At 40.7% G+C, this 57,861-nt stretch overlaps 1 pseudogene; it reads left to right on the top strand.

The window, feature by feature from the left end:
- Positions 1-34,222: 34,222 nt before the first annotated feature.
- On the top strand, positions 34,223-55,233 carry LOC103070449 (39S ribosomal protein L22, mitochondrial pseudogene; annotated as a pseudogene).
- Positions 55,234-57,861: the final 2,628 nt, after the last annotated feature.

The following is a 57,861-nucleotide window of genomic DNA, read 5'->3' as shown; positions in this document are numbered from 1 at the left end:
CTTTCCCTATTACTTATTTGGAGCACAGTCCTAATCTCTTTTCATCTCAGAGAATAATTTTTTGCTTGTGCTTTACCCTTGTTATTCAGCTTCACCATAATGCTTTCATCTAGGTCTGCTTTGATCATTTTCATTTTTCTTTCTTTCTTTCCTTCCTCGTTTTTTTTTCCTTTTCTTTCTTTTTTATTTTTATTTTTTTGGTAAGTGGGTGTTCAGAATTTCTGGTTATCGTTAGTTTTCCCCTTTTTTGCTCCCACTTGTCTTTCCATTTCTATTCCTTTCCCCTTGCTCTCACTGCCTTAAGTGGTCTTTCTCAAGCCTCTACCCCTTATTTTCTTCTATTTACTCCTCTGTCCATATCAAGTGAGGCACAATTTTTTTCTTTTGCCTAAGCATCTGTATGTTCCTGGTTATGGCTGCTGCCATGCGCTTCTCTGCCTCACTGCTCTTTTCTGGCTCTGAGAAACTAGATTTCAGTTGCCATTTTTAAAAAGTTTTAAAATGCAAATTTTCAAAGACACATAAAAATAGGGAGAATAATAGAAAGAATCCCTATCACGGAGCTTCAACAATTATTAACATTTGCCAGTTTTGTTTCTAGATGTGACCTTCTAAGATTATATGTTACTGAACTTCTCTTTACCTCCAACCTGCAAATATGAAACGGATTGTATTCAAATGCTGTCTGGAGCCATAGAATGTCGAGGCAGAGTCGGCCGCTCACTGCTCTGTTCCCATCACATGCTCTGAACAAAACTCTACTTAGTTAGTTCTCATCCTGCTGTTCTGATACCGTTTATGTTTTTCTTTCTCTGTTTCTCCTAGATTGTGAGTTATTTGAGGCTGAGAGTTTTATCTTTTTCCTTCTATCCCTAGCACCTTGTATACAGTGCCTGGCACTTAATGGCTTTTAACAAAAAATTCTTGAATGAAAGAATGAAAAAATATACTGCAATGACATCTCTATTTCAAGTAAAATATTCAGGTATTCTGGTCTACTCTCATTTATGTCTCTTTCCAACTTTTTTCTCAGAGGCAATGCAGTTTTTCACTTAGTTGATTTAGATTTCATGTTTTGATATAATTCATACAATATCTACAAGGTAACTATCAACCATCTTGTTTCTAAATAATATGAACACCAGCCTTTATGTACTCTTATTATGTGCTGGGCACTGTATGAAGTCCTTTGCAAATGTTATCTCTATTAATCCTAAATCACAAAAGACCATGAATTAGAAACTATTATCATCCCCATTTTCCAGATGAGGAAGCCATGGTCCAGGGAGAACAAGTCACTTGTCAAGGTCACATCACGAATGAATGAAGTCAATATTTAAACCTATATCAATTTGATTCCAGAGCTTGAGCATCTAACCACCATGATACACTGCCACAGAAGTGGTCTTTATCTTTGGTTGGCTTAGTGCTATTTGTGTCTAGCCAACTGCTCTAACTCTTTAGAGTTAGACACTGTGTCCAAAATAAATATGAAATTGCTTTACTCCTAAGGCTCGTCTTGCTCTTTCTGCTCTTTCACCCTTGGCAACTGAATCCTTGCAAAAATTGTCTCTTGAAGTCTTCCCCAGTGAGTTTACAATCTGAATTCCCACACAAGATCCTCCTGCAGGCCCTTGTTGACTACTTTTCATCTTCTCCTGATGACAAATAGTTCATTGGATGACTTCACAATATATTTGCCTTTCCTCCAGAGACTGAAAGTCCTTTCCTTCTCCTTGAGGAAGCACAAGTCCACACTGCCAACAGGACACTTTTTCCATCTTTTTTCTTTACTTTTTGTTCATGAATTCTACTTCTGTCTTTTTCTTACATCATCACTTCAATTAACGTGGTCTTCAGATCTCCCTGTCCTGGGCTCATCGTGATCACGTCTCTGAGCAGTAGAGTGGACATGTGTTTTTATCACTTTGGGGCATCACCTTTCACACCTATCCTTCTCGATCCCTGTGTTCTGGTAGAACTGGCTTCCCCCCAGCTCTACGGGTGAGACCATGAACCAGGCCTGGCCAACCATTTTCTGAATTACTCCAACCATAGTAATTGGATCGGGATGAGCACATGACTGATGATGAGTCAATCAAATCTTTTAAGGGGACTTGTGCTACTAAGCAAGGGTCACGCTTTCCCAAGATTGTAGGGACTGAGGCTGATCTAAGCCCGAAATTGCTGAGGGCCATCTCTGCCACAAATAGAGAGAGCCTGTTTGAGAATGGAGTATTCACAGAGAATACAATGTAGAAAAATGGAGAGACAGATAGTCTTGACCCCATCGTTTAGAGCCTGAATCAAACCATGCATAAGGATGCCTCAACCTATGACTGTGTTAACCATCAACAGAGTAGGTATTTGTAGTGTTATTACGAGAAAGAGAACAGCCCCCTTTATTAAATATACATCCTGTGGTTGATTGGGTGTTGAGGGAAGAGGCAGATATAAGAGCAGAAAGTTTCAAACCATGCCCTGAGCCAGCCTGAGGGGTTCCATAAAAGTTTCTTAGGGGACACCATGGAAATCAGAAACCAGGGCTAAGAAGAGGTCTGTATTTCTTTTCTATACTGGGCTTTAAAATAAGGTTTCTGAAGAAAGGCTCTGTTGCTAACAAAAGCAAAAACAAAAATCCTTTGAAAATTGTTAACGTGCCGTTTATGTTAGTTCTCCTAGAAACTAACTATTTTCTGAATCCTGCTTTGCAGCCCACTTTGGCTGAGTTTATACCCTCAGCTACACAATCATTTAATTGCATTTCGTACTTCTTTCTCTTCTCCCTCTCAGGGATGATAAATCAGGGATTTACTCCACATATTTTTCTCTCCTTTCTCATGACTGTCAGCCAATTCAGATATTCAGCAAAATTCAAATTCAGCAAATATTTATTGAGGACAAGGTAGTGCTATGTGCTGTATTTTGTAACATTCATGAATTCTTTCAACTCCCTGACAGGTGGGTAGCTATTTATATTTGTGTTTAACGAATGAGGTAAAGTGAGCATCTCACAGGTCACAAGGCAAATGGTTGATGGAGCTAGAAAGACGTACTCTGCTATAGTCAGGTATAATATAAAAAGCCTGAAGTTTGGGAACAGACAGGCTTGGGTTTGAATCATGGTTTGTTACTAACTAATTTTTGGAACTTGAACACGTTATTCAAACTCCCCAAGTCTCAGTTTTCTACCGGTAAAATGTAATATTCTCTACCTTGTCATGACATATGTGGATTATATTAAATAATGTGTACAACACATTAGTGTAAAGTTGGCTCAGGAACTGTTAGTTTCTTTCCACTCATCAGGAAATACCTATATTCCTCTCTTCAGGATGATCTGCATGGAAAACAGGTCTCTGTTACATATTTAACTCTCTCTAAATACTGTTTTCCATTTAGATGCTGGGCATGTATAACCTATTGTGCTAGAAGTCATAATATTTAGTCATCTCATTATTGATAAGACTCTTGTTGGCCAGAAGAGAGCAAAGGCCTATTACTGTGGATTCTTAACACTAGGATTCATAGTAGAAAAGAATCAACACCAAATTATTTTTTAGTTTTGAACAAGAAGGATGAAGCGAGGAGGCTCTGAAGATTTTTCACAAATTGCAACTTCTCTTCAGCCATCTGAATCTAGCAATCATTTACTGAATCAACAATTATGGATTTAGGCCTAATGTGCACTAGGCATTGTTCTAGGGCCTGGAGATACAGTGTGAACAAGATGGACCAAATCTGTGCAGGGGATGGAGGTGGATACAGATGATCCATCCATTTTGCCCTCCTGCCCTTTACGGACCTTATGCTTGCTGCAGTAGTTTAGGGCAGGGGCAGCAAATTATGTTTTGTACAGCTGAGCTAAGAATAACGTTTACATTTTTAAAGGGATCCTCTGTAGCCTGCAAAGCCTAAAATATTTACCATCTGACCCTTTACAGAAAATATTTGCTGAGCCTGGCTTAGAGTAACTTATAGCTTCTATCAAGACCAGAGTAAACAGTTTCATGGTTAAATACTAGTCTTTAAAATTAATAATTTGTATTTCTATAAAGCATTATTAAATATTATTTACTATGATTGTTAAACAGTATTAAAGAATATAAAAAATAATGGGTAGTGGGAGGATAGGCCTTTTATAGCAATTTTGTAAGAAAATAATCTTATTTTGTAAGTCATTTCACTATAATGTTGTTTTCCTAGATTCTAACCTCCACATAAAATGTGGACCTTCTCGATCTAGCTTTTCCGGGATTTTTCTGTTTGTTTATTTGTTTTTTTTTTTCCCTCTACCAAAAACAGAGGATTACAAGATGACCTGGAGAAGGGCCATCATGCCCGATGACGATGGGGGGAAGACAGAAGTTACTCTGCTGTCACTCCTGCCCTTTGACAATTGCTACTTAAAAATCTCTTAGGCTTTCCATCTAAATATGTGCATTGCGAGACAGCAGAAGCAAGAAGAACTACAATCCTGCAGGCAGTGGAACAAAAACCAAATTCACAGAAAGATAGACAAGATGAAAAGGCAGAGGGCTATGTACCAGATGAAGGAATAAGATAAAACCCCAGAAAAACAACTAAATGAAGGGGAGATAGGCAACCTCCCAGAAAAAGAATTCAGAATAATGATAGTGAAGATGATCCAGGACCTCGGAAAAAGAATGGAGGCAAAGATCGAGAAGATGCAAGAAATGTTTAACAAAGACCTAGAAGAATTAAAGAACAAACAAACGGAAATACACTAGAAGGAATCAACAGCAGAATAACTGAGGCAGAAGAACAGGTAAGTGACCTGAAAGACAGAATGGTGAAATTCACTGCTGTGGAACAGAATAGAGAAAAAAAATGAAAAGAATTGAAGACAGCCTAAGAGACCTCTGGGACAACATTAAACTCAACAACATTTGCATTATAGGGGTCCCAGAAGGAAATGAAGACAGCCTAAGAGACCTCTGGGGCAACATTAAATGCAACAACATTCACATTATAGGGGACCCAGAAGGAGAAGAGAGAGAGAAAGGACCCAAGAAAATATTTGACGAGATTATAGTTGAAAACTTCCCTAACATGGGAAAGGAAATAAGCCACCCAAGTTCAGGAAGTGCAGAGAGTCCCATACAGGATAAACCCCAGGAGAAACATGCCGAGACACATGGTAATCAAATTGGCAAAAATTGAAGACAAAGAAAAATTATTGAAAGCAGCAAGGGAAAAATGACAAATAACATACAAGGGAACTCCCATAAGGTTAACAGCTGATTTCTCAGCAGAAACTCTACAAGCCAGAAGGGAGTGGCATAATATACTTGAAGTGATGAAAGGGAAGAACCTACAACCAAGATTACCCGGCAAGAATCTCATTCAGATTCGATGGAGAAGTCAAAAGCTTTACAGACAAGCAAAAGCTAAGAGAATTTAGCACCACCAAACCAGCTCTACAACAAATGTTAAAGGAACTTCTCTAAGTGGGAAACACAAGAGAAGAAAAGGACCTACAAAAACAAACCCAAAACAATTAAGAAAATGATCATAGGAACATACATGGCGATAATTACCTTAAACGTGAATAGATTAAATGCACCAGCCAAAAGACACAGGCTTGCTGAATGGATACAAAAACAAGAACCATATATATGCTGTCTACAAGAAACCCACTTCAGACCTAGGGACACATACAGACTGAAAGTGAGGGGATGGAAAAAGATATTCCATGCAAATGGAAATTAAGAAAAAGCTGGAGTAGCTATACTCATATCAGGTAAAATACACTTTAAAATAAAGAATGTTACAAGAGACAAGGAAGGACACTAAATAATGATCAAGGAATAAATCCAAGAAGAAGATATAACAATTATAAATATATATGCACCCACCATAGGAGCACCTCAATACATAAGGGAACTGCTAACAGCTATAAAAGAGGAAATTGACAGTAACACAATAATAGTGGGGGAGTTTAACACCTCACTTACACCAATGGACAGATCATCCAGACAGAAAGTAAATAAGGAAACAGAAGCTTTAAATGACACAATATGGGCTTCTCTTGTGGTGCAGTGGTTGAGAAGCTGCCTGCTGATGCAGGGGACACGGGTTCAAGCCCTGGTCTGGGAGGATCCCACATGCCACAGAGCGGCTGGGCCCATGAGCCACAACTACTGAGCCTGCACGTCTGGAGCCTGTGCTCCGCAACAAGAAAGGCTGCGATAGTGAGAGGCCCGTGCACTGTGATGAAGAGTGGACCCCGCTTGCCACAACTAGAGAAAGCCCTCACACAGAAATGAAGACCCAACACAGCAAGAACAAATAAATTAATTAATAAATGACACAATAGACCAGATAGATTTAATTGATATTTACAGGACATTCCATCTAAAAACAGCAGATTACACTTTCTTCTCAAGTGCGCACAGAACATTCTCCAGGATATATCACATCTTGGGTCACAAATCAAGCCTCAGTAAATTTTAAAAAATTGAAACGATATCAAACATCTTTTCTGACCACAACGGTATGAGATTAGAAATCAATTACAGGGAAAAAACCATAAAAAACACAAACACATAGAGGTTAAACAATACGTTACTAAATAACCAAGAGATCACTGAAGAAATCAAAGAGGAAATAAAAAAATACCTAGAGACAAATGACAATAAAAACATGACAATCCAAAACCTATGGGATGAGGCAAAAGCAGTTCTAAGAGGGAAGTTTATAGCTATACAAGCCTACCTCAAGAAACAAGAAAAATCTCAAATAAACAATCTAACCTTACACCTAAAGGAACTAGAGAAAGAAGAACAAACAAAACAAAAGTTAGCAGAAGGAAAGAAATCATAAAGATCAGAGCAGAAATAAATAAAATAGAAACAAAGAAAACAATAGCTAAGATCAATAAAACTAAAAGCTGGTTCTTTGAGAAGATAAGCAAAATTGATAAACCACTAGCCAGACTCATCAAGAAAAAGAGGGAGAGGACTCAAATCAATAAAATTAGAAATGAAAAAGGAGAAGTTACAATAGACACCACAGAAATACAAAGCATCCTAAGAGACTACTTCAAGCAACTCTATGTCAATAAAATGAACAACCTGGAAGAAATGGACAAATTCTTAGAAAGGTATAATCTTCCAAGACTGAACCAGGAAGAAATAGAAAATATGAACAGACCAATCACAAGTAATGAAGTTGAAACTGTAATTAAAAATCTTCCAACAGGGCTTCCCTGGTGGCACAGTGGTTGAGAGTCTGCCTGCCAATGCAGGGGACACGGGTTCGTGCCCCAGTCTGGGAGGATCCCACATGCCGCGGAGCAGCTGGGCCCGTGAGCCATGGCCGCTGAGCCTGCACGTCCGGAGCCTGTGCTGCACAATGGGAGAGGCCACAACAGTGAGATGCCCGTGTACTGAAAAGAAAAAAAAAATCTTCCAACAAACAAAAAGTCCAGGACCAGATGGCTTCACAGGTGAATTCTATCAAACATTTAGAGAAGCGCTAATACACAACCTCAAACTCTTCCAACAAATTGCAGAGGAAGAAACACTCCCAAACTCATTCTATGAGGCCACCATCACCCTGATACCAAAACCAGACAAAGATAATACAAAACAAGAAAATGACAGACCAATATCAGTGATGAATATAGATACAATAATCCTCAAAAAATACTAGCAAACAGAATCCAGCAACACATTAAAAAGATCATATATCATGATCAAGTGGGATTTATCCCAGGGATGCAAGGATTCTTCAATATACGCAAATCTATCAATGTGATACACCATATTACCAAATTGAAGAAGAAAAACCATATGATCATCTCAATAGATACAGAGAAAGCTTTCTGATAAAATTCAACATCCATTTATGATAAAAACTCTCCAGAAAGTGGGCATAGAGGGAATCTACCTCAACATAATAAAGGCCATATATGACAAACCCACAGCAAACATCATTCTCAATGGCGAAAAACTGAAAGCATTTCCACTAAGATCAGGAACAAGACAAGGATGTCTACTCTCACCACTCTTATTCAACATAGTATTGGAAGTTCTATCCACAGCAATCAGAGAAGAAAAAGAAATAAAAGGAATACAGATTGGAAAAGAAGAAGTAAAACTGTCACTGTTTGCAGATGACATGATACTATACATAGAGAATCCTAACGATGCCACCAGAAAACTACTAGCACTAATTAATGAATTTGGTAGTTGCAGGATACAAAATTAATGCACAGAAATCTCTTGCATTCCTATATATGAATGATAAAAAATTTGAAAGAGAAATTAAGGAAACACTCTCATTTACCACTGCAACATAAAGAATAAAATACCTAGGAATAAACCTACTGAGGGAGACAAAAGACCTGTATGCAGAAAACTATAAGACACTGTTGAAAGAAATGAAAGATGATACCAACAGATGGAGAGGTATACCATGTTCTTGGATTGGAAGAATCAATATTGTGAAAATGACTATACTACCCAAAGCAATCTACAGATTCAATGCAATCCCTGTCAAATTACCAATGGCATTTTTTACGGAACTAGAACAAAAACTCTTAAAATTTGTATGGAGACACAAAAGACCCCGAATAGCCAAAGCAGTCTTGAAGGAAAAAAATGGAGCTGGAGGAGTCAGACTTCCTGACTTTAGACTATACTACAAAGCTACAGTAATCAAGACAATATGGTAGTGGCACAAAAACAGAAATATAGATCAATGGAACAAGATAGAAAGCCCAGAGATAAACCCACGCACATATGGTCAACTAATCTATGACAAAGGAGGCAAGGATATACAGTGGAGAAAAGACAGCCTCTTCAATAAGTGGTGCTGGGAAAACTGGACAGCTACATGTAAAAGAATGAAATTAGAACACTCCTAACACCATACACAAAAATAAATTCAAAATGGATTAGAGACCTAAATGTAAGACCAGACACTATAAAACTCTTAGAGGAAAACTCAGGAAGAGCCCTCTTTGACATAAATCACAGCAAGATCGTTTTTTGATCCACCTCCTAGAGTAATGGAAATAAAAACAAAAATAAACAAATGGGACCTAATGAAACTTAAAAGCTTTTGCGCAGTAAAGGAAACCATAAACAAGATGAGAAGACAACCCTCAAAATGGGAGAAAATATTTGCAAACGAATCAACGGACAAAGGATTAATCTCCAAAATATATAAACAGCTCATGCAGCTCAATATTAAAAAAACAAACAACCCAATGCAAAAGTGGGCAGAAGATCTAAATAGACATTTCTCCAAAGAAGACATACAGATGGCCAAGAGGCACATGAAAAGCTGCTTAACATCACTAATTATTAGAGAAATGCAAATCAAAATTACAATGAGGTATCACCTCACACCAGTTAGAATGAGCATCATCAGAAAATCTACAAACAATAAATGCTGGAGAGGGTGTGGAGAAAAGGGAACCCACTTGCACTGTTGGTGGGGATGTAAATTGATACAGCCACTATGGAGAACAGTATGGGGGTTCCTTAAAAAACTAAAAATAGAATGACCATATGACCCTTCAATCCCACTACAGGGCATATACCCTGAGAAAACCATAATTCAAAGAGACACATGCACCCCAATGTTCATTGTAGCACTATTTACAATAGCCAGATCATGGAAGCAACCTAAATGTCCATCAACAGATGAATGGATAAAGAAGATGTGGTACATATATACAATGGAATATTACTCAGCCATAAAAAGGAATGAAATTGGGTCATTTGTAGAGACGTGGATGGATCTAGAGACTGTCATACAGAGTGAAGTAAGTCAGAAAGAGGAAAACAAATATCGTATATTAACACATATAGGTGGAACCTAGAAAGTGGTACAGATGAACCAGTTTGCAGGGCAGAAATTGAGACACAGATGTAGAGAACAAACATATGACACCAAGGGGGGAAAGCCGCGGCAGGGTGGGGGTGGGGGTGTGATGAATTGGGAGATTGGGATTGACATGTATACACTGATGTGCATAAAATGGATGACTAATAAGAACCTGCTGTATAAAAAAATAAATAAAATTAAATTAAAAACAAAAACAAAACAAAACTCTGCATTTCTTCCCTGTGCCACATTTATTTAAAATGAAAACAGCCTTACTTTTACTTGTCTGTTTCTCAGCGCTTTTTCTTTCATGCATGCATACATTTCCTTCCCTTCCTGCTTTCTGTGGCTTCTCCTCCTTGGGCAAAGCAAGGGTCACTGGCTGGTGAGTACTTTCTCAGTGCCTTGGTTTGCTAGCTTCACCCTTAATGGTAATGCACAGCCTTGGAATCCCACTCTCTTCCTCCTCTTGTAAACTGCTTCTAGGTAACAAGACTATCAGCACCCACCCTGAGCTTGTGATAGGCTGTCCTGGTATCAACCTAGTATTGAAGAGTCTGTACCAAACCGAGCTCGCAGACCATGCACACCCTTTGAGGAGGCTCCCAGTTCTAGCACAAGTGTTGTATTGTATACACTGATGTGCATAAAATGGATGACTAATAAGAACCTGCTGTATAAAAAAATAAATAAAATTAAATTAAAAACAAAAACAAAACAAAACTCTGCATTTCTTCCCTGTGCCACATTTATTTAAAATGAAAACAGCCTTACTTTTACTTGTCTGTTTCTCAGCGCTTTTTCTTTCATGCATGCATACATTTCCTTCCCTTCCTGCTTTCTGTGGCTTCTCCTCCTTGGGCAAAGCAAGGGTCACTGGCTGGTGAGTACTTTCTCAGTGCCTTGGTTTGCTAGCTTCACCCTTAATGGTAATGCACAGCCTTGGAATCCCACTCTCTTCCTCCTCTTGTAAACTGCTTCTAGGTAACAAGACTATCAGCACCCACCCTGAGCTTGTGATAGGCTGTCCTGGTATCAACCTAGTATTGAAGAGTCTGTACCAAACCGAGCTCGCAGACCATGCACACCCTTTGAGGAGGCTCCCAGTTCTAGCACAAGTGTCCCCACTTAAGTGTCAGCAGGGTAGTTTCAGCTCTTTCTCTGACTTGTTTCTGGATCTTAGCCAGCTACTTAGCTTTTGAATGCCTAAATCCTCACATTTGTAATGTTAAGATAATGCCGACTTTTATTTCAGCTTCCGGGAATAGAATTAAACTGTATATGGACACTGATGTTCCCATAGTAACAGTCAGTTAAGGTATTTAGCATGCCACTGGAGGCAATAAATTATTTATGATAAGTACTTGTAAAAACTCCTAACTATCACTGTAATGAAAGATTCTTACAGGAAATCCTGGGGATATACTTCATTAATTTGCACTCATTACTTCGGGGAGAGTTCATTATTCTGCTCCAAACCATCTAATTCTAAATTTGCAGAATAAAATCAATTAGCACATGCTGGAGCTGCTGAATTCAAAACCAGTGCAAAGTGCTCCTCGGCCCTTGTAAGTGGAAGACAGAGACTGACTTCCTGGGGCTATTTGTTAAAAGGAGGGGGGAGTCAATGGGTGTGGTTTATCTGGGTAGAGATAGCTCCATATTGGGGCTAAACAAGAATGTTAGGCAGCTGTACCAAAACAAAATTTTTGTACTATTATTATTGTTGTTATCATTGTTTTGGGAAATTTAAAATACACAAGAAAACACAGAAAATGTAATAATAATCACCCATAGTATCATCATTCAGAGACTGTATTAACATTTTTGGTTTACAGCCTTCCTATCTTTTTTCTATACTTACATTTTTCCAAATATTGTTTTGTAACCTGCTTTTTGATTTGTGAATATTTTTCTAAGTCATTAAATATTTTTCCAGAACATAATTGGCTGAATATGCCATCGTAAGGATGTATTCATTTATTTAACCAATTTACAGTTGTTAAACATTTAAGTTGTATCCTGACTTGTCATTTAATTAAAATCAATTCATTTGTCAACTTGAGAGCTCATGTTAATTTAGCTAACAGATCTTAGACTTATAAATTTCTTGATCCATTCACAACGCTTCCATTACTAACAACACTCCCTTTCTTCCCGGTGATTTTGCTATCAGCCTGCTAGCGCAATACACCCAAATTCCCCTTCAAAAGCAAATTCCCACGAAAGTCTCAGAAGGAGAGGGTCATTGCTTGAATTTTGTTTTTCCATGTTCTTTGGTCCTTGCATATGGATCTTTTGCTTAAAACATTATCTTTTTCTTAATCTTACTGAAAATATCTTTTTTCTTTCAGAATTCTTTCTTCCTTTAACTACAACATTGATCTCTTCATTTAAATTTCAAATCCATCCTTCTAATTCTCTTTTGATAATGGGATTTGACTTTCTCTTTTAACGGGGTTTTATTCCCTCACCCAGCAGATCTTAAATGTTTTAGTATCAAGATTCCTTTAAAAATTTATTGAGGACCCCAAAGAGCTTTTGTTTATGTCAGCTATAGCTATTGTTATTTATCATATTAGAAATTAAAACTGAGCAATTAAAAAATATTTAGTGTTTCATTTTAAAGTAACAATAAGGAGCCTATTACATATTAACATAACATATTTGATGACATATAACTGTATTTTGCAGAGAAAAAAATTCGGTGAGAAGAATGGCATCGTTTTATATTTTGCTAATTTCTTTAATGTCTAGGCTAACAAAAGGCAACTGGATTCTCCAATCTGCTTCTACATTGACACCATTGACATATATAGTTTTGGCTGAAGTATGTGAAGAAAATCCCACCTCACACAGATATGTGATTGGAAAGGAAGCACTCGAAGACCCACGGAAGGGTCTCAGGGACTCGCGGGGATCCTCTGCCCACACTTTGACAACCACTGCTCTAAACTAACTCTAATTGCTGGACAGTCTTTTCAAGCTTCAGCTTCCTTTTTGTAAAAATATGGTGGTAATAACAGTATTTCCAAGTATTTTGAAATTATAAAATGAAAAATGCTACAGTGACAGGCAGAAATCTCCACCTGTACATAAAGCAGGAAACTACTTCTTATGGGGCACTTGGGAGACGTGATGCAATTAAAATCAAGCAGGACCCTATTGGCTCCTGAGCCTTCCCTGAGTTCCAAAGGGCAGATTCAAACCGTTGCTAATCAGGGAAGGGAGGGGCAGCCAAGAAACAATACTGCAGCCTTGGGGCAGGGTCCTGGTTCTGCTTCAAGGGATACACATAACAATATCTCTGAGCTCTTTACAGAACTAAAACCCCCAACAAATGGAGGATGTCAGCATTCTTCATTCCAGAGAAGACCACCTGAGGCCAGATTAAAGGAACCAGAGAAGTCTTCAAGAGATCATCTGAGACCAGATTAAAGGAGTGCAGGCCCTGCACACACCCTAATCTTATCAGCAACCCCACCTTTGAACCATTGCTATAAAACTCCTCACCACATCCTCCCGGATTGGGACACACAGTTTCAAGGGCAAGAGCCCACTGTGTTCCCCTTTGCCTGGCAAAGCAATAAAGCTATTCTTTCCTACTTTACCCAAAACTCGGTCTCTGAGACTTGATTCGGCACTGGTGCACAGAGGTTGAGTTTTTGGCATCACTATCCGAAGTAACATGGGTGCCAAAGCAAGGTGGTCTTTCCAATAGGTGTCACACTCTACCACTGCAACCAAAACCTAGGAATTTTTTGAAGAAAAAAAAAACCACCCTATTTTCAGGAGGGTAAGATGTGAATTTTGGTTCAACTTCAAAATGAAGGTATATCTCTCTGAGACCCACTGCCAGTAGTCATCTTGGTATTCTTTGATCTATAAAATGGATTCATGCTTTGTTTCTTGGAAAATGTTGAATGTGTTTTGTTTTAACTTAATTTAGGACAGGGGAGGAACTACTGTCTATGTACATTTGGAGTCAGAATGTACAGTTTTTCATGGTGGACCTCATGATGGGTTCTGTGTGCTGCCACCAATCCAGTCTGAGCTGCACTGATTGCTCTATACATACTCTGCAGTGGGCTTGTCTGCACACCCTCTGTGAAGCTGGAAGGCTGGGATACCTTACAGGGCCTATTTCACAACAGTACACATTCTGCTTAATCTGACACAGTGACTCAGCCTACAAAGGAGGGGTTTGGGGGCAGGAGGGCACAGAAGCCTCTGTCCTTAATGCCCTCCAGAAGTCCAGTAGATTGTCTGCCCCTGTAAGAATCTGACCTTGTGTCAGGCTGTAACTCTGCTCTCAGCCTTTGAGGGGCTGGGGCACAGATGTTTTCCTCCTATCTGCCCCCAACTCTGGGTTGTATCTCAACATGGTGCTGAAGAGGGGTTGCAGCCAGGATTTCAGAGAGACTGAATGTGTCTGCATTTGGTAAAAGGAAATAATGGGCTGGGTGAGGACAAAACAAGAAAGGATATGATAGTGTTTTGAAAACACTTTAAGTCCCATCTAAGTGTAAGAACTGCTATTGCTTTTAAATGCCTAAACCTTCCTTAGTGTGAGGAATGGTGGTGAATAGGGGCATACCAGGCCTGAGGAGAATCTTTCACTTGCTTCTATCAGGTCAGAGAAAAGAACATGCTGGATCCTTCTCAGTTCTTCTCATTATGCTAATCCTCTCCGTGGAGTTTCTGAAGTTAAGTTGATCTTGGCTAAAAAGCCTGTTGTTGATCCTCCACCCATCCCCTCTGTCACAAATGAAAGGTACAGTCTGGTAATGAACATTTTTATCTCCCTATCTAATCAGCTGACTAGTTCTGCCATGCAAAACTGATTGCAGCATTCGTTATCAATGACTTTATTCTTCAAGTCTTTTATTCTTCTTTGACACCTAAAAGTAGCTAATAAAACCCCTGCATATACTCTTTATGAGAATATATCAGATACTTCAGTGTGCACATCCAACATTTTTAAAACTCTCTATTAATTATTTTTCAGGTAAAAGTAGCAGAGCCTTGGCACTGAAATAATTTTTGGATTTATAAATTGATTCTTGAGTGAAATTGTAGCTTCTTTGTGTTTAATTAGACTTCAATTGCTCCACTTAGAAAAGGTCACCTAAATTTGGAAAAGATAACTGATTCTGATTGTAACGATCTCATGCTTGTTGAATTCTATCAGAAAGGAAGTTCTTTCCATTTATTAAGTAGCATTTATCCTCACTTTTGGTAAGCTCATTGTGATGAGCATTGCCTCATATACTTTTGCAGTGATGACACACCCCAAAAATCTTGGGTTCTAAAGAAATGAGGCAATCACGTTTTAGTGGGTTAGGCTTTGATTCCTGTCTCAGAAGCTTTATCAGCTTGCTATGTGCAAATATTTTAGACTATGTGCACCTAATTTTCATTGTTCCAATAATGGAACTGTGTTTCCTCTGGGTCTATTGCAGGTTGAATGAGAAAACGTCTCTAAAGCACTTCGAGTTTCTAGAGATAGCTGGGTCATAAATTAAAGTGACTTATTTTCTAGAGAGCCTAGGTAGAACAAACTGGGTGACCGAGGGAGAAGGCTCAGTAGGAGTCAAGGCAGAGGAATCTGAAAGAAGGAGCTCTGAGCAAACTGCACAGGAGTTGCATGGGTTTCTTCGGCTGGCTGCCATGTTTCCCATGGCAACGTGAAGCTCTTAAGCTACGTAGCATCCATATTGTTCTTCGGTTCCATGGAGAATGGAGGTCTAGGGCTGAGCCCTAAACAAAAGGCTCCAGTTATCCTGAGAACCAGGTCAACTAAGTTTATATCCAAATATTGGACAAAATGAGAAAAATATTTTAGCCAAAATAACGTATATCCCAGAACATCTCACATAGACTACTATTCAAGCATCAACTGAATTATTATTACTATTTTTTTTACTCCTGACAATAAATAAATAGGTATTTTTCCAGCTTTATTAAGATACAACTGACATACATTATATAAGTTTAAAGGTACAGCATGATGACTTGACATACATGCATTGTGAAGTGATTACCACAAGTTAATATCTATCTCCTCATATAGTTACCAAAAAAAAAAAAGTTTTTTCCTTGGGTTAAGAAGATTTAGGATCAGCTCTTTTAGCAACTTTCCTATATACCATACAGCAGTGTTAACTTTAGTCATCCTGCTGTATGTTACATCCCCAGGACCTATTTATCTTATACCCGGAAATTTGTACCTTATGACTACCTCCATCCAATTCCCCCTCCCCTTACTCCCCAACTTTTTTTTGTGTGTGTGAACATTTAATATCTACTCTTTAGCAACTTTCAAGTATACAATACAGTATTGTTAACTATAGACACCATCCAGGGATTTTTTTTGTTTAAAGCAGGTATCACTTTCATTTTGGGGACCTTTCTAACTTATCTATAACATGTGAGATATTATATGTGAGGTATAAATACGGTAATTTCAAATACTGTGGAATTACTGCAATGTTTAAAATGTAGTTTTGCATTACAGCAAAATAGCAGCCTAAGCTGTCATGTTCCTGTAGGTGTGTCTGAAAGGAAAAGGGTGACCACATCCAAACTGCAATTAGGAAAAGAGGGACAGAGATAGGGAGGGCTATCAAAGCTGCTGCCACTGTAGCTCCTGCTGCAGTTGCCCTGATAAAGACAGGAGGAAGTGAGCCAGCCTGAGTCCTGGGCCTTGAAGAACTTGATCTACCAGTAAGACAGGAAAATAGAAGCACTGAAGAATTTATCAGCAGTTTGTTCAGAACAGTTGAACAGTGTTATGGAAGATGAACTGGTTTCTGTTCTCCAGTGTTTCTAGCGAAAAGACTTGCACTCCTGTTTTACGTATAATGTCCACACAAAGAATGTAGACTATCTCATAGGGATATCTTTCCAAAGCCTCTAGGATGTGAGTCATTATATCAGAATCTTGAGTAGAAGACAACTTACTCAAGTTATGGAGGAATTGCAGAAAATGACATTTCATCTCCAAGTCTAGCTAACACAACAATTCCTTTAAAGCACTAGTTCTAGGATTCTTTACTAGTTAATGGTGAGAATGTTCCCAGGACAGAGGGAGCTAACTATTTCACATGACCCAAGAGAAGCTGACTAGTGATTTTTCCCTCCCCTGTTTTCTCCTTACCCAATGGCTCGTATTCTCTATAACATTGCTCTCAAGAAAGGATTTGGTCAAGTTATTTCTCCCAAGAGGCAGAAAAAGAAAATAACATAGAAAGGTCTGATATGTTTTCTTTCTCAGGGGTATTCTAATTAGGGAACTAAGGAATGAAACTCTACTTGTAGAATTTCAAGCACCAGCTAGCCCAGCGGTAGGAATTTGGGGCTGCAAGGAGAACGTTGTCTATTCTAACTAGTTTTCTCTCTGCCATTCGCAAGGCAAACCTCAATGGGTTCCCACCAGCATGGTGGACATACTCCTTACAGCCCCTTAGAAATCATACTTGTCTATGTTGTGTGTCAGGGAAAATGGCCACGTGGAGAAAGCATTTCCTCATGTCTTGTCTGGCACTGCCTCAAGGACTGGACCTAATGTGACTCTACAGCAGTTATACTTTTATATTTTTATATGTAAGACACACTAAAAATGTAATCACATTCACTCCTCTCCAAAAATCTATGAAATAATTATTATCCCTGTTTTACAGATGCAGAAACTGAGGCTTAGATAAATGACTTGTACAAGATGACACAGGTGGAAAAGGTAGAACAAAGATATTAACTTTGGGTCTAACATCAAAATCCATGTTCTTTCCACTCTGCCACCATACATCTCAGTAATAACACCATTCTAAACACATATTGTAGTATGTCCAACCAGTTTTGAGAGACAATTTCCCTGATACTAGCTATGACTCCGTGGTACCTCATGGCCACTCAAAGACCACTGAGATGGGAAGACAGGACCCCTGTGCACCAGCAGGATTGAGGTCCTGTGGAGAACTCCTCTCTAGACTGCTGGGGCTTGGATGGACCTGGTCATTTGTCCTACCAACAGCAGCCAGCAGAAATGTTTTTCTTCTCTTTTGAAAGGATGGGGGAATGGGGAATAACCCCATCCAGACATTTCCAAGGGCAAACCCGCTGACACTTATACATATACACAAATTGTTTGCATTTTATGCGTTCCTTACTGGAACCTTTTCCTCCTAATATCTCTTAGGAGACTCTTCCCAGAGAACAAAGTAGGCACATTGGAATCATTACTATATTTTAAATGACTATATTTTCCAAGACACATATTCAGAATAAAGGATTTTTTCCTGATTACTGAGTTTATTATAAGAAAATTCTTATAACTATATACAAATTACATAACCATTTAGCTATGGTTATAAATCAATTGCTATTATTGAATACAGCAAAAATTATATGACAGTGGAAGGGGTTTGGGACTATGCTATATTTATAGTAAGCAAAGTGAATTGAAAATCTGATGTGATAATCATCATCCTTAGGTAAAAAACCTTAAATAACAATATATTCTGATCACATTATTCTTCTTTTAGAATCTGAGAGCAAGAAAAACCTCTGATCAATGGAATAAAATTTTAGAAACTTTAGCACACGTAAACAAGAAGTTGTAATTAAGGTATGATTCTTCCGTAATCAGCACAACGCCTAAAGTCTGCGGTGTCTGTACAGTCCACTCTTGGTTTGTTAAAATCCCAAAATACAGAGAAACAAGCTTTGTTTTTTCCAGTGTGGTTAGTAGCCTGAATTCTCTGAAGTCATGGTCACCAGGGTAGTTCCAAGATGGCTGCCACAGCTACAAAGAATGATGATTCTACTGTTACCACTTTTTAAAGTTCTTCGTTAGCCTTTGTAATGGAATTTAAATTGTGCCAGCCATCTTTTATTAGTCAGTCCCATGGGATTTTTATTGTTATTTTGAACAAGATCTATTTTTGTTTAATTCTATGGGAACCACACATAGTTTGTACACTTGCCAGAAATTTATTTTCCAATGAGTATTACTCAATTCTAAATAAGTACATTCTGCGTCTTTATGCTGGGACGCAGTAGGATGAGTTCAATTAGGAACACCATTTAAAATTATACAAAGTAGCTTGGACTTCTTTGTAACTCTAATATTCTGGTAACTAAGAGTGAGCTTGAGTTTTGTTTATTGTCTTTCAAAGTGATCTGTTTTAAACAAAAATATCTTCTTTTATAAAGTCATTAAGAACTGATCTGTTACAACAGTGTGGCTTATTTGTTGATTTACAGGACAGCTTTGATTTGTATAGCTCTTCAATGTGTTTATTCATGCCCGGAGACAAACATTATGTTAACTATAATAACCACATAATTGATATCACATGTCCCGTTCACAACAGAAAAAAGGAAATATTTTCTTACATATGGAAATCCTGAGCTTCTTTCCAGAGGTAGGAAGACCTTTTGTTCTACTGCACTGAGTGTTAAGAGTATGGATATTAAGCCTATGTCTTTTTGCCCTGAGAAAAGCAGAATATTTTCACTTGCAACAAAGTTTTTTAACTCCCAGAGTAGAAGAAGAAAAAGGGGCAATCTTAATACAAGACAACGTTATTGCAAGGGCAATATTCAAGTGTCTCATACCCTGAGAGATCCATAGACGTTATATTCTATTCAATGGGACAACACAATCTTTGAGCAAAACTGTCTAAGCAAAATCTATAGAAAATGATGAATTCTGTACTAAAGCTTAAATAAATAATAAAATTACAAAGCTTCTACAAAGACATTTTGCAGAACATTAAGAAGGAAACTGAGGGGATTTTTAGTAAATGCCATTTATTCTCTTGTCAAAAAAGAAAATAAAACAGGGTTTGTTTGTTTGATTTAGTTTGATTTGGTTTTTTATTGTAGAGACATAAAACATGGAAGACTATATGACTTAAACTGGTCATGAAAGTAATTATCTGCCCAAATATCTAAGTTATGAAATAAAATTTCATGTTTTATTGTATTTTGATTTGCTTTTCAAGTGAACAGTTTTTTTAAAATGTACTTCTTGGGCTTCCCTGGTGGTGCAGTGGTTGAGAGTCCGCCTGCCGATGCAGGGGACACGGGTTCGTGCCTCGGTCCAGGAAGATCCCACATGCCACGGAGCGGCTGGGCCTGTGAGCCATGGCTGCTGAGCCTGCGCGTCCAGAGCCTGTGCTCCGCAACAGGAGAGACCACGACAGTGAGAGGCCCGTGTACAGAAAAAAAAAGAAAAAGAAAAAGAAAAAAAATTTAAAAAAAAAGAAAAAGAAAAAAAATGTACTTCTTTATATAGAGAAAATGATAAAGAGTAAAGTTTAAGTGTTCCATAATCTCACTGACTAGATAACTATGTTGACATTTAAAACCTTTTTAAAGTAATACAAGCCCATGTTTTAAAAAATTCAAACAGTGCTGAGAGGTGTAAATGAAAAATAGATGTGCTCCTTCCCACCGACACCCCTCCCACTCACCAGCCTCTTTTCCCAAAGGACCAATATTTTTTTTTTACAAATTTATTTATTTATTTATTTACTTGGTTATTTATTTTGGGCTGTATTGGGTCTTCATTGCTGCACGTGGGCTTTCTCTAGTTGCGGCGAGTGGGGGTTACTCTTCGTTGCGGTGAGCAGGATTCTCATTGCGGTGGCTTCTCTTGTGGAGCACGGGCTCTAGGTGCGTAGGCTCAGTGGTTGTGGCTCGCGGGCTCTAGAGCGCAGGCTCAGTAGTTGTGGCGCATGGGCTTAGTTGCTCCGTGGCATGTGGGATCTTCCCGGACCAGGGCTCGAACCGGTGTCCCCTGCGCTGGCAGGTGGATTCTTAACCACTGCGCCACCAGGGAAGTCCCCCAAAGGGCCAATTGTTAATAACTGCTTGTATATCCTTCAAGAAAAGGAAATGTATCCCCAGACACCTGTATGTGTGTGTGTGTGTGTGTGTGTGTGTGTGTATAATTAAAAATTTTCACACTCATTTCATTATATTTTTTAAAATATATATTTGCAGATCTTCCCATATTAGCACATACAGAGCTATCCCACTATTTTTAATAGTTGTATAATAGTTCATTATATTGTATACAGAAAGTATTTAACCAGTCTCCTATTGATTAACATTTAAGTTGTTTTTATTTTTTGTGAATATATCTGTAAAAACTTGGCAGTTGAACAGCTGGTGAAAAGATACGTACATCTGAAATTTTGACATAGATTGTCTAATCTGTTAATTAGTTTTCTCTCCCACCAATATTTGAGAGTTATTATTTCTCCAGCACAGGTATTATCAAAATTTTAGGTTTTCTCTCAAGAGAAATTCAATTTATAGTATTCTACTTTTATTCTTTTTTAAATGGACATTTAACTTAAGTGGACATTTTATTTAAAGAAAAACCAGAATGTTTTTGCTTTTGGAGTATGTGATGTCTTACCTCAGTGATATGTGGACCCGTGAAGGAGAAAGAAAATATTTTGATTTCATAAGATTGGACTAGCAAATGTGGCTAAAACTAAGTAGACCAATGAATTTTAGGACACTTTTTAAAAAGAAGATTAAACTGATGACTCTGCTGTTCAAAAGATATGTGCAGCTGTGGGGAGGGGAGAATGGGAAGTTGTTTAATGGGTAGAGTTTCAGCTTTGCAAGATGCAAAGAATTCTGGAGGTTGGTTGCACAATGTGAATGTACTTAACACTATTGATCTGTACACAGAAAAATGGCTACGATAGTGCATTTTATGTTAAGTGTATTTTACCACAATTTAAACAAAGATAATGTGCACAATTACACATCTATACAGAAAGAAGAGTTCTCTAAAGTGTAATTTCGGGAGTGTAAGGGAAGAGCCTCTACCAAAAATCCAGTCAAGTACCTTCAGGGGCCAATTAATGTCATCACATAATCAGATAAGGTCCAGAATGCAAAGCTCCCCGGTAAAGGACTCCAATTTAATCTAAGGCTCAAATGGCTAATATCGGCAGCAGTAATTGTTCCTCTTCTGATATGGAAGAGTTATCTGCTGTACCTGATAACCACCAGGACACTCACTCCCCCACTGGGAAAGCACCTGTTCTCTGGGTTCTGATCAAATATGTCTTCAAATAAACTTGCACTCATCGTCTTCAATTCTAACGACGAGATTTTCTACCTGGAGTTGAAGACGATGCAGAACCACCGAGAATAGCAAGACCACAGTGAGGACCAAGGGGCTCTGACATACACCATTGTTTAAAAGCACTCTATCATATTTTTCTTTGTCATACCTCACAGTCACTGCGTGAGAAAAACCAGAATGAGAGGGAGAGTGAAGTCTCCAGAACTGAGAAAATAATAACTTTGTTAACAATGTTAACTTTGTTAACAATGACTTTGAGTCTCAGGTCCTGATTAAGAGAACAGACGAATCACTTATACAAAGAAAATGCATTTATGTTGGAAAGATGACACAAATTTTAAGGAGTTGTCTAGTTAAAGTGTTCAACTAGATTCAATGGAAGTTGAACATTACGTTTTAGCACAAAGCAGAGATTGTCAACCTTGGGTGTACATTACAATCACCTGGGGAGCTTTTAAGTCTGATGTCTTGGAGTCATCCCAGACCAGTTCATCAGAATTTCTGAGGTGGGTCTCCAGGTAATTCCAACGTGCAGCTAAGGCTGAGAACCACTGGCACGAAGATTCTCAACTTCAGTGTGCGTAATTCTTGTGGCGTTTTCTCCTCCCTCAACAGAAATTCGGTTTAGTAGGTTTGGGATTTTCCCAAGATTTGCATTTCTTACATGCATCTCAGGTGATGCTGATGGGTATGGCTCTGGGGCATACTTAGCAAAACACTACTACAGTGACTGAAATTCCTGATTTTTTCATCCTAATCACTGATCTCTTCTCCTTCTCAATAACCCTGGTCCCTTGGGCTTTGTTAATAAGGATCTTTACCCCAAGCTAATAACTGTTATTGCTTGGCCTCTGGAACATGCCCAAGATTTTCACATATCCCTCGCAACTGAATGCCTCTAAAATGGCCACATAATCCAATGAAGTCCTGACCAAGGTTGAACAGGGTGGAAAAATTACATCATGGTCTCTGCACGTCATGCTTTTGCTAACAACTCCTGGAGTCATACTCGAAAAAACAACACCACAATATGCGACACTATCACCAACATCAAAATGTATCATTAGGGTTGTCCTGCTGAGTCACTATGAACCTGAGAATATTTTTAAGTAAACTTTTGCAGCAATTGATCCTCTGAAGTGTGCATTTGCATTTTTCCTTCTGAAGTTTCGTGTTTATTAAATTCTACCATGATTATGTTTTACTGCTGCTCAACTAATCACCTTAATGTCACTGGCAAATGATGGTCTTATGTCTGTTCCATGACTCAAGTTATCAAGAGAAATATGAAATATTCTGATGCTCAGGACAAGTCCTGTACATTTGCACTTTCTATTTCCCCTAGGCCCCCCTAGAACTTTATATGCCTTGTTTGAATAATCATACCAGAATGGGGTGGTTGGAGTCAACACTGTGGAGTGAAAGAGAATGGGCTGTGGGAAGAGATGAATCTAGTTCAGATTCCCCGCTTCACTTCTAGCTGATCTTAGGCAATAACTTAATCTTACAGCGCTTCATTTTTTTTCCTTCTGGAAAAGTGCAGCTAAAATACCTCCCTCAAAGGAGCATTTTGGCAATGATTAAATGAAATGGCAGAAGTGTTTCACACATTGGTTGACACACAGCAAGGTGCTTGATAAACAGGGTTTTTTTTTCTTTCATGTAATATATGATTGATAACATGAACAGCTGAGAGTATAAATATAGACATTCTTCGAACTTATTCAGCTCAAAGAAATTACGCGAAAGGAGAAATAATCCAAACTAGTGTTGGACTAACCCTCAGAAGTTCACTCAACCAAGGGTGACTGGGTTAACTCTAGCATCAGGCAATGTTGGCCAGGGGACCCTCTGGGTCCTAGGTGGGATTCAAGCCAGGAGGCCTAAAGCCAAGGCTGAGAATGAGGCATGGGGTGAAGCCAAGGAGACCAACCTGAGCCAAGGAGAGGCAGAGGCCAGTGCTCAAAGGAAGCGGAGGTCAACACTGAGCGACAGCCAGCTCTTAGTGAACCTGGAAGAAGCCTAGAGGAGGCAAAGGGTTGGCCTCAAAGAAAAGACCAGGAGCCCAAGAGTCTGCATGGGGGAGATGGTGGAGCCTGGGCAAAAAGGGACTCTAGGGCAGGAAGGGCCATGCTGAGGTCGTCTATGAGACAGCCTACAGTCTTCAGAGTCACTCCCATCTTTTTATGTTAGCCTGGCTAAACTTTTCTGTCCTCATCATAGTCTCTCCTTCTGGTAAGCTTTCTTTGATGGGTATAAATATATTCTTCTATAATTAGACACTCTGCTAGGAAGTGTAGGCTAAATAACGTAACTCTAAAATCTCAGTGGCTTAACACAATAAAAGTTTATTTTAAGCTGTATAGCTTAAAATAAATACAGTCCACTGTATAGCTGTGGAGCTGGGTAGGAAGGGGACTCTGCTTTCCATTATGGTTTATCACAGGATATTGAATACAGATCCCTGTGCTATACAATAGGACCTTGATGTTTATCCATTCTATATATAACAGTTTGCATTTGTTAATCCCAAATTCCCAGTCCAACCCTCCCTGCCCCCCTCTCCCTCAGCAGCCACAAGTCTGTTCTCTATATCTGTGAGTCTATTTCTGTTTTGTAGATAAGTTCATTTGTGTCATATTTTAGATTCCACATATAAGTGGTATCACATGGTATTTGTCTTTCTCTTTCTGACTTACTTCACTTAGTATGATAATCTCTAGGTCCATGCATGTAACTGCAAATGGCATTATTTCATTTTTTTTTATGGCTGAGTAATATTCCATTGTGTGTGTGAGTGTGTGTGTGTGTGTTTATCTTCTTTATCTGTTCATCTGTCGATGGACGTTTAGGTTGTTTCCATGTCTTGGCTATTGTGAATTGTGCTGCTATGAACACGGGGGTGCATGTATCTTTTTGAATTATGGTTTTGTCCCAATATATGCCCAGGAGTGGGATTGCTAGATCATATGGTAACCCTATTTTTAGTTTTTTAAGGAACCTCCATACTGTAAATTGGCAGTTACCAATTTACATTCCCACCAACAGTACAAGAGGGTTCCCTTCTCTCCACACCCTCTCCAGCATTTATTGTTTGTAGACTTTCTGATGATGGCCATTCTGACTGGTGTGAGGTGGTACCTCATTGTAGTTTTGATTTGCATTTCTCTAATGATTGGCAATCCAACAGGGATTCTTAATTTCTTTTTTTTTTCTTATTCCTTTTTTTTTTGTCATGTATTCTTTTGGAAGTTAATTGAAAATTTATGGACTTTATCGCAGCATAAAGTATTTAATTGTGTAAAAGAAAATGCACAGTATTACAAAGCCAACTAAATCAAAATACTGTTATCAAAATAGTAAAAATACAATAGCGTGATAAAGTAATATATGTGCTTCTTTATCAATGTGTGATATTTTTCACCCAGGGCGTCACTGTGCTGGAGGACTTCTAAAGAGTCACTGGGTACTCACTGCTAAACCTGAATCAGGGTCAGCACCCCAGTCAAGCACTTACCATGTGCTTATGTACATTGTTCTAGTTATCTACTGCTGTGTATAAACTACCCTTAAAACTTGGTGGCTTAAAACAACATTTTTATTTTGCTGGGCAATCTGTCTAGGATCTACATGGCATCCCCTAGGGCAGCTGGGGTTTCCAGTAGGTATCTTCCAAGATGGCATCTGTATTCACATGTTTGGCATCCCAGTGCCCCTCGGCCCCCATCTCTGCATGGCTTAGGCTTCTCGTGGCATGGTGTTCTCTGGGTGGTCATACTTCCTAGGTGGCAGCTGGCTTCCAAGAACAAGTATTCCAAGAGATAGAAGTAGAAGCTGGGACTATAAATATGGATACTTTTCTAACTTGATCTAGTCTGTGAAATTATGAGAGAGGGAAAATAATTCCAGCTAGTGTTATACCCTCGGAAGGTCACACAGCCAGTGGTGACTAGGTCAACTCCAGCATCAGGTGATGTTGAATGGGGGCCGTAGCATCACTTCTGCCATAGTCTAGTGGTCAAAATAGTCATAGGGCTCACCTGGATTCAAGGGGGAATGGACATTGACCTCACCTCTCAATGGGAGGGATATCAAAGGGATTGTGGCCGTCTTTAATCTGCCATATATATAAAATCTCATTTAATCTGTGTAATAACACTATGAAGTAGGCATCACTGTCTCCATTTTGCTGATGAAGAGACAGAACCTCAAAGAAGTTATGTATTTTGTACAAAGTTACAAACCTAGTGAGTTTGCAACTAGGCTAGTCTGATTCCAATGGCTGGGCTCTTAATTACTATATATTCTTTATTCCACCTAACTTTACTTGAATCCATTACTCAGAAAGCAACACAGCATCTATCAGAAAAGTAAAACAGTACTACCCAACATTCATTCTCTCCCTCTTCCCAAATTTATTTGGAATAGCAAATCACCACACTAAAAGGCCATATTCCAGAGTCTGCTTTACAGTTAGCTTTAACCGTATTTTGTCCAATGAGATATAAGGAGTATTGTGTAACTTTCCGACAGTGTCCTTAAAGAGAGAGTTCTTTTATCTCTTGTGGGTGTCATGCAGATGTGATCGCTGGCACTCGGTAGTAATTTTGGAACATGAGGCAACATGCTAAAGTGGCAGAATAGTAACAGAGAAGAAGCCTGAGTCTTGATGATACTGCCCTTGAGCAGCTGCCTCTGGACTCTATGTTAATTGAGGGAGAAACAAATTTATATCTTGGTCCAAGCCACGGTAATTTAGAGTTTTTCTGTTTCTTACAGTTGAAACTAATCCTAAATACTATAGAAGAGATATGTGTATGAGTATAAACTTAGTCATGACAGCTTTACCTTAATGATATGGAAGTTTAAGGAAGCAGGCAATCATCAACAAACCGAAACTGCATCATAGAGAAGAGGTGTCTGAGAGCAGCTCAAGAAAGATTGGAAAACTATGTATTTGTCCACTTTAAAATACTACAGAGTGACTAGCATTATTTGCCAAGGAATGGGAGATAATTGGAGGCAAATTCAAAAGCCATGCTTGTTTTTAATACATATAAATAGGGCTGCCCTGAGGGAAACTTATAAACTGTGCCCCTCTCAAGTTTCTTGACCATTGGTGATGTTTTCTTAGGATTGGTTCTGGGCCCAATAGTCTTTTTATTTCCTTCGGTGGTCTGTGTAATGGAACACAGAAATAGTTCATTATAAATTTTCAGCATAAGAAGAGACAGGCCCTTAATTTGGAATGGTTTTGATTTAGTTGGAGAAGTTATCAGAGACCATGCATAGAAATGAGATTCATCCACTGAAATGAGAAAGAATATCTTTAAGTCTCAGTGTCCCTCAGTGAAGGAAGAGAACAAGATAGTCCCCAGGGTTCCTTCTAGTTTTACTCTTTAGTATGAAGATGAAAAACCACAAGAATACGATGGTCAAAACTGAAAAATATCCAGTAACTTTTAGTGGTTCGTATGAGTATGTTATTAAAGTGAAACAGTTGTAAAAGCAAAAACATATACAGTTAATTGTGTGGTAGTTCTTACCTGAGCATGTGGGTCAGCATTCTTAGTTGCAAGCAAAAGGAATTCTGACTTATTTAAGCAAAAAAGCAATTTCACAAAAGGCCCTTGGAGTAAGTCACAGCATCTCCAGGAAGGCCACACTCAGAACCAAGGTGAGAATCAGAGCCCAAATCATGCCAAAGGACACATGATAGGGACATGTCTGCTGTTCCCACTAAATGTCTGGGTGCTCCTGTGGGCTACACAGGGCACAATGAATTCTTGACCTTTCCAGCTTCTTTGCCTCATTCATTCCAGATTTAAAGTCTGAGCAGAAGCATCTGATTGGCCAAGACTGGATTACACACCTGAGCCCAAACTTCCAGGGATGGTGAAATCAACGATCAGGATCTTACTGAGACTTATGTAATGGGGAATTCCCCCAAACATAGGAAAGGGCTCCTTCAAATTCTCTACACATTTCCACTACATCTGGTATACTGAGGATCATCTCTATTAAGTGTATCTACAAGTGTATTTATTATATAGGTTCTGCTGCATGACCAGAGACCCAAAGTAACTGTGACTTACACAGGGTAGCAATTTATCTACTCTCATGTTACAGTCAAGAAGTAGATGGTCCCAGGCGTGGGATGGAGCTTTTGCTCCATGAGGTCATTCAGGGATCCAAGTTTTTTCCACCTTATTGGTCTATGATACTTAGGATATTGCCCTTACCCACACAGTCCAGTATGACACATCATTACATCCACACCCACATTGCAAAAATGAAGGAATGATGGACATGCCCCTCCATTAAGACACATCCCAGAGTTGAACATATTTCCCATCACATGCAACTGGCCAGCTCTCAGTAACTTAATGGTACAGGAGGTTGAACAATGCAATCTTTTTACTGAACATCTGTGTAAATGTCTACCAATCAAGGGTTCCACCACCGTAACAGAAGGGAAGAAAAGATACCGGAGGACAATCAATATTGAAGCAATCTCTCCGTCAACAAATAGCAGGTTGAAACTTTAGCAAATAAGATTAGACAAGAATATAATAGAATTTTCTGTGAGGGTTGCTGAACACAGTTACTTTAGAATGTGAGAAATGCCTCCAAATGTCTTAAAATGGGACAGTGCTTCATATGTAATGAAATGGGTTGAGAAAAGGGACAGTTCATGCTCAGTCTCAGCCTTAATGTTTATATTCAGAAATGACAAAGGTTAAAAGACAGGACTGAATGAAAGTTTAAAGGCCTTTCTTTGGGCAGATTGCTATAGCCAGAGTTGGATGCTTGGCGGAATGTAGCGGGTCAATCCAAATGCTCCTCTGGGTCTTTGTAGAAAATGCAGTGGCCCATAAGGAGGTCAGAGAGGCCTTGGGGCTAGATGAAATAGAGAAAATACCGGCAGAAATTCACAGATGAGAAATACAAGGGCAAACTGGGTGCAAGTTCAAAGCTGTGGAAATAGCATGGAGAGTTAGAGCGCACTTGAACGTCTGAGTTATCTTGCAACATGCTCCTTGGGGCAAAGAGTAATGGGGCTCTAAGCCACTGGCAGCAAGGGCGGAGGGCAGTGCCCAGAGAATGACGGCTGGGTCAGAACCGCCCAGGATCACTGCCGCCCCGCCGACAGGCTCCTGGGCTGACTCTTCTGAACCGCACTTTCTGAAGCAGTCTTCAAGCAACTAATTTCCTAGCAGAGCAGTAATGCCTGGCTCATCTCCACCACCGTACATGTCCCAAAAGCTTTTTATAGGCATTCTCTTTCCTCATGCTTTCAGGTGTATTATAAAGATATACATGTTACCCAAGCAACCTATGTGTGTCACAGGGAGCTTTGGTTTAGTATTAGTGTTTTTGATGTCTTCTATTTTTTTTCACATTATATAAATTTATTGAAAAACACTAATAAAAATATAGGTTCCTGGACCAATACTAACACTTCTAATATAGTATTAATAGTAACCAGTATTTGTTTATTGACTTAGTGCTTCACATGTACTTTCATATTTTTAAAAAAATTGAGGTATAATTGACATACAACATTAGTTTCAGGTGTACAACGTGATGATTCTATATTTGTATATATTGGGAGATGATCACCACGATAAGACATTCACATCCATCACCACACATACATAATTTCTTGTGTGTAAGAACTTTTAAGATTTACTCTCCTAGCAAATTTCAAATATGCAATACAGTATTATTAACTATAGTTACCATGCTGTACATTACATCCTCATGACTTATTTATTTTATAGTTAGAAGTTTGTACCTTTGGTCTCTGTTCGCCCGTGTTGCCCACCCCTAACCTCCTCCTCTGGCAACCACCGATCTGTTCTCTGTATCTATGAGGTTGGTGTTCTGTTTTAGATTCCACATATAAGTGCGATCATATGGTACTAGTCTTTCTTTCTGACACTTCACTTAGCATAATGGCCCCAAGTGCCATCCATGTTGTTAAAAATGATGAAATTCCTTTTTATGGCTGAATGATCTTCCATTGTGTATATATACCACATTTTCTTTAACCATTCATATGTCGATGGACACTTAGGTTGTTTCCATATTTTGGCTACTGTAAACAATGCTGCAGTGAACATGGGGGTTTCTTCTACTCCTGGTCTACTGCCATTAATTTGAGGCAAGTCCAAGGAGTATTTTTCAGAAGAAGATGGCTAACGGCCTATTTATTATTTTCCCTAGTACAATAACATGTTCTAAATTCTTCCCTATTCCACCACTGAACAACAACAACAAATCAATAGCCTTGTCTATTGATGGATGAATGGATAAGCAAAAATGTGTCATATACATACAACGGAATATTATTCAGTCTTAAAAAGGAGGGAAATTCTGACATATGGTACAATGTTAATGAACCTTGAAGGCATTTTGCTTAGTGAGATAAGACTGTCATAAAAAGACAAATACTGTATAATTCCACATATATGAGATACTACAGTAGTCACATTCACAGAGACAGAAAGTAGAATGGTGGTGGCCGGGGCCCAGGGAGAGTAGGGGAATAGGGAATTAGTGTTTAACTGGTATAGAGTTTCAGTTTGTTTTTGTTTTTGTTTTTGCGGTACGGGGGCCTCTCACTGCTGCGGCCTCTCCCGCCGCGGAGCACAGGCTCCGGACACACAGGCTCAGCGGCCATGGCTCATGGGCCCAGCCGCTCCGCGGCATGTGGGATCTTCCCGGACCGGGGCACGAACCCGTGTCCCCTGCATCGGCAGGCGGACTCCCAACCACTGGGCCACCAGGGAAGCCCGAGTTTCAGTTTTTGTAAGATGGTAAGACATCTGGAGATGGATGGTGGTGATGGTTGTACAACAATGTTAATGTACTTAATACCATTGAATTGTACACTTAAAAATGGTTAAGATGGTAAATCTTGTATTATGTATATTTTACCAAAATAGAAAAGATTTGGAAAAAAATATCAGTAGCCTCATCTGAGTTCCCCATGGACACCATGGACTGGTCTTCCACATTCTTCTTTCTCTTCTAGTACCTACCTTCAGACTTCTCCAAGCAGTGTTTTTATAGTCTAGTTCTAAGTGTCTAAGTTCCAACTGTCTGTAAGTGCTATAATATCACTGGCTGTGATAGGTTTATAACCTCTCTGTGGGGATTTAATCAACCCTCCTTCGTGGCTTCCTTCAATCTCTGTCTTTTTTCTTATTTGACTTAATTTTTATTTCTCAAATGTCTACCTTGTTCAGATCCTATGTCAGTAGTTAAGGGCACAGGCTCTTCATTTAGACTGCCTGGAGGAAGTCCTTGCTCTACTGCTTATTTTCAGTGGGCCCTTGGACAAGTGACTCAACCTACCTCTCTGTTTCCTCCTCTGTATAATAGTGATAATAATAGTATCTAGGCATGGTATGAGCTTTCAATACACATAAAGGGCTTAGGACAGTGCCTGTCACATAGTAAGCACTCAAGGAGTATTTGCTATTATAATAAAATTGACTATTATTATTTCCAGAAGTCCTTTCTGGGAGTCTTCAGTAGGAAGCATCTCTGAATGTTCCTAGCAAGTCTGCCCTCCCTTGTTCTGGTAAGAATACCTCTCTTTACTTTGAGTAACTGCCATTCTAAGTGATTCTATTAATCTTCGTCCGGCCCAGATTCCAAAGCACTGTATGGGCATTTAACCCAGGCCTGGCCAATCATACAGTACTTCATTCCTCTAGCAGCAGTGACTGGTCCGAAGTGTGGGCCTGGGATCCAAGGAGAGCCAATCAGAGTTCTTCTTTGGCACTGACAGGCAGATGCTGGGATACAGCAGTCTTGTCTTTGCTCCAGGGCCACTGAGCTGAGACAACGAAAGCTTTGAGACACAGGCAGCCATCTTCCCTGTCTGCACAGAGGAAGCCCATCTGAGCTGGGAAGCAGTAAGGGCAATACCCACAAGAGAAAAGGACTGAGGGATGGTGGGGTGGGGGAGGGAGGAGAGGGAGAGACAAGGGCCTATAACTTTGAGTTTTGGGGGCTGGCAACCCTCTGTCAGCTCCTATCCTGACTTTCCCAGATCTGGGAGCCCAGAGAGTCGCTTTTCGCTTAAGGTGGTTTGAGCTGACTTGTTGTCATTGTACCTAAAAAACTCATGGCTGGGATGCCCTTTACACTCAATTTGAACTTCTCCCCTTCCTTCCCTTCCTTTCTTCCCAGACCCCTAAGTGACAAGGCCCTTGTTCTGAAATGGGACTGCCAGACTCCTACGCTGCAAGACGTACTTCTCTTCTTTTCTTGGTTCAGGAGTTTTCCACCTCTGGCTAATTTTCCTAGTTTCCTTTGCTGGGATCACCAGCTGTGTCCTTATTTCCTCATTTCTTCTTAAGTCTCCCCTCACTGCCCACCCCACTACTCCCCGACCTTTATTGTCACCTCAGACAACTTCTCTGTCTTCCTGTGAGCAGATGTATCAAGCTCAGCTTTTCCTCTTTTGCTTTTGTTCTGCATCTTTGCAGCTGATACCTTTATGCCCTTCTTTTCTTCTGATATTAATCTTGGGATATTTGCATAAATGTGTTCCTTTTCGATACAGATATCACATAGTAACCCTCTTGCACCCACCCTGCCAACATTTTTTTTTTTAATTTTTTACTCTAGAAGACACTGCTGTGTTATGTTTCATACCTGAAACACTTCCCAACTATGCATTCCTCATCTCTGGCTGCTCCCCGTATCCAGTGAAATTATCAGGCCCTAAATGAAAACTACCAGCATGTATCTAATTTCACTCTACTCACGCCAATAGTTTTGCTTCTCACTTATTCCTCCAGTCAAGTCCCAAACCAACCCCGTTATCTAGGGCTGTGAAACTCTCTGAGTTATTTAAAGGCAAGTTTAGCTCTTACTTAGATTACAATTCCAACTGATAAGTGTAGAAGGAATTAAGAATATAGAAAGTCAACATTAGGCACATACCTAGTGATAAGTTTGGTAGGTAAGAACCACTGATGGATGCTATAGTTAGTGAGCAAAGTATAAGGAGAAACGGTATTTGCATAGTCTCAAAGAATCTCCCCACAAGATATATATTGGTTACAAAGGGGAAAATTATAACTTTACACTAGAGAAACTTAGAAGACATCACCTTAACCAGGTGAACATCATCACTAGTAAGACACATCAACATCATATAACCATAATATAATGCATTGAGAAGTGCACAATATTCCTTCTGAGATGTTCTTGCCAAAAATGTACAACCTCAGTCGAATCATGAAACATCACCAGGCTAACCCAAACTGAGGCACATTCTGTAAAATAACTGACCTGTCCTCTTCCAAAGTGTCAAGGTCATGATAAGGAAAGACTGAGGAACTCTTGCAGGTAGGAGGACACGAAGCAGTCGGGAGAACTGAAAGCATTTGACCCCGGATTGGATCATGGACAAAAAAAGGACAGGAGAGGACAAGTGGGGAAATTTGAGCAATGTCTGTAAATTAGGTAATGCTGTTATCGATGTTAATTTTCTAACTAGATAACTACACTGGTTTATTGTCTGGGTTACAACCTAGGCTAAGGGCTTTATAAAAGCTGCTCAGATGTTTCTATTGTGAAAAATTTGAGAACCACTGATCTCAGTTTATGGCAAAGGAGGGAAGTCTTAAATATGAACAATGGCCTGTAAACTAGCTGCAGCTTGTCCCACTAGTCCTTTTATGTTAAGTCCTTGCAAAGATTGCGACTAGCCACCACCTTGATCAGGACTCTGTGAACTGGACTTAGAGGCAGGGCACCAGCAGATCAGAGAGAAGCCCGGTGTGACTGCGCCCCACGTCCAAACCTCCCAGCCCCACCTCCTATCCAGCCGCTGCTGTGATGACCAGTTTCCTGTGGGCTTTGATGGACCTCGTGCAGATGCATTTGAGCCTGTGCAGTGAACCTCTCAGTTCTGGCCTTGGGGTTTTGATGATGCTGAGGCAAGGGACGCCTGTGGGAACCGACCTGTGCACAGCCCAGAAGCGTGGGGAATTAACAACCGTTCCCCATGTCCTCCCCTCTGTTGACAGTTCAGAGGCGCTTTCCATCAGCTCTTCAGAAGGTCTGGTCAGGATGGAGCACCATGTGTCCTTAGCAATGGCCAGTTCAGTTTCATATCCTTGTATTGTTTCTCTCTCCTTCCCTGTTCCCCTCTCCTGTCCTGCCCTATTGCCCCCAGAATCACATTCCCAAATAAACAACTTACAAGTTCCAGGAAAGATGGCAGTGGCAAGACTGGAACGTTTGGATGCGTTATGGATGCAGAATCTGAGGGGGAAGCTGGTCTTGGGGTTCCTTTCGTCTCATAACGTTTTACCCTAATCACATATCCACACCAGTGTTTCTCTTGAAATTTCTCGAAAATGGGAGAAAAAAAATTGTTTATCCTCCACAACTACCTGAAGGACCTCCTCAGAGGCCAGCTGAAATCTACCATTGTTGAAGACAAAGTACAGCAAAGACAAGATGTGGTATTTGGCTAAACTGATTCGAGGAATATCCACTGACCAGGCTTTAGCTCAACTGGAATTTAGTGACGAAAAAGGGGCCCAAATAATGGAGGAGGTTCTCTTAGAAGCACAAGATATGGCAGTGAGAGACCACCATGTGGAATTCAGATCCAGCTGAATATATACAGCTGAGTCCACTTCAGGGAGAGGCCAGTACCTGAAACACATCCGATACCACCATGGAGGTGGCTTTGGGATCATGGAGGTTTGTTGCCATTATTTTGCGAAGTTGGTGGAAGGCCTCCCACCTCCACGTGAGATACCAAAGACAGTGTCACCCACACCAAAGAATATATTCAAGAGCTTTGAAACCGGACCATCACATTCACACTCTGTGATGGGGGAATTCAGAATCCACAGTGTATATATTTTACCATTTGTTTCCTAAAACAAACAAATTTAAAGACAAATGCTTTTTTTTTGTTTCTTTGCGGTACGCGGGTCTCTCACTGCTGTGGCGTCTCCCGTCGCGGAGCACAGGCTCCGGACGCGCAGGCTCAGCGGCCATGGCTCCCGGGCCCAGCCGCTCCGCGGCATGTGGGATCTTCCCGGATCCGGCCGCGAACCCGCGTCCCCTGCATCGGCAGACGGACTCTCAACCACTGCGCCACCAGGGAAGCCCGTCTTCTCTCTTTTACGGAAGGCAAAAATGGCTAGTCCAGTATCCGCCTGCTTTCCTTTTTGACCAGTCTGCCCTAATTCTTCAACTTCCCTCTGCTCTCCCTCTCCTCCACTGGCTCCATTTGCAGCTGGTAGCTCATCTCCAGTAGCCCCTTGGCCAAAGCCAGCAGAAAACTGGCTGCTTACACAGCTTTCCTGCTCTGCTTCAATAAAGTCCCTCTGGGCAGCTCCTGCTGCCACCCTGGCAGCTCTCCTTTCCTCCTCCAACCTCGGCATCTCTGCGTTCACACGTAGCTCAGGCTGCCCTTCCCTTCTGACCAGTCGACCTGCCACCCAAGTTCCCCACCTGTACCTTCAGGCCTTGCAACTTTCCTCCTGGGCATCACCGGCATCACCTCATCAGCTTCTTTTCACACACGCTGCTCATGCCTCGTGCTCTTTTGACAAGGGCAGTAGCGCTGTGGAGCAAATAGAGAAAGAATCAGTGAAGAAACAGTCCCTAAGGGCTGTCTGTTTGACTTCTTCAAGACAGCAATAATGTATTGATTCATTTGGTAAATATTTATTCAGCGCCTAATATGTGCCACTCATTGTTCTTCGGTGCTGGGAATATAGCAGTGAGTAAAACAGAGAGTCCCTGCCCACATATAGCTTACATTCCAGTGAATAATGATAACTTAGTGATAGAACTGGGACTGAAATGCTACATCTCTCTTTCCTTCGTTTCACGCTGCCTTTTTCCTTAATGACAGGCATAGCACTCATTCCATACCTTATAGCTAAACTTTCTTATGAGTCTTCCGACTAAAGATTAAAATTCGTCTTTGACCCACTACCCCAAGCCACCTGGGCTCTTCTCTTTTGAGAGAAAGCTTGAGACCTAAATGGTCTTCAGCTGTAAACTATTAAAGGCTGTTTAGCCTACTTTTCCCTGCCTCAGCTGGGACCACACAACCTGAAGGGCAGGAAATGGCGCTTAGAGCAGGACAGAGGCTCAATGCTCTAGCGTTTTCTATCGAGCTGCAGCTCTTTTTCATTGATGTCTCCTTGTGGTTTTGAAAATACTTTGCCACATTCTCAGATCTGTAACTTAATATTTATTATAACAATAGAAAACTCTTCCTTATGTAACAGCCTGCCTTAAAACCATCCTTAGTCTTAGCAGAGGGACATTAGATAATGAGACAACGGATATCTGTGCTATCTGCATAGGAGAAGTTTTAGCTTCATAGATGGGCAAGCTGATTCAGAATGAGGCTGAGGGAGAGACAGTCTTTCTTATTTCCCCTCATTCCCTGCAAAGGTAATGGAAAATGACTGGGTGCTTTTTCAGTTTGAAGTGCACTCTCTTTGGGAATTTGCTGGGTTTGTTTTGGAAGATAAAGGAATTTGTACCGTATGCTCCAGGTAGAATGCTATCTAACTTTTCTGTTTTCAAAGATAATTTTGGGAAAGGGCATCTCCATTTCTTGATGGATTTGAATGATGGAGAACTCACCAACTGACTTGTCTTTACAAGGTCCATCTTTCCATGGCTCACATTCTGACTACCCAAGATGATTTGAGGAGTGTAAGATCTCCACTGGGGAGATTTGGTCCTTGAAAATTTACCTTTACAGATCAGTTATGTTGGATTAAGTATCACCTTTCTGTTATTAACAGCTTCTAAAATATAAATATTCTCTGGGAGGAGGTATAGGAGAGGATATATAATTTTCCCTGTACCCTTCTAGGTGCTTGACTGAGAATCCCTAATAATAAAAGACAGATTAACAGGAGAAAAACAAATTTAATTACATATGTACATATGTGCTGGAGCCCCACAAAGACATGAGATTCAAAGAAGTGACCAAAATAGGAAACTTTTATACCTTTTAGACAAGGAAACAATTTGTGAGGAATTGACAAGACAAAATAGTAAAACGATGAAGTAACAAGTTTGCCTTGTTTGCCCTTGTTGGCCCTAAATGCCCTGCCTCTGGTGACTCACCAGGGATGCCTTCTGTCCTCCTGGTACAGGGTACCTTTCACATGGGAGATTTCTTCTCTTTCAGGGAGATGTAGGTGGGTCAAAGTGTTCTTCTTGCACCAGCTGTCTCTTAAGTACCTTAATTCAAAATAATCAGGATGCCAAAGTGGCATATTTGGGGGTGATATATTCTGAACCCCTACAGAGGTAACAAATTGCTTTCTTCACACATTAGTGAGTTTTATCACATTCATCTCAACTTGAAAGAACTCTGCAGAATGAACCCTGAATATCTATCTTTTGGGGAGGGAGGTAGAGAGCCTTGAACAGAATGACGGACAGGCATTGAGAGGCGGTATGAGAGTCCCAAGGACCAACAAGGGGCTGGGTGGCCTTGTGTGATTATCAAGGATGTCATTAGGATGATGCTGGGAGGGGAGGGAGGCCCCGGAGGGTTGTCTTTTCTGTCCCAAAGATTTTGATGGCTCTCCTTCCTCTGTGGACATGCAGTAGTAGTGCTGCTTCTGGGAGTGAGCCCCTGTACCTCTGCTCCCCAAGGTAAGCCACGTCGCTCAACCTTTTTCCTCACTCTGAGTTAGTCCAGACCACAGAAGCTCATCTGGGTTTGAGGATAGGCAATAATGGCAATTTGGCTTAGGTATGGCCAATATTATTTTGGTTTCCTCCAAAAGCAGTGAAAAAGGACAGCACAAAGGTTATAAACAAGGTAAGTTTGCCAGAGTGTGGGAAGGCTCTCCATATAAGGCTTTATCTTCTAGATGCCTTTTTAGAATTCAGTGGTCTTGTCAGCCTGCAAAGATGCCTTTAATATAAGCCCCAAGTCAGAAAAAACTTACACTAGCATACAAGGCAATGATTTGACTACCCAGGAAGCTACCTCTCCCAGTCCTTTCGTCTGGGTTTACAGCCTTGAAATTCTCATTGCGTCAGCCCAGGGACAAATCTCCCCTTAACTGTGCTTATGCTTCTGGGCTGAATTTTCCATTTATGTCCACTACGGATGATGACCACTACACATGCCTGACCTTCCAGGGGTGGGATGCATTTCTGTGAATGACAGCAGCTCACTCTAGTAGGGACTTAACTGGACAGAGAAGAAGGGAAGTGTATCTACTGACCTTTCTGGAATGGGGATGCTTCTAATACACCCCACAAGTGAGCGAGGGCTCCAGGCAGTGTTTCTTTTAAAATTTACATTTTTAGTGTTAACGGAAAATGACAAAACAAACTTACATATAAGTTGCTTTATAAAGTTTAAACTAGTTTTCCCATTGCTATGACATGTATTGAAGGTGGCAGTAAGGATATCTATAATATATTCTCTTTAATTTCCCATATCCTAATTTCAAATGCTTCAATTTGCAATGCTTGAGGAATACGATTGCTTTTAAAATTGTGATTTTTATAGCTGTTTTGCTTTTAATGTTGATAAACTTAAAAAATATCTTCAGCACTCTCGGAAATGATCTTCTGTACTTGGAGGGTAAAGATGTGATGACAGTTTTCCTTCTTTATAACTCCTAACTCTTTTTGGAACAGGCTGTGATTGTGGGTGGATTATTCTGATACTATTGCTTTGTCTGTGCAGTATTTTGCAGCTTAAAAGTAAAAGTTTTCTCTGTTATCATTAAACATGCATCCTTGCTAAACATGCCATGGTAACTCTCTAGATATAAATGAGTCTTTAGATCGGTTATTTCAGTTCAATGGCTCTTACATTATGGCATGCATTAACATCACCTGGGAAGATTTCTAAAATGCACATATCTGGGTGTTACAGGGCATAAGACTGAGCAGCCTGGGTCGGGGCCCAAGGATCTGCATTTTAAGCTTTGGCCTGAGAGCCACATTCTGGGGGTGAATCACTGCCTGAGAGCTGACTTCTCAGCCTCAGCACTATTGCCATTTTGGTTGGATGAATATTTGTTGTGGAACTGTTCTCTGCATTATAGGATATTTAGCAGCAACCCTAGCCTCTACCCACCAGATAGATGCCAGTAGCATCCCCACCTATTGAGACAATCAAAAATGTCTCCAGACATTGCCAAATGTCCTCTGGACATTGGAGTCCTCTGGACTCCAATGGTGGAGTTTGCAAACCACTGGCTTAGGCTCTTTGCTCTTCCTAATTCAAACAACCTAGCCACTCAAGCGTTCTTGTGAGTGATGGATTTGTATATGGGACTCTAGTCCAAACTTAGTTGTCTCAGAACTCTGTATGATAAAATGAATCTTTTGTCATGGAGGACTCAAGCTAAGGGCTCATGACCATTTCCAGCCCCCAGACAATTCTTATTTGACCATATTTTTCTTTTAATTATTAAAATTAGTTGCTAACATTTACACTTTACAATTTGGGAAAAACTCATTTCTGGGTTTGCTTGAAAATTCAGAAGCTCAGACCATATCAGTCCACACTGCTAAGAGTCAACTGGACCAGGGGAACAGCTGCAGTAGAGGCCCAGAAGTGGTCTCCAGTTTCCCAAGTCCTCAGTTGGCTGACCTCACTTATCCAAGTACCTGTCTGGCTCCTAGAAGCACTGGATTTGCAATTCCTGGTTTAAAAACTCCAAACCACTGACTGAGAATGGAGCACCTCATATGGAATAATTCTGCCAGGGCTGGCAGCTTTGATGTTAGCAACTGAATGTATTAAAAGATGAATTAGATTGTGAGGCAATGGGCCAAATGTTTTCATCTCCTGCAATTAATATATCTTCCAATTTTGTAATATATTTATATGGAGTTTTATGTATTTCCCCTTTCTGGAGTAAAATCTGGATCATAGGCATTCAACTCCCATTGCTAATTTATCACATTCTGCTACTACTTTTTGTTGTTGACTAATGCAGCTCTGCATATCTATTGAGAATTCTCTGTCTCAAGAGCTGGTTCTTTTTTTTTTAATTGAAGAATAGTCGATTTACAATATTAGTTTCAGGTGTACAACATAATGATTCAATATTTTTATAGATTATACTCCATATAAAGTTATTATAAAATATTGGCTTTATTCCCTGTGCTGTACATTACATCCTTGTATCTTATTTATTTTTATTTTTATTGTGGTATAGTTTATTTACAATATTATATTAGTTTCAGGTATACAATATAGTGAATCAAATTTTTATAGATTATACTCCATCTATAGTTATAAAATATTGGCTATAGTCCCTGTGCTGTACAATATATCCTTGTAGCTTATTTACTGTATATATAGTGTGGGGTTGGCAAAAAAGTGCCTTTGGTTTTTAGATAAAAATAACAGACACATTTTTCATTTTCACCAAGAACTTTATTGAACAATGTATTCGCTCTTTTGTTCCACTCTCTTCTGCCATTTTTCAGGCAACTTCATAATTCCATCTTCCCAAAACTTTTTATCTTTTTGAGCAAAGAACTGTTCCAGGTGCCTTTTACAGTCTTCCAGGGAATTGAAATTTTTTCCAGTAAGAGAATTTTGTAAAGACCTAAATAATGGAAATCCGAAGGTGCAATGTCTGGTGAATACAGTGGATGAATCAGAACTTCCCAGCCAAACTGTAACAGTTTTTGCCTGGTCATCAAAGAAATATGCAGTCTTGCGTCATCCTGATGGATGATTATTCATTCTCTGTTGACTAATTCTGGACGCTTTTCATCGAGTGCTGCATTCAGTTGGTCTAACTGAGAGCAGTACTTGTTGGAATTAATCATTTGGTTTTCCGGAAGGAGCTCATAACAGAGGACTCCTTTCTAATCCCACCATATACACATCACCTTCTTTGGATGAAGACCGGCCTTTGGTGTGGTTAGTGGTGGTTCATTTCATTTGCCCCACGATCTCTTGCACTCCACATTATTGTACAGTATCCACTTTTCATCACCCCTCACAATTTGTTTTAAAAATGGAAGGTTTTGGGCTTCCCTGGTGGCGCAGTGGTTGGGAGTCTGCCTGCCGATGCAGGGGACGCGGGCTCGTGCCCTGGTCCGGGAGGATCCCACGTGCCGCGGAGCGGCTGGGCCCGTGAGCCATGGCCGCTGGGCCTGCGCGTCCGGAGCCTGTGCTCTGCAACGGGAGAGGCCGCGGCAGTGAGAAGCCCGTGTACCGCAAAAAAAAAAAAAGGAAGGTTTTCATTACGTTTAAGTAGAGAATCGCGTGTGGAAATACACTCAAGAAGGTTTTTTTCACTTAACTTATGTGGAACCCAAACATCAAAGTGATTAACATAACCAAGCTGGTACAAATGATTTTCAGTTCTTAATTTGGATATTTTGAGTATGTCGGCTATCTCCCTTGTGGTATAACGTTGATTGTTCTCAGTTAATGTCTCAATTTGATCACTACCAACTTCAACTGGTCTACCTGACCATGGAGTATCGTCCAGCGAGAAATCTCTGGCACGAAACTTTGCAAACCACTTTTGACACATTTTTGATCAGTCACAGCACATTCTCCATAAAGGTGCATAAATATTTTTTTTTACGTTTCAGTTGTGTTTTTACCTTTCTTGAAATAGTAAAGCATGACATGCTGAAAACGTTGCTTTTTTCTTCTATCTTCATTAAAATGGCTACACAAAAATTCACCAATTTTGATGTCTTTTTTAAAATACATGCTGATGACAGCTGTCACATAAAATCTAACAAAACTGTTTCGAATGAAGTTAAAGACAACCGAGTGTTACTAGAGCCACATTATGGACAAAAATGAACAAACCTTTTGGCCAACTCAATAGTTTGTACCTCTTAATCCCCTACCCCTATCTTGCCCTCCCACCCCTCTCCCCACTGGTAGCCACTGGTTTGTATCTGCGAGTTTGTTTCTGTTTTGTTATATTCATTTTGTTTGTTTTATTTTTTAGATTCCACATGTAAGTGAAAACATACAATATTTGTCTTTCTCTGTTTGACTTATTTCACTAAGCATAATACCCTCCTGGTCCATCTATGTTGTTACAAATGGCAAAGTTTCATTCTTTTTTTATGACTGAGTAATCTTCCATTGTGTATGTATGTATATGTGTATGTGTATATATACATGCCACGTCTTCTTTATCCATTCATCTATTGATGGACACTTAGATTGCTTCCATATCTTGGCTATTGTAAATAATGCTGCTATGAACATTGGGGTGCATGTATCTTTTTGAATTAGTGTTAAGTGCTGGTTCTTGATAGACAAATGAACCATTTCCAGGAAACAGAGAAACAAAGGAGAAAAGGGTCTGTGATGCACAAATACCCTCACCCTACCTGAACCTATGCTCTTGTGTGACTAACAATTGCATATGTGATGGCTAGAAACTTAGACTTATGACTGATTTCAAAAGAAAGAGGAAAATGTTGCAGGTGGGGCTGACTGGCTTCATGGGCATGTGACTGTACATTCACACAAGGCCCTGTGCGTAGAAGGGCCCTGCACTTCACTTAATGCTCTGCTGTTGCCATTGTGAATTTCTTTCTTTCTTTTTTTCTTTAATTCATTGTAATAGCAGAAGACTAGAAACAGGGAAAATGTCCATCAGCAGGGACTGGGTGGATAAGGCACCCAGTGGAGGACCCTGAGGCTGAAAAAAGAACAAGGAAGATCTCAACATATTGCTGCGGAGAGATCGCTGGGGTGGGCTGTTCTGTGAATAAAGCAAAGTGGGTGTCTAGAATGGGCAATGTTTATCAGTTTATCATAAAAGGATTTAGCTGAGGAACAGCCAGGTGGAAGAGAAGCATAGGGCAATTTATGTGGGAAGGAGCGTGGTGCTTTCATGATGCACCACTCTCCCCAAGTCTCCATGTGTTCACCAACCTGGAAGCTCTTGAAATTCTTAATAATTTTTCAACAAGAGGCCCTGTAATTTCATTTTGCACCAAGCTCTGCAAGTTATATAGATGGATCTGTCTGAAGGAGGGGATTTTAAATTTTATTTAATTTTATTATTATGGGAGGTGGGAGTGTTCAAGAACATTAAGTTCAGGAATATATTATTGTAAGGAGAAACAAGTGCTTTTCCCTTGGTGACATTGGAATACATTTATCCAAGAAATTAACAAACGACCTCGCCAAACCAGCTATGTGTGAGGAACTGCTAGCAGGCAAGGAAACAGAAGACAGAAGGCAGTATGGTGGTGTGAGCCAGGTATAAATGGATTCTAATGAATTTAGACAAACCACATAATTTCTTCAAGTCTTAGTTTCTTTATCTGTAAAATGAGGATAATAGTTTTGATATTATGAAGTTGTAAGGTTTAAATGAGATAGTGTGTGAGTACCTCATACAGTGATTGGCACATAGTAAGTCCTCAATATATGGCAGTTATACTAATATGGGGCTTTGCTCTCAGGAGTCTATAATCCAGAAGAGGAGACAGATGTATCAAATCATGGCAGTAGAATCTGGTGTATTAGCTCAGGCTGTTACAACAAAATATCATAGACTGGGTGGCTTAAACAACAGAAATTTGTTTTCTCACAGTTCTGGAGGCTGGAAGTTGAGATCAGGGTACCAACATGGTCAGATGGTCAAGTTCTGGTGAGAGTTCTCTTCCTGGCTTTGGGACAGCTGCCTTTTTGCTGTGTCCTCACTTGGCAGAAAGCTTTGGTGTCTCTTCCTTTTCTTACTAGGACACCAGTTTTTATTGGATCAGGACTCCACTCTTAAGACTTCATTTAACCTTTTTTAAAAAAATTTATTTTATTGAAGTATAGTTGATTTACAATGTGTTAATTTCTGCTGCACAGCAAAGTGATTGTTTTATATATATATATATATATATATATATATATATATATATATATATATATAAACACACACACACACACACACACACATACATATTCTTTTTCATATACTTTTCCATTATGGTTTATTACAGGATATTGAATATAGTTCCCTGTGCTATACAGTAGGACCTTGTTGTTTTTCATTTAATCTTCATTACTTCCTTAAAGGCCCTAGTTCCAAATATAGTCACATGGGGGGTTAGAGCACCCCATATCTATTTTGAGGGGGTACAATTTAGGCCATAACATCTGGTATAAGTACAACCAGGGCATAATGAATGCCCGACTCTGCTAGTAGAGGGAGGTCAGAGAAGGCTTCACAGAGGAGGTGATTCCTGAAATGCATCTAAAATGTTTTAATCAAAGAAGTATTTGCTCAAAATAAATCAAAGAGCATAGAGGAGTATACAATAATAAACAGTAGTCTCCCCACCTCTCTCCAGTCTCAGGTTCACTTTCCATAGTTGATGCTATGGAATGAATGTTTGTGTCCCCTCAAAAGTCATATATTGAAACCATAATCCCCAGTGTGATGGTATTTGGAGGTAGAGCACTTGGGGGCTAATTAGGTCATGAGGGTGGGGCTGTTAAGATGGGCTTAGTGCCCTTGTAAGAAGAGACACAGGAGGAAAGAACTTTCTCTCCCTCTCCCCCTTCCTCTCTCTCTCCCCCTGCTGTCCCCTCCCTTTCCCCTCCCCCTCTCCCATGAGGATACAGTCCCCAATAAACCACAAAGAGTACTCTCACGAGATACTACATCTGCTGGCATCTTGTTCTTGGATTTCCCAACCTCCAGAAATGTGAGAAATAATTTCTGTTGTTTAAACCTCCCAATGCCATTGTATGATATTCTGTCATAACAGCCTGAACTAAGACAGTCAATATTAAAAAATATTTGCATTAGTTCTCATATTTTGACACTCTTCTCAATTCCTTCCAATACTAGATATCTATCTCATTTTTTCTTCCCCCCGCTCCCGGTTCTTCTATTGGTTATCTTTGTGACTGTAAATAATTTACTTCAACCTGTTTCTTGTGTCATTAACTTTCAGCATTATCTATTGACTCCCAGCTTTATAAAAAGAAAATCGTTCCCCATCCTTTTCTCTAGCTTTCCTCCTCCTGCCATGGCCCTCCTTTTGTCATTTTTACCTTTTACATTATCAAGATTACCAATTTGTATTCTGTTCTGCTACCACAGTCAAGTCTTCCTTGCAAGCCAAAAACGCAACTTTCGTGTTATTAGGCCTGTGCAAATGCTGGCCCAAGTTATGTGCTTGAAATACTTTCACTTCTTTACTGAGCCAAATGATATAAACTCAGCACTGGTAGGAGGATTTCTTTTCTTACAGTTTAGAAATTTGTAAGAAAGTGAAATGGAGTTCTCTTTTCTTATAATTTAGAAATTTCTTAAAACCATTATGTACTCGAGTTTGCCACATATTTAGATATATTTTTCTTGTGGAGTTTTATTTTTAAGTTTCTAAATGCCTCTCTCTCTCTCTCTCTCTGTTTTTTTCTTAAAGCACTGGCTTTGACAAATTCTGTTCCATCATACCATCTGTCTTAGACCAGGATGTTGTAACAGCATATCACACACTGGGTGGCTTAAACAACAAAAACTTATTTCTCACAGTTCTGGAGGCTGGAAGTCCAAGATCAGGGTGCCATTGCCATTGGGTTCTGTTGAGGGCCCTCTTCCAGGTTGCAGATTGCAACTTCTTATTGTATCCTTAATGGTAGAGAGCACAGAGAGAGGAAGCAAGCTCTCATGACTCTTATAAGGGCACTAATCCCATTCTCTACCCTCATGACCTTATCTAATCCTAATAACCTCCCCAAGACTCCAACTCTTAATACCATCATGCTGAGGGGTAGGATTTCAACATATGAATTTTGGAGGACACAAACATTCTGTCCATACACTATCTTTTCCATCAAGATCACCCTCTCAAAGACCTCCCTTTCGTCCAGAGAACTCCATCCTCCTACCTCTACAGGAATTGCTTTTTTCCTAGACCTGCACTACAGCTATCATTCTGGAAATACCAGGACTTTCTTTAACTGCTCTTTTGTATTGCATCTACTGTTTCCTGAATCCCATAACTTCTTGTTTCTTGGTTCTCTCCCTCATTTTGCAAAAATAGATCAAGAAACTTCTTAAAAATAGTATAAAACATTTGAGACATGCATGTCTCAAAGTATCTCAGTTTTGTTAACACATTTGATAGTTTGCCTGGGTATAGTATTCAAGTATAACCAGAACAGTGCAATTTTCAACTGGTTTTGTCCAACCCTGTCTTGATATATTCATGTTACCAACATCCCACAAAATATCTTAGGTACACCACCAGAGAGTGGATAATCCACCCATACGAATGAGTGCCCCATCAAACTGGACACTCAATGGATGATGACCAGCCATTGGCAATAAGGGTGGAGTTTCTCACCAGAGACTACAGACAGTGTGGACAGCCCAGCACCAAATCAGTTTTCAGGCAACCAAGTGACATCTGTCATAAAAGCTTTCGCCATCCTGCCAATTCCTCTCTTAGAGTTTTCTTCATTCCTTTCTGAAGTGGTCCCTTTGCCTTTTTCTTCCCTTTCCTGGTCCATATTTTATCTAGGCTTTAGAGTGGAAAAACTAGCCCTTCAAGCATGCAGATGTATTTTTCCGTCTGGTCCTCTGTCCAAAGGCTTTTTCCTTTTAATTTTATAGTCTTTGTTGCTGCTTCCAAAGTGGGTGACTCATGCCTATCTGAGTAGAACTGAGTGGAAGAAAATAGACCCTAGGGGTTCACATGAGTAGGTAAAGAGCTTAAAGAAACACACAGGAAATATACAGATTCATAGTCCAAGACAGTCCACAACAGATTGGAAATTATTTGCCCTTAGACCTTTGAGAGCATAGCTCCATTGCTTTCCAGCACCCACTGTTACTAATAAGAAATCAGATGCTAGTTTGGCTTGTTCTTTTGTGGCTGACTTGTTTTTACTCTCTGGAAGATTTGAAGATGTTCTCTTTATGCTTGGTGTTCTGAAATTTCATAGTAACATGTTTGGGAATAAGTATTTTTAAATTCTTGAATTAGGTATTTAATAGATCTTTTCAACTGGAAGATTTGTGACCACATGGCTTTAAAAGATTTTCATTATTTCTTTGCTAATTTCGTCTTCTTCATGATCTCTGTGCTCTCTTGAAAGTTGAATTGTTGAATGCTAGATTTGCTGAATTAGTCATCTCAACTTTTTAAAATTTTTTATTGTGGTAAAATACACAAAACATAAAGTTGTCTCAACTTTTATCTCATTTTAAAATTTCTGTCTTTTTGTTCTAAGGTTTGAGCAGTCCTTGACTTTTCCATTCTTCTATTACATTTTAAAAAATATTAGTAATTAATCATTTCTAATGGTTCATTCTTTTTATTTTTTATTTTTATAAATTTATTTTATTTTTTATTTATTTTTGGCTGTGTTGAGTCTTTGTTGCTGCGCGCGGGCTGTCTCTAGTTGCAGCGAGTGGGGCCTACTCTTCGTTGAGGTGTGCGGGTTTCTCATTGTGGTGGCTTCTCTCATTGAGGAGCATGGGCTCTAGGTGCACGGGCTTCAGTAGTTGTGGCTCACAGGTTCTAGAGCACAGGCTCGGTAGTTGCAGTGCCTGGGCTTAGTTGCTCTGTGGTATGTGGGATCTTCCCACACCAGGGATCGAACCCTTGACCCCTGCATTGGCAGGCGGATTCTTAACCACTGTGCCACCAGGGAAGTCCCCATTCTGTTTTTGATTGCTCCTTATTTATAGTATCTTCACCTTGGTTTAAGGATAGCTAATCTCTCTGAGGATTTTCATTAGAATTGCTTTGTTTCCTGAATTATTTCTGTTTTTCCAATTACTTATCTTGGTCTCACTTTCTTGTTGCTGGTTTTCTTCTTATGCCTGGTAATCCTAAGCTGTCTGTTCATACAGAAGAAGGAGAGACTGAGTAGCTAGTGTGGCTTTCTTCTGCCGTAATGTAAGAAGGACTCTTCAAGGTGACACTCTGCATGGGGTGACACTGAGCAGGCAGGGCTGTGGCTCATAGTCTTTGCTCTCAGGTGAGCAGGGTAGGGGCTGCCCATCAGGCTATGGATCCTCTCAAGCAGTTGAATGAAAAGGGTTTCACTCACAGACACCATCATCCACTCTAGAAACCTTAGCTTCTGTCATTTAGTTCACGTGGAGCTAGATAGCTCAAATGGTTCAAGTTTGAAAATACAGTACAGATCTTCCTGGACTTACTTACGAGGGGGTTACATCCTGATAAACCCATAGTAAGTTGAAACTATCAGAAGTCAAAAATGCATTTAATACCCCTAACCAACTAAACATCATAGCTTAGCGTAGCCTGAACATGCTCAAAGCACTTACATTAGCCTACAGTTGCACAAAATCATCTAACACAAAGCCTATTTTATAATAAAGTGTTGAACATTTCATGTCATTTATTGAATAGTGTACTGAAATCGAAAAACTGAACAATTGTCTGGATAGAGTGGTTGTATCAGTTGTTTACCTTCATGACTGGGAGCTGTGTTCCTGCCCTCACCAGCATCATTAGAGAGTATTGCACTGCATATTGCTGGCCCAGGAAAAGATCACAATTCAAAACTCGAAGTATGGTTCCTACTGAATGTGTATTGCCTTCACGCCACTGTAAAGTAAAAAAATCCTAAATTGGGGACTGTCTTTGTAAACCAATGGAATTTTCCAGTGTAGATGCTTTGTTTTAAATTAGTGAGTTTTAAACCATTTTTATTCTTTTAATTGGACTGAAGACAGTTTTAAAATTTTGAATATGAATTTACTTGCAATAGGAAATATTGCAGAACTAGAGTGTGTAGATGTATGAATGGTTTTAATGCCATAACTGATTGCTTTAAAGTAGGACTCACCTGTGTATCGGGTTACTACAGCTTTGCAAGTAGACATTTTCTTAGTAATTAAACTCAAATTCTGGAGTTCTTACCCCCTTTCACTTTTATTTGGATGTTGTTTCATGGTATATATATGCCTAGCTTTTTTATATCTCCAAATTAAAACATTATATATATATTTATACTATATATATATATATATATATATATATACTATCACCAATTAGTCAAAGTAGACTTGGGTAGTTCCAATGGTTCTGCTTAAAAAAGAAATAAAACTCTGGTACCTCCAAATGAGAAAACATTTCCCAGTCTCTCCACTTTTCCTTTCCTCCTCCTTCCTTCCTACATAGAAGTTTAATAACGGTTCAGAAAGTGTCTATTCAATCAACTCTTTTTAACATCCATTACAGGAATCCTGAATCCTATCCAACATTATCTTGTTTCTACATTGCAAAATTTAAGGCGCTAGGATCTTTGTGGCCTAAAATTGGTAAACTGTCTTTTTGCTTATCTGGGTTGCCTCAACTTAAGTCCTAGGTTTGAACTTTGGGTAGATCCCGGGGCATATCTCATCTTTTCCTTCCCGGGGTTACTCTGGAACCTAAAGAGTAGCCCCCACTAGCTCCATAGAGGAACCTGTTGTTGTCTCCTTCGGGATCAGCCTGGACCAGCACGACTCACAATACAGCGAGTGAAGTTAAACAACCTCAGACTCTTCCAGCAGAATCTTAAGACTCTCCTCGTTCAGATGAGATCCCCAGTTTTCTGGAGATGGCAGAAGCCCAGGCTGGGATTCTGCATGCCTTCAGATTGCTGCAGAGCCCCACAAATGCCCCACGAAGGCCACTCCGGGAGTCTGCTGTCTCTCCAGGGTGGAGGCTGAATGCTGAGCTCACACTTGACATGCAGAAACCCTAACGGTGCCCCGGTAGCCAAGAGCTAGCGGCCTCTGCTTCAGCCCAGGAGACCCACAAGCTCGAAGTAGAGTTAAAGGTCCGAGGGCAGGGGAAGGTGATGCCTGGACCTCTCAAAGAGGCTCCCACCCCTTGATGCCCTCACCCCACACATCTCTTATGGAATCTACGCATTTGTCACCGGCAAAGCCCACTGGAGTCCCTAGGAAAAAATAAAATGGAACCTAGGTGAGAAGGCCTAACCTCCTCTTTTGGGCTTCGTGTAGTTTCACTTGCCTTAGGAGGCCGAGTGCAGAGGCCTTGCATCTACCAAGGATTAGAGTTCCCAACACAGAACCGCGGCGCCTGACACCTCGACTCCCGCGGGCCGTGTGGAAAAGCGCTGCCCACGACACGGCGATGCAACACGGGCTGCGGGCCCTGTACAGAGACCTGCATGGCGCACTTCCGTCTGGAGCCCGTGAGCAACACGCATGCTCTAGACCTAGGAGAACTCCGCCCCCTTCCCCGCCCCCCCACCACAACCAGCCCCACCAAACGAGATACTATGAAGCAGCCCCGCTCACGGCCTGTCCCAAACGGAGCTGGGTCTTCTATTGGCTGGAATGGCAGGGGGCAGCAGAAGGACCCTTGTAGGGGACAGGTTAGGGAGGGTCAGTAACAGGCTGAGTGGTCCTGTTTATCTGTTTTTTTGTTTTGGGTTTTTTTTTTTACATTCTGTTTTGTTGCCCTGCCCTGATCCTTCCCTTCCGGATGGTAGTTTCATTCCAGGCTAAAGCTTTCGGAACTCGAGTCCCCAGCTCCTTTACCCTAGTAACCTAATGAGGGCAACCGGCCTCTAGGGGTTGTATTAAGTGCTTGTTCCCTCTTTCCTGCAGTTTACTAGAATTTACCCAAATACCAGTACGTTAGGTGCAAAATCAGGTACCTTCATGCGATAGATGTTCAGTTCAACAAATATAAACATTTTCATAGAACAAATTGAAATAAATTCTCTAACTGGTCTCTGCGCTGTGCCTCCAAAGAGTGGCCGGGTGGGCCTACGTCCCCATCTGCATGTCCTTGCTCAGCCTCTGCTTTACCCTCCTAACCCCCCAGCTGCCCCTAGCCCTTCCTCTCAGTCTAGGATACAAGCATTCACCTAATGGGTGACTGGTGATGGACACATGGTAACCAGGGGAGAAGACAGACAAGGACAAGAAGGAGGGTGGCAACCCTAAAGCAACCGACGCTACCCCTGTAATGACGTTTGAAAGTGGCTCAGCCCAGCTCACTATCAGAACCACGCTAAGGAAGAGATGGGTTGTGAATTTATTACTGTCTTCTCAAATACAAGCTGGGATAGCTTGAAAATCTGAAGAAATGTAAGTGTACTCAGATATGTTGCCCACCTGTTGGGAGTGTCAGAGAGGTTGCTCTTAAGAAATTGAAATAAGGTAGCTGGCACAGAGTTAGACTGTAAGATCAACACAGCTTAGCACAGAATACAGAACCTAGAATATGCAAAGCCTTTTAAAAGACAATGCCTTCCCCATCCCCAGTCCCAGTCCACAGAGACAGTAACCTGACTGATGTTAAGCTGAATCAAAGAAATAATATGAAAATCAGGAACATGGTGATCAGCTTGGGAGCATAGGAAATTGAGTGACCAGGAACAGTTAGCAAGGGCCTCCAAAACATTGTCCAGGGCAGAGGGAATAATCCCCTCCCACTGGCCAGACCAATCACATCTTGTAGGTGGAAGCATCAGGCTATGTCAGCCTCATGCTTTTAAGCACTGAAGAACTCTTTGTTCTGATTTCCTCCTCTCTAGGCGATCTCTGATTATTATCTGACTTCCTCTCTGGTTCTGCTTACAGAAATGAATCTGTTATGAGGGATTTTAGTATCCTATTCCTTATAACGTTATTTATTTTTTCTGTTTGTAAATGAACAAAACAGCATTTTGACCACTATATTATTTGGCTTCCCCTGTGTTTACCAACCCGGGAAGAAAGGACTCGTTATACAATATATGTGTTACTGTCCCTGTGAGAGGTACTTCTCATTGTCAGTGAACGATCTGACATTCCGTTTGGGGGGATTCATGGATGTGAGTCTGCCCCTGAGGAGATGAATGTACTCCGGGAGCATTTGGGTTTCAGAGCCTGGAAGGGGGAAGGCCTGATTCTGGAATGAGGAGAGTTCCCTTGGTGAGGACATAGCCACTGGAGCCTTGTTTTCCCGTGTGATAGCATATGATAAACCCATATGCTTGTAGCTGCTGTTATTTTACCATTTTTAGGCAAAGATAAAATGTTCAGTTCATAATGTGAGATACAGCGCTGACTGTGCATGGCATGCCCAACATTAACATCTGGTTTCTAGAACAAAAGTGTGGCATTGTTTCCCCTCATATTCATCCTTTTAAAATTTCCCCTTCACTCAGTGTAAAATAAACAATGTTTTAAAATTTCAACTTAATTAAAATCCTGGTGCAGATGCATTTATAATTAGGCCTACCGATTAAGAAGGGAAAGGAGAAAGGCAAATGAATTATTTCAACCCTAAACTCACCCTCTCCTATTCCCCTACAAGCCAGAGACAAGATGAGATTTGTGCCAAGAGATGAGAAGAATTTCCATCCTGTTTGGATTATGCTGAGATGCTTTTGGAAGACGTGTAAGAGAAGAAAACAGAGAGACGGGAAAGCACAATTCCCTATTTACTTCTTTTTTGGATACACATTTATAAACCCTCAGCACCATGCCCCAAGAAGGCAGGATTTCCAATCTGAAGCAAGCAGAAGCAGTAGCTTTTAAAATAGAACAGCGGGATTGCCTGGGAGGGCATCCTAGCTAGCAATAATGGCTGCCGTTTCCATGGCAATTGCAAGCACAAGTCAGATTCACCTGCAACACGGTCATCTCTGCTCCTTTTGTTCAGGGCAAACTACCGTTCAGCAGCAGACTGCACTGTTAGCAAGACAGACATTTAAGTGAATTGGATGCCACCCTTCTGTGTACAGATCCTTTGTCCTCTACTGAATCTGCAGCTCCTGTTCACATAGTAACAGGAGGAGGACTAAAAAAATACTGTTCTGAAAATGTTTGTAGTCTCACCTGGGCCAAATTTTTCTAAGAGTTTGTCTTTAATTCTCAAATCCAATGATTCCCAAACCCTACCATTTCTCAGAATCCCCTAAATCTGCAAAATGCAAATTCCCAGGTGCCACCACCCAGAAAATCTGATTTAGTAAGTCTGAGATGGGGCCCAGGACTCTGAATTCTTAATAGGTTCCCTAGCTGATTCAGATACAGATGGTCCCGACTCCACTTCTAAGAAGCCCTATTTCGGATATCCGAGGATACCGTTCCCTTCATGGAAAATCACGAGTTGAATCTCAGGGGGTTTTCTCCACAAGGAATCTATTTCGAATGTATTCAGGCCATGTGGCTTTAGTCAGGCAGCAAAGTGGCTTTAGGGTAGTCCTGGGCTTTACACCGTTTGCCTTGGGGGCTTGGTTCATTACAACTCGGTGGCAGGGCTCCCTCAGAGGGTACCCTGTGCCTGCTGTTTCCATCCAGAGAAGAGACAAGGAACACTCTTCTGCAGCACTGGGCCAGCCAGCTTCGGAGAACAGGCAGGGGGAGCTGTTATTTGCAAGTTCAAGGCAAAGAGATGAAATTCTAATCGTGTTCCGCCCTCCTCATAACAGTCAGTGTGGGCTTCATCTTTAGGAAGGCCACAGCTTCACAGCTTTATGAAGGGAGAAAGTGTCCCTTTGATTGCCTGTCCTTGCTGATGCTAGGTCCCCACACCTTGGAGAAGTCTTCCTGTAGCAACCTCTTTCTTTATCCTTCTAGTTTTCTAGCCTCTAGGCTTTAGATGTGCTAAGACAGTCTCTCCCCATTGCTTTCTTTCAGTTTCTAGGTTGCCCTAGATCCTTCTTTGTACCATATTCTGTTTGTTAAATAGATAAAGGATCTCCACAAGCACCCGCCTCCAGGGACAGCCTCGGAAAAGAGTCTGGCATGGCTGGGCAGCCTTTCTGCAGAGCTGGCACTGAAGGTAGACAGGAGTCACAGGCAGCGGCTCAGGTTGAAATTCAGAACATCCCAGGTGAAACTTTGCAGGGAGATGCTTCCCTTGCCCCAAGTCCGCAGTCCTCAGTTTCAGAAATAACTTCATGTGCATGTGCCGAAGCGCTGCAGGTGGTACTGGTGCTTTTATTCAAACGCAGTTTCTCTTTGAAGGAGAACAAAGTAGATGTGAATAAAAGTCCTGTTTTTGGAAAGGAGAAGTAAGTGATGCACTGATAGAAGTGATGCCATGATAGATGCACTGATGCACTGATAGATATTTGGAATGTGAGAACTCTTTCCTAGGGCTTTATCCTCAATGACTTAACTTTTCTCACAGCAGGAGGAGCCCAAATCACAGAGAGGACCTGGCGACCACTTTGTCACTGACACTTTGTGGCTTTTCTCATTTTCACAAAATGGGCACAACAGGACTGGTTTCCAATGTGATGAAAATTCAAAATAAAATGTCACATAGGCAGTTGTTGACAACTGCTTTATTTTTTAATCTACTAACTTTTGTGAACTGGAACCTCCCTTGCCGATAAGTGCAGGGCCAGCTTTGTAAACAAGTCACAGTTGAGGTCAGAGCACAGGGGTGCTGGGCTATTATCCTTGTCAAGGGAACTCCGTGGAGTTCTACTAAGAAGGCGACGGTAGCAGGAAGCAGTAAGATGTGGTGTTAAGCCTGCAAAGCTTTGACACCAGGCTGCCTGAGTACTAGTCCATACTCCCCACATACTCAACAGACTCCTTGTCTGTAAACTGGGAATCGTGAGAGCTACATCCTGTGATTATGGTGAGAGGCAGACAAAGGGATGCACGTTAAGTCTCTAGCAGAGGGTGGGCACTTTGCCAAGTTTGCTATCCTGAATGTGGAGAATCAAATGTGTGCATTTGATATCACTTCATGGAATGCTTGAATGTATTTGGAAGATCAGGGAGACAGAGCTATCACCACTTAGACTGGAAGAGTTAGCTCTCTGGTTGCCATCTGTGTCCGTGGGATGGGGCCTGCAATTAGCCACCATGAATCCCTTAATCAAGCAAATAGGAGAGAGCATGTCAATAGCCTTGGACCTGGCTCTAATCATTCCTGTTTCCGGTGGCCCAGGACTCCCCTTTTATCCACACCCAACTTCCATTATCAGATTCTCTTTAGCAGATCTTGCGCCTCACCCCTTTAATATCCAAAAGTCCTATTTCTTCTCAAGGTCTGCTCACTGCGTCGAAGGTAGAAAGAGGGGACACTATGCCTCTGTGGAGCTGTTTCCTCCTGTGCAGCTGAATGAGGTGGAGAGTTTTGAGTAAACAAGGACAAATCCAGCTCTCCTTGATGCTTCAGCTCTTCATCTCTCTCCCTCTGCCTCAGGTTGCTTGAGTGCTGTCCTGCATGCTCAGTGCAACACGGTGGTGAGGAAGACAGGTACAGTCCCTGACCTCGTGGAGCTTACAATCTAGAGGGAGAACGATCACAAACAGGTAAAGGACAAATAAATAATTTCATGTTGTTGCAAATAGTCCCATGAAACACACAATTACCTTCTGGCTCTAGAATTGCTCCTCATACTTTCTGGACTACAGAATAAATATGGGCTATTTTTTTTTTTTTTTTTTTTGCGGTACACGGGCCTCTCACTGTTGTGGCTTCTCCCGTTGCAGAGCACAGGCTCCGGACGCGCAGGCTCAGCGGCCATGGCTCACGGGCTCAGCCGCTCCGCGGCATGTGGGATCCTCCAGGACCGGGGCACGAACTCGTGTCTCCTGCATCGGCAGGCGGACTCTCAAACACTGCGCCACCAGGGAAGCCCTGTAAATGTAATTTTAACCTTTTAAGTGGACAAGTGGAATCATTGTGTGATTATCAACATTAGTTGCTACGCTATTCAGCAGCAGCAAAGGATAAAGTATTTTATCTCATTGCTAATGTTTATATTATTGCAGAAAAATACTAAACATGATGATATTACAATTATTACTCAAGAAAAGAATTATTGCAACAAAAGATGAATATTTAAATTAATATATATATTAATTGTAAAATGTAGAGAATATGGGGTAATTTTTAAATTATTATAAGACTAAAATATTCCATTAATATGTTTTAGTTAAAAATAATAATTCAGGGCACGGGTTCGTGCCCCGGTCTGGGAAGATCCCACATGCCGCGGAGGAGCGGCTGGGCCCGTGAGCCATGGCCGCTGAGCCTGCGCGTCCGGAGCCTGTGCTCTGCAACGGGAGAGGCCATAACAGTGAAAGGCCCGTGTACCCCAAAAAAAGAAACAAAAAAAAAATTAATAATAATAATTCATGTTGTAACCAGAGCTTCAAAGGAAAGGTATTGGGATCATGCAAAGACCTTGTTCCCTCTGTGGTTCTGAGCTCCCCTGAACCCTGGTCCACAGCAGCACCACTGGGCTCCCCCTACCTCCCAAAGGGCGGCTCAGGCCCACGGTGCCCGTCCTCTTTTACTCCTGTGGCGTCCTAACCCAGACACCAACTCCTCGGGGCAGAGCGCCTGCGTGAGATGTTAGGAGGAGAGCAGCCAGCCTGAGCTAAGGAGCGTTGCTGCTGAGTTAGAGGACTAACTGAACTTGACCTTGGACGGAAGAGAAGCAGGCTATTCAGTCAGACAAACTTTGACTTACGCTTTGCCTTTGCCACTTGTTAGTTGAGAGACCTTGTACAGGGGATTCTCAGGCTCCCCTGAAAGCCTCAGGGAACCCTAGGCACCTTTCAGATTTTGAAGCCCATCACCCTTGGATATTTCTTTTTGTTTTTTGAGGTATAATTCACATACCATGAAAAGTGTAAAAGTCAGTGACTCTTAATAAATGTACTAGGTTGTGCAACCATCACCACGATCTAATTCCAGAACGTTTTTCTCACCCCAAAACAGAGCCCCGTACCCACTAGCATTCACACAGCATTCCTCCCCGCCCCACCCCTGGCCCCAGCCATAGCCCCCAGGAATCTACCTTCTGTCTCCATGGACTTGCCTATTGCAGACATTTCATATAAATGGCATCCTACAATATGTGGTCCTTTCGGACTGGCTTTTTTCCCTTAGCATAATATTTACAAGGGTCATCATGTTGTAACACGACTCAGTACTTCATTCTTTTTATGGAATAATATTCTCCCTTGGGTTGAGTTAGCACCAGGGGCTGGCGAATTTCTATAGCGCCTACTTCTCTGCACAGATTTGCTATTGACAAGCAGTCAATACCCACCTTCCCCTGAACCTGAGGCCTGTGTACGAACGCTTTTGCTTTTAGTGACTCCTAGGTTCTGGTGATGTGTCTTTCTTGGGCTTCTGTCGAGATGTGAAACAGAGATCATAGTTATTATCTCACAGGCTATTGTTAGGATAATTGAAACAGGCGATAGGAGCATCTACCCTCTCCCTTTGTATTGCCTATGCCGCATAGAGAACCCTCTGTTCCCACATTAAATAAGACCACATCTAGCCTCCCTGCTCCTGTGACCTGGTCTGGGCACGGGGCTCTCTGAAGTGGTGGGACTTAAGATTAAGCTGCGTCCTGGGTTCTGGGGGTGCTTCTGACTCTGGTGCAGGAGATTTTATATATATATATATATATATATATATATATATATATATATATATATATATATATATATATATATATCTCTTGAATATATATATATATATATATATATATATATATATATATATATATATATATATATATCTGGTGCTACTTGCTTTAAGCTCCAGGGAGGCAGTAAGCAGTGGGTGTCTGGGAGAAGCTTGGTTCAGACAGTTTGTTAGATAAATGCCTGAAAGGAAAGCTAGTGAGTGTAAGTGACTCCGTGAGGCCCCTCAGTCTCCACTGAAAGTGCTGAGTGGTAGCTAGTATCTCTGTGCAGACAGTTCCTCGTCTTATGCTGCAGGTCCTTGGCCAGCCAGTCACCCTTCTCCTTGGCACTCCTTTCCATCAGGGAGTGACACTTTGGATTATCTTTAGAATAGATGTGGGACATTTTTTGGGCACTGAGACTCCTGGCTGGGCATTGGGATTTGGCAGAAAGTTAGAGCCTTGAACAAACCAGCACTGCAGGACTCAG

The sequence above is a fragment of the Lipotes vexillifer genome, unplaced genomic scaffold (assembly GCF_000442215.2).
Source record: "Lipotes vexillifer unplaced genomic scaffold, Lipotes_vexillifer_v1.1 scaffold192, whole genome shotgun sequence".
In the NCBI taxonomy this organism is placed as follows: Eukaryota; Metazoa; Chordata; class Mammalia; order Artiodactyla; family Lipotidae; genus Lipotes; species Lipotes vexillifer.
Note: the sequence above shows the minus strand (reverse complement) of the source record. Positions and strands in the feature narration are given on the sequence as shown.